Raw genomic sequence first — 69,872 nt, forward strand, 5'->3', positions numbered from 1 at the left:
CTGTAATCCAGGGCTCTTACTTCCCATGTTAAGGGAAAAGGACTGCTTTCAGCTCACAGTTCAAGGGTGTGACCCATCACGGTGGGGAAGCTGAGGTGGCAGGAGATTTGAAACAGCTGGGTCCCATCACAGTCGGGAAACAGAATGAATGCCTGCAGCTGCTTAACTCCCTTTCTCCATTTACACAGCCCAGGATCCGAGCCAGGGAATGGTGCCGCCCGCAGTGGGTAGCAGGTCTTCCCACCTGGACGAATGAGACATCCTCACAGGCATGCACAGAAGAGTGATTATAAACTCTGTCAAGTTGACAAAGAAATCTAATTTGACAGATATTCAAACTGGCAGGGAAAAGATGCATATACAGAGACGCTTTTTGCTTAGTATTTTAAGTGCAAAAAGATAGGAAATACATTCCCACTATGGTTTCAATGTGTACCCCCCCCCCAAATGTTGGAAAATTAACATCCAAATTCTATGCTAATGGTATTTGGAAGTGGGAGCTCTTGGAGGGATGGATTCCAATGGTACAGTTAGGGGCTTTTAAAAAGGCTTCAACTAATGGCCTATCTGTGGTCCTCGTGGGATGTCCTGTATGTCTTCCCATGAAGCTTGGAGGGTTCCCAGCGTCTGACTTTTGGGCCATGGAGCCAAACCCAGAGCTAAATGGTCCTCTGTGCCATGTTTTCCCCAGCCTCCGTCCTTCACTTACAGCAACAGAAGATGCTGTGAGTTCACTGGCTCAATGATATTTAACTATGACTCCGAGGCTTGAGAGAGCATTTTGTGGCTAGAACAAAGGGTGGCTCTGTCCGATTTCATCACTGGTGACAAAATACTTGAGGGAGTCAGTTTCCGGGACCAAATCCAAGTAGAGAGCACCTGGGAGGAAGGGGCTGGGACAAGGGTTAGGATCCATAGTGCCCAAGGGACCCCACCTAGCCCTGCTCTCTTCAGTGAGGCCCTTCCTGAGTCCCCACACTTCTCAGGAGTCCAGTAAATTTAGAATCCAGTCCCTTCCCACAGCCACCTCAGCACAGGGACACTAAAGCACAACCATAAAAGATAGTCAACATTTTCCTTATATTTTAAGTATTTATTCTCAATAAATGCCACAGTGCACATCCTCATCCACAGGACACAAGAGGGCAATTTGTGGGAGTTAGTTGGTCTTTATGACTATGTGGGACCTGGGGATTGAATTAGGGTTACCTTGGTGACAAGGGCCTTTACCTGCTGACTTATCTCTCAGCCTCAAAGACACTGCCCCTCACTGTATTCTGGGTCACACACATGCTAGGGATGTGCTTGCTTTCTTTCCTGTTGCTGTGATAAAACACCCTGACCAAAGCAGCTTGGGGAGGAAAGGGTTTATTTCAGCTTATATTTTTACATCATAGTTCATCACTGAGGGAAGTCAGGGCAGGAACTCAAGCAGGACAGGAACCTGGAGGCAGAAACTAGAGCAGAGCATGGAGGGGAGCTGCTTACTGGCTTGCTCCTGGTGGCTTGCTCAGCATGCTTCCTTATAGCTCTACCAGCCCAGGGGTGACACCTCCCTCAGGGATCAGGGACCTTCATATCCCACAGGCCACTCTGGTGGGGGCACTTTCTTAGTTGAATGTCCCCTCTTCCAAAATGACTCTGGCTTATGTCAAGTTCATGTAAAACTAGCCAGCATAGAACTCGACCATTGGACTTATATCTCCAGAGCTTCTGCTCTTTTTTGACATAGGGTCTCACTAAGTTGCCCAGGCTAGCCTCCTGCTCCAGTTTCCTGAGGGCCTGTATCATCATCTGGTTCAGCCCTACTCTTAATGTGGTTATAAGGAACAATATGTAATACTAAGCCAAGTCCCATGTATGAGGTACCCTTCCATTTGTGATCATGGTGTTAACACAAACACCCTTGTCTCTTCATAGAAATCTCTAGAAAGGAACAGAAGAATCCACTCAACAGTGTTGTCCCAGGAAAGGACACCATCACCAAATGGTACCTCTGAGTCTTTGTGGTACCTCTGAGTTTGTATTGCAATCTGGTACCATGTGCATCTGTAATTGATTCAGAAATCCATGTAGACCGAAGAGCTGAGGTGTAGCTGTGTGTTGTGTGGGAGATGGGCGACCAGATGTCACTTGGGGCTTGTGGGGAGGCAGGGGGGTCTGAGAAAAGCTGCACCCCGCACAGGCCTCAGAATACCTCTGTATTCAGCAGTGTGAGGAGGTCCAGTGGTGGAGTGGGGATGTCTGGGATTCTATACCTCAACCCCTGTTCTCACATGTTCTCTGTACCACTGTCTGCCACTATGCTCTAAGGACGGCAGCCATCTCACGGGGGAATGTGAAATGGTAAGTGTGAAAGGCCCGCTGTCCCTGGGGCTCTTCGATGTGGTCCTCCATCCCTGGGCAGCATGGCTCTCTCTGTATAGGGTGGGGCCGGTGCCCCCCTCTTGGGCAAAGTGCCAGGCCATAGCTGCCGTAAGACAGCTAGGGTGGGTGGAAAATGACAGCCTCAGATAGGCTGTCTGGGAAATGGCGTGCCTCTCCAACCACAACCACCCCCGCATTTCCCTCCAGTGTGAGGAGGATTGGGGGCCAGCAGTGATACCAGTGTCATTTTAGGCCTGAACCCCAGGTCCTCTTGGACATGATGCCTTGGGGGTGGAGACTGTGCCTAGGGAGAGGCTCTGTGCCTGTGAGAGAGTCACCAGGAAGGCCGATGGCAGAACACTTGCTCTTAATGATGCCGGATGGAGCCTGCAGGCCATTGGGAACCTCTGAAAGCTCTCAGCCAGGCAGGGCTTGTTCAGAACCAGCTTTCAGGAGCACAACTGGCTCAGGGGAAGGTGACAGGTTGGGGGAGGAGTAGGTCCTCACAAGCCACCTGCCCAGTTCAATTTCCCCAGCATTATCTTAGTCTTCACAGTAATTCTGTAAGCAGGACAGGGCTATTGTCACCTCCTTCTTACCACTGAGGAAATGGGGGCCCCAGGGAGGTGGTGACAGAAGGCTTTGTCATCCAGCTTGCTCCAGTAGAGTTAGGATGGAAAGCCAGTTTGTGTCCTCCCCAGGATCTACACCTGCTTCTTCTCCAGGGAGATATTTTTAGCTGGCTAGTGTCATTTCGATTGCACCTTTTACTAAGTGGAGGCCTTGTACCTGTCTTGGGAGCCATTACTAAAGCCGAGACTGCAGTTCCTTCCTGTCCCTACAGAGTTTCTGCTGGGTGCTGGGGGCTGCCACCTGGGCCCTGCCAAAGCCCTGCTTGACCTCTGTGAGTGAGGATGGGACATTTGGGTGGCCTGCAGGCAGAATCTTGTGTGGGTCACTGCTGTGTATCTAGAGCCCAGTCCTGGGCACATAGTAGGTACTCAATAAAGACTCAGCGAGCCCCCAGTCACCTAGTGATGGCAACATAGGTTAAAAGAGCATATTCACGATGCCATCCAGGGTGAAGGCAAGATGAAGGACCAAGTTCCCTAAAAAATTAGGTGGCTCATATCTGGCTAGGGTCTTGATAGATGCTTGTGGATGGTGCTGAGTTGATCTGGGGATGATATAGCCCTTGGGTGGGACACAGATTCTTGTTGGTGTATTTATCAAAAGCTTCTAATTGATCATGTGCATGGTTGTGGCACGGTGGCCCAGCAACTTGCTCTGTACATGCAGAAGTCCTTGGTCTAATAATAGATTCCAACCCCTCAACTCACTGGGTCTAGCTCCTTCCTTATCTAGATAGCTGTATGTGGTGAACAGAAGGCTGCCCAGGGTGGGGGGGGTCTTCTCTCCATCAACCTTAGCTTTGCTGTACATTGAGGTACAGGGGCAGTTGATGTGGCTGGACTCTGATGGTGGCATGCGAGAGGGACTCAGAAGCCACAGGGCTTGGGTGAATAGAGAGAGGGAGTTGGAGGTGAAGACAGAGGAGGCTGAGGCTGCCAACTCAGTCTGGCCAGAAATGGAAGCAAGAGGCATCCATCGTTAAAGGAGTAGTCAGTTTGAGATATATCAAGTGCACTGTGGTGGCAGGGTTATGTATACGTGTGTACACACATGTGTGTCGCATGCACCCTGCAGGGAGGTGGAGGCCCAGCAAAGGCCTAGCAGGGGTTAGCTAACACTGAGTACCTAGACCAGAGCTGGCTTCCTCAAATCTTAGACCTGCAACCTGCCCAGAGGCTGAGCTCAGTGCTGCCAGAGGGAGGCCTAGCCACAATGGGGCTCTTCAGCCCATGGCTTGTTGGCAGGAGCCAGATTTTCATCACCTGACGAGATTTATTGGCATCTCCAGAGTGCTGCCTGCCAGGCCTCTGGCAGGCAGCAGGGCCTCCTGGCTGTTTATCCAGAACCAAGGAATCAGACAGCAGCATCAGCTCCGTCCTGCTGGAGGACAGCCAGCTGTTGGGCACAGATGTTCATGGGATGAGTTCTGCCAAGCAAGAGGACCTCAGAGAATTACATTTGGGGGCGCTTGGACCCTCCCTGATGTTATAGAAGGAGGAATAGAGGTTGGTGTGGGGAAGGGACCAGCCCAAAGCCACACATCACTTCTAGGCTCTAATCAAGCCTGGGAGCCAGGCTTGGGGCCCGTGAATTCAGACTGCTGAAACAGCCTCATTGATGGACATCTTTATGGGCTGTCTCTCCAAGAGCCGTGGCCTTGGAAATTACTTTTCTCATGGCTTAGACAAAGTCAAACACCTGACAAAGGAACTGAAGGGAAGAATGGTTCATCTGGGCTCAGGCTTGAGAGTGTGGTCCACCATGGCAGGGACGATAAGGAGGCAGGCGTGTGAGATGGTTGGCCACAGTGCATCTGCCATCAGGAAGCAGAGAGCCAAATGCTCAATGCTCAGCTTGCTTCTTCCTTTATGCTTGGTTCAGGCCTCCTGGGCATACTCTGCCTCTATTAGCCTAATCTAGCTAATCCCTCACACAAATGCCAGAGCCTTATCTCCTTGAAGAGTCTAGATTCTGTCAAATTGACTAAACTAACCACATACCCCGAGTGTCTTGTTGATGGCTCTGATGCGACCAGCTAAAGCAGGCCTTATGCACGTGTGGCAGACAGGTGACAATTTGCTGGAGTCAGTTCTCTCCTTCCATCATATGGGTCCCTGGGATTGAACTCAGATAGTCAGGTTTGGCAGCAAGCACCTTTCCCCCTGAGCCATCTCGCTGGCCCAAAAACAAGCCACTTGTTGAACTCATGCAGAAAGTCGGAATACCTGGACAGGTTTCTTTTCTTCACAGTGTAAACTGTTCAGAGAAGATGTCTGGGCCTGAGATAGGCTTTTTTATATTACCGGGGGCCTGGGCTCTGTCTCATTCCTCCAGGTATGATATAGTTTTTTTCCTTGTGATTCCAAAACTGTTAGTCCAAACACTGCAGTTGCCTTTCTGGGAGGAAGGGAGTTCAGACAATGGTGAGAGGGCCCATGCTCATGGAAGCTGTGCTTTTTAAATCAGAAAAATGGTAGGTTTCCTAGAAGTGCTAGGATGGCAGGCTGTTTAAAACACAAATAGCCCTCTGCCTAGCCTTTTTATTTTTAGCTTCTCTCAGGGGCAGGGCCTATTATTTTTGTTTGGTGGCCGTTGTTGTTTTATTTGATTAAATAAAAATCCCCTTTGTGGGGGAAATGCCCTATGAGGTAATTCTTACTAGAGTGTGAGTTACAGATGCTACTTTGGTCACTTCCTAGGAGGGTGAGGTAACTCTGTGTGTGTGTGTGTGTGTGTGTGTGTGTGTGTGCGTGCATGGTGGGACAGTATGACCATCTCACTCCCTAGGCCAGAGGCGGGAGAGAATAGGGCCTTTACCTCCAGGTCCAGGGCTCTGCTCTTTTCCCATAGCAGTGGTCACACCCACACCCCCCATGTCCTGGTGGGTGCTCAGAGCCAGTCTTCAATGGAGGGCACAGCTGGGCTGTTTAGATTAGTTATAAGAGTCCCCGCCAACCATGGGGTGGTGACCCTGAGGCCTTCTGTCTGCAGGGCCGGGGGTGGGGGGGTCTCAAAATGTGAGTGTGTGTAACTCCCGGGCAGCTGTGTCCTCTGCACTGCCTCCTATGGACCCTCACACATAGCCTCACAACAGGGTTCTCTGAGAGCCTGGAACTCATTGGAGACCTGGATCTTTCTGGCCCAGGTCTAAGGCTGTGTTTGCTAGGGTGACTCTCAGAGGGCCACATCTCTTCAGCAAAATAAAGGTGCAGGCAGGCCTGGACCAGCACACCGCGTGGGGTTGAAAGGGACAAGGTGCTGTCTACTTCTCACATTTTCTGTGCTTCTACCCTTGGGCCTATAGGTCTCAGTTCCAAGCCCCAGAAGCAGAGGAGGATAAGGTCACAGGGTACCAGCAACAGAATACTTCTGAGCGGGCAGAAGACACCAGTGTGGCCCTCCTAGGATTAGAAGAGGCCCTTGGAGCTTCTCAAAGCTGCCCTACTCACAGCTGCCCACATTGTCCCTGAGGAGGACCTACCTTCTAGAAGGTCCTGCTGCTGGGCTATTGTGTATCCTCCCTCAAACCCAGGTCAGCTAGGTCTACACCAACACCCCTCTTGCCTTCCTTCCCCAGCTGGAGCTGGGGACGACTTATTTTAAGGGCTCAATTATATAAGGAAAGAACAGGTGATAGCAACAATGGTGGTCAGAAGGTCCCACACATGCACGTGGAGGAGGTACACTAGCTGCACACTAGCAGGAGCGGCTGCATCTGGGTTGGCTGAAAGGACACCGACTCCCACACTCATTGTTGAAATGTGAAACCTGGTGGATCTGTGAGGGTTATTTTTACTGCCCAGCATGTGGGTGGAGATGGGGTGTTCTGAGCCACCTCTTGCCCCACAGAGAAAGTGGCAATTGAGCACTGAGCTGAGTACTCCTTGGAAGAATGTCTGTTTAGACTGGAGCATGCTGTGACAGGTGACAGAGCAGGACCCCCACCAGGAACTCAGCCTCCTAAGGAGAGATGATGTGCTAGGCTCTCAGAAGTCTCACCAGATAACATGTCTGCTAAGACAGTTTTGTATTACTGATTTATTATATATATATATATATATATATATATATATTTTTAGCATTGGAGTCAGAACCCAGCGCCTTACATGCTACCTAAGTATCCCGCCCCCAGGCCTCTCTCTTTGAGACAATGTCTCCCTAAGTTGCCCAGGCTAGCCCTGAGCTCACTGTGTAGCCCAGACAGATTTTGAACTTTTGATGCTCCTGCCTCAGCCTCTAGGGCAGCTGGGATCATAGATCTCCTCCACCAAACCTGGTGCAAGGACAGTTTTGTGAGCAGATTGTAGCCTACTCCCCATTCCTTGTAACCTACATGATGGCAGGGCGTCTGAGATACCCAGGGCTCCATCAGCCAACAGGGAGGATGCAGCTATGGTGGGAAGAAACCCAGGCCTGCTGTTTCTAACAGGAAAAGACAGAGTGTGCTCAGGAGAAGTCTATGCTGCTGTCTTCTGCTCAGTTTTAAATTCTCCCCTGGAAAGTAGGGTTGCCCTGGTCACTGCTCTGTGTTTGAAGAAGCAGAGGCTTGTAGACAACTGCAGCCCAATTATAGTCACAGCCAGGAATTGCGGGTTCCATGCATATGGATAGGGAGGGTGACCTCTGTGGAGGGTGCATTGGGTATTAGTATCTATTAGATACTATTAGAAAAGAGCAAGTCACCACAAATAGCAGGAGTTTGTTGTCTTACAGTCTGAAGGCTGGGAGCCCCAAGTAGGTTCCCCATAGCTGAGCTTTGAGAACAAGAGCCCCCAGGTGCTGATCCCCTCTGCTGCCTCTTAAAAGCAGCCTGCACTCTCCTGCTCATGGACTCGTGCTCTACCTTCAGAGTCAGCATCCCTGGGATATCTTCCTGTATCCCTGGCTCCTGTTCTCTTCCTTCACTCACAGGGCCTATGTGCACCATCTAAGACCGACTCTTGATTCTAGATCTATGACCTGTTCCCTCTCTAGAAGTCTCTTTGCCTGGTAAAGTAATTTCAAGTATAGGTTTTAGTGTGATCAGGTGGTGTTGTGGAGATTTATAAGCTCCCACAAGTGGGAAATCACAGAATTCATGGGCTGGTTATATATATTTTTATAAGGCACATTAAAATAAATTTATCACTATAAAAGCAAAAACGTCTGTGTACAGTTTATATAAAGTGATGTCACACAAAACCTTATCCTGAGGGACCTCTGGGGTCTTCCTGAACTGCTCAGTTCTACTGCCTCCACCCTGGCTCCTCTGATGCTCTGGTTACCCAGCTAGAAGTTGTCAAGATTCGAGCCCTGGCCACCACTGAGTCCTCAATTCCTGTACCATTTTGATGTCAGGGCTCAGTCAGGGGCCACCCAGGAGCTTGTGTGTGTGTGTGTGTGTGTGTGTGTGTGTGTGTGTGTGTGTGTGTGAGAGAGAGAGAGAGAGAGAGAGAGAGAGAGAGAGAGAGAGAGAGAGACTGGGTGTCTTTCTCAGTGGCTCTCCACCTTCTTTTTGGAGTCAGGTTCTCTCACTGAACCCAGAGCTCGTCTACTGGGATTACAGGTGGAGTGGAGCTGCTTTGCCAAGATTTTTACGTGTGTGTGCTGGGGATCCAAACTCAAGAGCTCAGTGAGACACTTTATTGACTAAGCCATCTCTCCAGTCCTCACCCTGATAGATTTTGTTGCCCTGACTGGAGGTGGAGGGGAGGTTAGGGAGAGATGCTGAAGGGCCTTTTATAATCTCTCCTGTGGCAGAAAACGATGAGCTGCTGTGGTGTCCAATCCAAACTCTATAATGTCACAGGAGGCGGGGCTTCCCAGAGGCTCAGACCGTGCTCTCCGCTTGAGCGTCATGTCCCTTCCTTTATTGCTGCGAGTGTCCTTCATACTCTCAGAAGTCAGGAAAGAGCCCCAAGCTTATTAATTCCAACGTTTCCCAGGGAGTGAGGAAGAGGATGCAACCCCAGTTTTCTGTTTCAGGGAACCCCACAAAGCACGTTTGGCCAGGGGTCTCCGAAATCACCTTCAGGGGATACAGATTGCAAGAGGAAGAACCTATTGCAGGGCCCAGCCCATGATCATGCCCATGGTTTTGCTTGGTGATAATTCTCTCCTTCAGAGCCCAGGATGAGGGGGAGGTGGCTATGAGCAAGGACCTCAGCTCCAGAGAAGGCTTCTAGAATCAGCAGGCCTTCGGTCCAATCCCCATTCCTTTTCAGCATCTGTAGAATAGGGATAAGAATAGCACCTCTCTGGAATGGCCCGGGTGGGTGAGGAACCAAGGGGCTAAGCCACATGGGGTCAGGAAGGAGCAGTTTAGTGACAGTTGCTGTTTTTGCAACCAGGCAGATCTGGGTTTGATGCCTGCTATCAGAACTACTGTTTCATTTGGGACAAAGCCTTGACTTTTCTGAATGCCAGATTCTTTTTCTAGAAATGGGCTTCTAAGGGTGGTGTTTAGCATCCAGGAAGCAGTGTATATAAGTGCTTAGCCCAGGCCTGGCAGAGCACTGGTGCCCCTGGGAGTGGTAGATGCCCCATTCGGGCTCCCTGAGGTCGGATGTGACCCCCCCACTCCCCCACTGCAGCTGTTTTACCCCTGACATAAAGACCTGGCCCCTGCCGTCTGAGGGCAAGGCGGAAGTGAGGCAGGCAGCCCAGGCAGCTTCCTCTTTTTTTTTTTTTTTTTTTTTTTTTTTTTTTTGCCCTGCTGTGAGCCCAGGACTCCTTGTTGCTTAGAGCTTCAGAACAGGGAACCCTGCACCATGGCCTCCCGTGCAGCACCAGTCCGGCAGACATGCTGTTGCTTCAATGTCCGAGTCGCCACCACCGCCCTGGCCGTCTACCATATAGTGAGTATCGGGGTAGCTGGGGTGCTTGTTATATGTGTGTGTGAGTGTGTGAGTGTGTGCTGACCCACTGAGACCTTCTAATAGGTGAATTACTACCTATCACTTGTCTGTGGGACTTGGGACAAGCCCTGTGCTGCTCTGGGCTTCAGTAGTCCCCTGTCAAATGTGAGTAGGATAGTGTCCTTAAGGCTGTAGGTATGCAAAGAGAAGGGCAAGCTGTGATTGCTCCAGGATGCTGGGTCCCATGCAGGCTTGGGTGCAGGGCCTTCTGGGCCCTATCCTAGGGCTGGGCTCTGGGGTCACACCTTTGGCCTTCCAGTGAGATCCAGGGGACCCTTTTCCTCTCAGCTCACAGCCCAGTTTAGCTACTGCATTCTCCCTTCAAGGACAGCTCAAGTTCTGTGCTTTGGGGAACTGCTGGGTGCAGCCAGCATGACCAAGTGGCCCCTGTCATGCCACAGCATGCCACCAGTCTCTCCCTTTGGAGTAGCCCAAGGTCGGGGTCTCTGTTCTGTTCTGTTCGGATCTATACCCCCTCCCCCAGCCCCTGGCCACACTCAGCTCCCCGAAGTCCAGGCATCTTTCTGCTTCGCTGACTCAGACAGAGCCTGTGGCTAGCAGCTCTCCTGGGCCTGGAAGCGCTTCCTCAAAATCAACCTAAATCCGTAGGCTGCTGAGCCTGGTGACATCTGCTTCCGGCCACAGGCAGGGTGTCTGGGCTGTGGTAAGAACCTGCTCTGTCCCTAGGCTCTTGTGTATGCCTTGCTACCTCCTCCCCCTCCCCAATTCCCAGACTTCGCTGTGCCACCTTGGGTGACTGACTTGCTTAACCTCTCTGAGTCTGTTTCCTTATATCAAATGAAGATAAGGATGACAAGAGCCATGTGCTAGGTTGCTGTGTGGTGAAATTGGTATCTATAAAGCCCGAGGGATGTTACTTAACACAGTCCACTGCCTTTTTATGAGTGTGCCCCAACCTGTGCATCTAGAGCAGCAGTTCTCAACCCTCCTAATGCAGTTCCTCATATTGTGGTGACCCCGACGATAATGTTATTTTTGTTGCTACTTCATAGCTGTAATTTTGCTACTGTTAGGAATCATATTATTATTATTATTAGAGATAGGTGTTTGACAAAGGGAGCTGGACCCACAGGTTGAGAACCACCGATTTGGAGACTGGCATTAGGGATACCTCAGAGGGCATCCCACACAGCCTCAGTCAGCACAGGAGCTTAGAGAGGCGATGGCAGTCTGTCTCCACATCAAGTCTTTCAGGCTATCTATCTACCTCTGAGATGGTACAACATTCTGGAAAGGATGTGGCGAGAATGCTTATGACAGCTCTGCTCTAGCCAGCTGCCGAGCTTCTGGGAAAATATGACTGGGGGCCTGCTTCCCTTTCTAAAGTGGGGATGGGGTTGTGGACTGGGGGTTTCTAACCCAGATGCTGGCAGTGTGCCAAGGGGGTCACTAAGTGGCTTCAGTGGGGTGGAGGGGCTGGCGGTGGCTGGGGCCCTTGTTCCATCTGCTCCTGTGATCATGCTCCTGCCTTTGAGAGAAATACGTTCTGTCTGATCATCTGCTATCTCAGAACACATTAAACATATTAAAAAAACAACAAAAAAGCAAAACCACCCCAGTAGACTGTACTGCGTGACCATTGAGGTTCTTCTTGTCCATGCCATCCAAGCTCCTCAGCTGTGGATGGGTGAGTGATGTCCTGTTTCCATAGAGACCTGGAGACTGTGGATCAAGTGATCCAGGAAGGCTTCCTAGAAGGAGCACCATAGGTGGGAGGCGGGGGTTGGCTGTAGTATTGGTGGGGAAGTATGGATGAGAAGCTGGGGTACAAAGGTGAGGGGTATCTGCTTCAGGGACCCTACTGAGACTGCCAGGGAGGTTGGGGGGGGGCGGGGAGAAGTGACAAGAGCATCAGGTGAAGTTGAGCCTTTGTCCCTTTCCCCCAGTGTTCCTCCGCTATTTGGGGCTTGGTAGGTCTTTGCATTGTATGCCAGCAGTCACCCCCAGCCACCATTCAGGTCCCTAGGTGTGGGCCATGATTGTGCAGACTGTAGAAACACTGCTTGGTATGTGAGTCATTCAGAGACATGGAATGTTCTAGAGCCATGGGGGTTGTGGGGAGGGAGGCAGTAGAACAGAAGAGGAGCCTGGAAGACAGATACCACCCCAGGGACTGGGTTAGGGTATATAGCTGATCTTCCTGCCCCCTTGGGTAGAGACCCCTGTCCCTTCCCAGAAGAGAAGGGCTGGGGGGCTTTCCTTTGGTGCAGCATGTGGCTGGCAGGTGTGCCAACAGGACCTCAAACATCTGGAGAGAAAACGAGAAGCCTCTACCAGATGTACAGTCACTCCTGTTGGCGTCATCTGGAGCCAGCCATGGGTGACATCTCTGTACGTTGCGAGCTATTTGTGGATGTGGGGAGAGTTAATTTTGGCCTTTGATGCTAGAGATAGGGCCATGCTTCATGGAACTGTAGGGGTGCAATTATGGGAAGATCCTACCTGGCCACCATGGTTCGTGGTCGGGATGCTCCAGGCTCTCAGGCTCGCACACAGGGAAGTGAGATGCTCTCCCCCAGCTGGACTCTTGAGTCCTGCCTAGGCTGTCCTAAGTTGGTATCAGAAAACAAGGAGGGAGGAGGAGACCCCAGCAGACCTTTTAGTAGGGAAATCCCTGTGCTCTCCCTTGCTGTATTCCTGTATTCCTGATAAGGTGAGGGAGGCTGACACCTGCTGCCATTAGCTTGTGGACTGTGAAAGCTCTGTCATCCCCCCCCCCCACACTTTTCTGCTTTTATTTTATTTCTTTGAGACAAGGGCTTGCTATGAAGCCCAAGCTGGCCTAGAACTCACTCTCCCACTTCAGCCTCCAGAGCTGTGTTTACAGATGTGCTCTACCACACTCTGTTCACGAGCTATTTTTTTTTTTCCTTTCTCTCCTCCTGCTCCTTTTATTGTGACACCAGGAAGGGATGGCACCCGGGGCCTCAGACACACCAGGGAAACCTGCTGACAGGGATGCATTCCCAGCCCCCTTTTTATTTTGACCCAGTGTCTTACAAGTTGCCCAGGCTAGCCTGGAACTTGTGTGCTTCCTCCCTCAGCCTTCAGAACATCTGGATTACAGGCCTGTACCACTAGACCCAGCGCACAGGCTACCTTTTAAAACAAGCATTTTGTTTTTGAAACAGTTTCTGACTGAGAGGAAACTGCAGATTTGGTGCAGAGAGCTCCCGAGTGCCCCTTTCCTGTCTCCACACTGCCTGTGTCTCATGTTAGTGGGACACAGGTGGGACAGTTGGTCCATCAGTACCAACACACTGTGCTTTCCCTTTCTGTCCTTATCCTTTTTCTGTTTCAGAGTCCCTCTGGGACATATCTCAGTGGGTGCCATCCTTCTCGAGTTCCCCTGGACAGAAGCAGGCCCTCAGGGTTCCTGGAGTCTTTGGATTTGATGACTGGGACACTTCTGAGGAGCTCTGTCGGGCATTCTGCTGACTGTGCATCCCTCGGGGTTGCCTGGTGGGCTGTCACAATGAGCCCAGGTACCTGTGCACCAGGGAGGACAATCGTTACGGTTAAAGCACTGTGTAGAGGAGTTGCACTACCCACATCTCTCATCACCGCTGATGATGATATCGACCCTGTTGTGGACATTTTTTTTTTTTTGCTGCTGAGTTTTCTTTCTCCCCTTTCCCTTTGGGGAGTGGCTCTTTGCCCAGCTCATATGCATGGAGTCGAGAGTGAGTTTCCACCTTCTGGAGGGTAAACTAGACACACAAAGTCCTGGGGCTTCCTTGTGGGACAGCCGTCTAATTCCCATGTGCCATGACGTGTGAGTGGCTTACTGGTATATTAGATGGGGACTCACGATACATATTGTTCTGGTTAACAAGCAGGGCAGCTCCAACAGTTGCTAGAGCATTGCTTTGTACACAGGAAACCTTCACTGTGTGCAACATATATACAAGGGCGAAAGGGACAGTGGTCTCCTTGCTATGCCCTGGCTGGGTTAGTGTGACTGCTTCGGAGGCCCTCTCCTCCCTCAGTCTTCTGGGATTCATTTTTTTCTCTTTCGTGATCTTCCAGGTAGCTTCCTTTTTCGGGAAGCCCTGCTGGCTTGCCTGCCTCGGATCTCCAGGCTTCTTCCTTGAACTTCATGTGTGGGTAGTGAGGACATGACCTTGAGCAGGCAGGAGCCTATCTTTGCGATCTGGGCCTCAGTTTTTCCCAGCTGTTAATCCAGGCTGAGGGTCTCTGTGCCAAGGGTGATTCCTTTCAGGTTTTCAGCTTGGGAGTCCTGGGTGATGTGGGGTTGGCATGTGAGGGACTGTCCATGGCTAGCAATGGGAACCAATCACAGAGGTCATCCCTCCTTTTTGAAAGCACAAGCGCTCAACAGGGATCTAAAAACTAGCCCCTTTGTCTCAGTGGGGAAAGTGTCAACCAAGGTCTGAGGACCTGGTACCTTCTTGCCTAATGCCCTAGGCTGGACAGAGGCAAGATCCAGCCACTGCTGTGTGCCCTTCCTACCTTGGAGAGGCCAGCAGGGTAGGCCCAGGGTCCTGGCCTCTCCTTAGCACCATTTTGGGCATCTTGCTTGAATGCTACCCCCGAGGAGCCTCAGGATAGAGGTTCAGGTTCCCTCAGTTTCCCAGGGAGCCAGTGCCCCCAGTGTGAGCCCCAGACAGCAGCTGACTCCACACACACCCTCAGAAGAGGAAATTGAGGCACAGGGAAGCCAAAAGGGGCTGCTGAGGGGACAAGCTGCTGAGGGGACAGGCTGCCGAGGGGACAGGTCAACCGGCTCTTTTGATAAAGAACAAAGAGCCTGAGTTCCTGATCCAGATGGAGGAAGGGAACACAGTGATACTCCCTGTAGCCACGGGCTGCCGCACCCAGCAGCCATGTTCTATAGGGCAGCCCACATGTCAAGACTCAGTTTCATCATTACCTGCACCGAGGGGAAAGTGGGGTCCTGACAGGCTGCGTAGGAGGGACCGGGGAGGCTGTAAGAGAGCATGTCAGCATTCAGGGGAGGACCTGGGCATATAGCTGTCGGAACACGCACTGCTGTTATTGGGCCCTGAAAATGGGCACACACCGTTCATGTTACTTGTCTGAATGCACTAACAGGTTTGTGACCTTTTTTTATTTATGGAAACAGAACAAAGAAAGTCATAAATCAACAGACTTTCAAATGCATTGCTGGAAACACTTCCTTACAGCCAAGGAGGGAAGCCTCTGCCACGGGCCTCAGATGCTTATCTGGGACATTTTTAGCCTTTGTGTTGGTGGAGGCTTGGGGTCTGTTAGTATATTCTGAAAGAATTTATTCAACAGTCTTAGCTTAGGGGCTAAAGAGAGTCTATATAAGCCAACCTGTGACATCCCAATTCTCCACAATCACTGACTCTAATCTATCAGCCTTGTAGTTTAATGTGTAGTGTTTAGAGGAGGTATAGGTGGTTTTTTTGTTTTTTTGTTTTTTTCCCTCGTAACTTCAGTTAACAAGATAAGTAGGAAGTGGTGGTATGAGGAATTGCCTGGGGTGGCTATACAGGAAGTTGAAGATGAGCAACCAGGCCATGGGCTGAGGCTGGAGAACAACTTCACATAGGTGCCCACGAAGGGAGGTTAGTCAGCCTCCCCCTGCCCCCGTCCTCGGGAATCTCTATCATTCTGTCCCTTCCTTGACCTGTCATTCCATTCCCAGGTCCTGTGTCTTTGGGCAGATCCACCTCCTGTCTTCTCTTCAGGTGGGCAGCCTTGCTGGGGAGGGGATCTCCAGAGAGCTGGGCCAGGCTGCCAGTGCTCTGGGTACAGCATGTCCCAAGCCACTGGTGGTAAACGATGTCAAGTGTCATCCATGATGCTACTCTCTGGCCTCTGTGTATGCTCTGACTTCTCAACTGTGTTCCCAGCCTGTCTCACACCTTCCCCAGCCGCATAACTGCTGTCATTAATGGGGTGTGATTTGATGACTTCCAATCCTGTTTACTAGGTGGGCTGCCTCAGTTTCCTGGATGGGGCTCACTCTCTGTGCTTCCCTCAAGCAATCTGCCATGACTGAGCCCTTTTCCAGGGAAATTCCCTTCCTCTAAGGATCCTTCCCCAAGCTCCCGTCATGTCCCCAGATCCTGCACTTATGTCTATGTGCTCTGCCTTGCAGGTTGGCGCAGTGGTTGGCTTGGCATGAGTCATCTTTGATAAGTGTCGAGGCCTGGCATGCAGCAGGTGACAGCCAATACCTAGTAGCTTCAATTTTTGTAAACCATTAACTCATAACTTACCCCAAACCGTGACCAACTCTCACCAAACAACTGTCCCCTGAGGTGTCCCTCTGGTCACTGCCCTGCTCTGTGACTGCCGTGGCTGTGTCTCAGGGCTTGGAGCTCTCCAGGGCAGTGTCTTTACTGCCTTAGACTCCTGAGTATCACCTCAGCCCCCCCTTCACTGCACAGGGTGCCATGGTGGGACCCTCCTGGGTGCATTTATTTGTCTGCTTCTCTGTGAGGGAAGATGGTGCTTGGGTAGTTTCAGGTCTGAGGCTTCTAGTTGCAGCTGCTGTTAGCTTGCGTTTCTTGTTCTCACACGGGAGCTCTGTGGGGATCAGTCCATCTTTTTTTGGGGCACCAACTTTTGTGGCAGGTAGATGTCTCCTCATTTTCTCATTACAAGGACTCTCTGAGGCGAGGTTTCTGCTCATTCTCTCTTCTATATTGGGGAAACGGAGGTACAGAGAAGTTCAAGTGGCCTGGTGAGGGTCACACAGGACACTTGAGCTATACTCAGTTCTCTTTTGTTTTTCTTCTTTCTTTCCTTTCTTTCTTTCCTCTCTCCCTTCCTTCCCTTTTTCTTTACTTCCTTTTCTCTTGGAGACAAGGTCTTCATTCCCGAGAATAATCTAGAATTCCCCATCCTCTTGCTTGCACCTCCTAGATGCTGGGATTATGGGCGTGTACCACCACAAACAGGGCCTCTGGGCCCTCGAGAGGGTCCAGGCAGTGAGGAGGGATAGTTAATCACACTGGGGCAGGGGTGGGGAGGGCTGTCAGGCCTGGGGGAGGGGCACCAGCTCTGGTGACTCTGGACAGTGAGGGAGCCAGCTGGGTGCAGTGGAGTGTGCAAACAGGCTGAGGGTGCTGCGATGGCATCTGGAGGCTGGGGAGGACCAGAGGAGACAGTGTTTTGGGGGGAGTGACCCTACACAGGCACCATGATAAGCTGTGACAGGAAGAGGGAAAGGGAGGGGAGCTTCCTCTAGCTGCTGACACTTCTGCCTCCTCTGTGTCCTTGAAGATGACTTGACCTGGGTTCCTCAGGGTGGGACAAATATCAACCATAAAGTTTCTCAACGCTCTAAGCCAACTAGCAGGACACAGGGCAGGGCTGATCTGCCCTTGTGGGTCAATGACAAAGGGTGTGGGTGGTGCCAGGGACCCACTGTTGGTGAACGATGAGGACAGGCCTGGGCATGACTCTTCAATTCATCTCGAAGGGTTGCTAGGAAACCTCCCCCACTTCCCCTTTCTACTTTTGATGAGTGGTTTATTCGGTGGCTCCCAAGGTGGGACTGACATCCACTAAAATAGAACCAGGAGGCATCAGGGCCCAGGGGCTTAGGACATAGCTTTGCCTGTAAATGGGGCTTCTAGGGGAGCCCAGAAAATTAGGCTCGCAGCTGGGAAGGTGGCCGCAAGCAGCTATTGTTGTTTTGAATTATTTTCTATAATCATCCCCCCCCATGTATGGATGTGTGTCTGTGCTGCATGTATGTCTGTGCTGCATGTATGTGTGCACACCGTAGAGGTCAGAAGAGGGGCAGCAGGTTCCCCGGAATTGGCGTTACAATGGTTGTGAGCATCCATGTGGACGCTGTGGAACTGTCCTCGGGGAAGATGAAGCCATCTTTCCAGTCCCACTATTTGGGAACTTTTGACTCTCAGCTGGTGAAAGGCTTCAAGCAGACTCTGAAGTGAGGGACTATCGTCCTTCTCGTGTCCCCATACCTTCCTCTTTCTGTCCAGCCTCATGGGAACCTAGAGGGAGAGGTGTGATGTCAGCAGCCCTGCCCCCTACGGTCACACTCGCCTCGTCACCATGGCACGGGAACATTGCCCTGCCATCTCCCACCCATGCAATCAGTGCCAGTGGCAGTATTTTCATCAGTGACCACAGCCGTGACTTACATGCCCCCCAGCACGCCCACAGGTGTTCCCTCCATCACCAGTCCTGCCACAGCCGCTGACACCTATGCCAGGCTGACGCTGCGGACATAGTCCCGCCCCTTCTCATCAGCATGGCTGCCACTCACAGCCTGACATCTCCTTCCTGCATCCTATGCCCCAGCCACTGGCCTGCCTTCTCCCTCACACCCTTTCCATGTGGGTGCCCAGTCCTGCTCCAACTGTATACCAGCTCTATGCCCTGTGCCCCTGCAGCAACCTTGGAGGGTGTTTGTCCTCATTTCGAGGCCCTGAGGGGTCAGTGGTTAGCTCAGGGTGCAGAGCTCATAGCCACAAAAGGTCATCTGTGTGGTGGGACGATGATGGGGTGGAGACAGCAGGCTCAATGACGTCCATCTCCACTATGGAGAGAGGACAGCATGGGTCCCCAGGACACTGCCGGTCAATTTCCTGCAGCCTGGAAGTCTCAGGGCAGCAGCTAGGTGGGGTACAGGGTCAGTGAGAGGGGAGGCTAGGTCTGGAAAGCCCCCCTTTTGTCCTCTGTCCTCTCATGGCTGCCCTGAAAGAGCCGATTGCTTCTCGGGAGCTTGATGCTCACTGAGGCGTGTGGCCATGCCTGAACGGTGTCCTCCGGGCTGGTGTCCCTGGAGGCTTTGTGGGTGGAAGGCCATTGATATGGGGCTTTGCTCTCTCATACTCTTCCAGTGGCCTCCGGTGCCCGTGGAAGAGACCCTTTGCATGGTAAAAACTGAAGCATGGGAGGAGACAGGGAGAGGCCGGCATCACAGGTCACACAGATGGGAAGGGAGTATGTGGGACTCCAGAGTCTGCAGCTCTGAGAGTCAGAGGCCCTGGATAGTTCCCAGGGAGGAGGCAGAGGCTGATAACAGGTCCACCAGCCCTGAGCAGAGCCCCCTGGTGTGGGGGCAGAGGCACAAGATTCCATCCAGCATGGCCTGTGGAGCAGAGCATCCCCCTTCTCCCCCCTCCTCTCCTCTCCTCTGCTCTCCTCTCCTCTCCATTTCTCCCCCCTCCGCTCCCCTGCCCTCCCCTCCCTTTCTGTCTTTGTTGACTGGGCTGTAAGACAGAATCATCATGTTTACTGGACCACAGGCACTTGTAGGACCATTTATGTTCAGGTCTGAGCACACAGTGGGGCCAGTAATGTTAGGAGCCGCCATTCCCTCTCTTGGGGAGCACAAGGCAGTGGGCTCTGAGGGTACCTGGTGAGCTGACTCATTTCTTGCCTTGCTGTGTGACCTTGGGCTGCTATCTGCCCTCTCTGAGCCCCAGACTCTCAAATGGCAAATGAGGAAACTCCCCATCCCCTCAGCCCCTCAGCAACTGAGCAGAGATCCAGGTGACAGAGCTCAGCAGAAACTTTTTTTTTCAGGGGTGGGGGGGCGGGTGGTGGTGTGTGTGACTGGACAACACTCTGGGCCTAACAAACATTCCTGGTGCTGAGGTCCGGGATGGCCCCTGACCAACCTTCTTGAGGAGCCCATAAGGGAGGGTGTAGGAAAGCCTCAGCAGGGCCAGGAGGCCAAAGGCATAGGGAGCAAAGGGGTCAAGACCGCAACCTCTGAGCCTGGCCTGTGGAAAGGGCAGAGCATGAAGACAGACCCTGTCATGGCCCTTTCTTGACGCTTCCCATGTCACTGGCTACTCCCAAGGGTTGTTGCTGGGACATGAGTGGTGGTGTCCCTCAGAGTACAGGCCCAGGCTGAGGAGTCTGTGGGGTAGGGACTATGAGGAGCCATGTTCCCTGAAGTGGGGTAACAGTTAAGGTGTTCCTCTGGAGTCCTAGATGCACTATGAATAAGTATATTTTTTTCAGCTTGAGTCACGGCCTCATGCAGCCCAGGCTGGATTCAAACTGGCTATATAACTTAGTGTGGATGACCCTGATCCTCCTGCCTCCAATTCCCAGGAAGAAGTATTGCAAAGCGATGTAGTGTGTGTGATTTGTGGGGTGCTGGAGATCAAGCCAGCATGGCCTGCATGCTGGGCAAGCACTGTACCCTAGCCCCAATGTGAGGGTTTCTGAAGTTTGTACCGCCTCCTTGATTAATCTCTAGAGGATCTTGGTGTGTAGTTACGGCGTTTTCAGTACCCTGCACACAGCGTAGGAATGCAGACCTATTCTGAAGCTTTCCTGGATGGTGGTGTGTGGCCATGGTGACTATTCTCTCTGGGGTCTGGGCCAGCAGACCTGCTTCATTGTGTTTGGAGATGGCAAGGTGTAGATGGAGGTTCTGTCCTGCCAGTTCCCACAGTCATTTAGTCCCAAATGAACACACAGAGGATTATATTAATTACAAACTGTTTGGCCTGTTTGCTCAGGCTCCTTGTTATCTAGCTCTTTCTTAATTATTAACACAACTATCAATCTAAGTATTTCTACACGGCCTTATTTTACCAGAGAATGCCCAGACATCCTACCTTCCCAGTGGCTATGGCGTCTCTTTCCCTTGCCTGCTTCCCTGCCTCTTCCCAGAATTCTCCTGGTCTGGGAGCCCCGCCTATACTCCCTGCCTGGCTACTGACCAATCAGCATTTATTCATCAACCAATAAAAGAAACATATTCACAGCACACAGAAGGACATCCCCCAACAGCAAGGTTGCTGCATTGAAGACTTAGATGCTTATCTCCACCCTGCTCATGCTTGCTGTGTGACATCAAGCCTCCTCGAATCTCTGAACTCATGAAAGGAACAGAGAGATCTTATAATACAGGTGGACCCAGGGCTCATCTGACAACTGGAAGTTGGGACAGTCTCATTTTGAGTTACTTGGCAAATCCCTGGGCTCAGGCCTGGTTGGGGGTGGGGGGCTTCAGCTCTTTCTCAGCATCCCTACCACTGTTGATCCTGCTGCTTCTCAGGACAGCTGGCAGCCTTTTGGATGAAGCAGAGCCTTTGGATCCCTTCACATCAGGCAGAGGAGCAGTTAGAATGAGCCTGTCAGTGAAGCTGCCTGACCCAAGGCAGGCTCTGACCTCTGCCTCTGCCAGGTTCCCCCCAGGGCTTTTCTAAGCCATGTAGTCTGTGCCTCCTGCATCCACAATTGCCTTTTTACAGATGGGCAAACTCAGAGAGGTGAAGTAACTTTCTCAAGGACACGTGGCAATCTGGACCCAAAGCCTGGAGCCATCTCTCCATCCATTTCCTATGCTGTCCTTTCTGAGTTCCCAAACTGGACATTCAGAATGATAGACTGAGACTGGTACCCGTGCTAAAGACAAGACAAGACAAAACAAAACAAAACAAAACAAAACAAAAACAAAAATACCCTAAGCCAACCAAACATTCTCCCAGAGTTAGCAAGGGGAAACAGATGGAGGGTATCTGGCTGCCTGTCTGCTCAGTGTGACCTGCTACTTAGTAAGCCATCGCAAACCTAGGCTGTATTGATAGAAAAAGGGTACCCACACAAGGGAGGGGGGACTGCTGACTGAGTGTGGGGAGATTGTTCCTGGAGAACTGAGTGTGTTGTAGTATGGAAGGGCCATAGAACTCCTGGAAAGACAGGCACACGGAAGGGTATGAGGTCCACCAGTGGTTACATAGCGTAGGGCTCTTTTCTGCTGGATGGCCATTGTGTGGACAAAATGTGACCCCTGACATCCTTTCTAACTGCAGTTCTGGCAACTGGGACAACCAATACTTAGGCCTGTTAGAATCACCCCTTCTTTCTGTCCCTCATGGTAAGGGTCCCTAAGGCATAGGATTCATTCATTCATTCATTCATTCATTCATTCATTCATTCATTCATTCTTCTCTAAATGTAACAGCCACATCAGTAAATAAACAAGCAACCCAGGCCTCCTTGCTAGAGCTGCAGCCCAGGCCACACCTGCTCCTAGTTGTGTATTCAGCTCCTTTGTAGCTGAGAAATCAGAGACCCTGGAGCTGTGGTGACTGGTAGCCGCCCTCCCAGGGCCTGCTGCTCCACAGTGCATCCTAGGCCTCTGCTGACAGCTCATGGGCTTGAAGTCCATGATGCTTGGGTGTGGTGACCAAGGTCGCATGTCGGCCAGAGCCTGTTCGGGACTGGGGAGTGCAGGGAGGGGATGCAGTTGGGGCGCCCGATCTTCAGCCCCTGAGAGAGAGAGGCAATGTCTTCTGGAAGTGGGGGTGCCCCTTCTGAGTCTGCCCTGTGCCTCCTCAGAGGGGTACCTAAGAGCTTGTGAATGAACCCTACTTACAGATGAGGAAACCGAGTCACTTGTCCACAGTCACACAGCAAGAAAGGGGAAGGGTCAGGATGAGGCATTTGAGCCTCATCCGTATGTTTCCCCAGGATGCTCACTGACTAGGCAAGCTTTCACTCCAGTGTCTTGACCACACCCTGCTTGGATGGCAGTCCTGGCTGACTGGTATCCACTCTCCCTCAGGTCATGAGTGTCTTGCTGTTCATCGAGCACGTGGTGGAGGTGGCCCGTGGTAAGGTCTCCTGCAGGTTCTCCAAGATGCCATATCTCAGGATCGGTATGTCTGGGGACAGCAGTGGTTGGGAGGGGACCTGTGGGCTGGGGGGAGGTCTGTGGTTCTGCCATCTTTGCTGTATTCCTGTGCGCCCCTGACTCTTTAGGAACCTGGGGTACTTCATCTTCAAATGAGGCTCTCTCCTGTTTGTACTAAGGGCTTCCTCAGGCTCGGAGGCTCAGACCCACTGTACTGGCCACTTCACATGTGTCCTACCCACCCATCTCTCCCTGTGCCATTCATAGCCCTCACCTGGGTGAGAAGAGCCGCATCCCACCCTGGTCTTGTCCCAGGCTTAGCTGTTCACACTCACGGCCCCACATTAGCTGTTCCCAAAGCCTGATCACCGGAACCCATTCAGGCTTTGCCACAGTCTCTGCCCTGCCTTGCAGCCGACCTGCTCTCCAGCTTCCTGCTCATTGGAGTGCTCTTCGCCATCAGCATCAGCCTGCTGTACGGAGTGGTCAAGGTGAGGCCTGTGCAGGGATGGAGGGGCCAGGAGCAGATGCCTTCCTGCTGTCCTGAGAACCCCACAGAACCCCACTCCACATGTTCGGGGGAGATGCTGCTCCCCATGGGACTCCATAGTCTATCAGCTTCAGGCCCTTCCAGGATGTGACCTCCTAGGGGCTGGGCTATCAGTGGGACTATGAGTAGGGTTGGGGGCTTTGGGATAAAAGAAGGAGGGGACAATAATGTGGAGTATAGGGAGACTGATAGCGCTGCGCTTGCCCTTAGGGACAAGAGTCCCCGCCCCACCCCCACTGCAGAGGAACACTGGCTCATGGAATCCTGGGAATGTGTGGCTGTACTAGGGACAGCAGGCAGACCCAGAGTGGGAGTGGGGGTGACTTGGGGGATGGGGGAAAGACTAAGTCAGGCTGTGACTCCACTTCCTGTAAAAGAGGAGCCATCTGCTCCATGGCTTCTAGGTTGACCTTGTCACTCGGCCACCTGGAGAGAGCCTTGCCCTGAAGGTGGAGGGGATGCTGGTCAGGCAAGGTGATGGCCTGGAGTGTCCCTCCCTGGCCACCCCTGCTGCGTCTGAGAACCTCACCTCTCAGGTGTGTCCCTACTGTGTGACATGCCAACAGGGGACTGCAGAAACTTACACTGTCCAGCTAAAAATCGAAGAGCAGGGCTCCCTGAAGACTCAAACAGGGTTTCTCCGTCACCTGTGAGACAACTATGAGGGCCCCCAGGATACCACCTTTTCTGTGACTTTGCCTCCCAATGGGGGCAGTGCTGGGTTCCCACCAACGGAGACAGACACTGACTGACCTCTTAGCGACCCTTTTCATGGCCTGTCACATCTGGCCTTGACCACCTGGAGGACGATGGCTACTGCGAAGGGCAGGCTCCTCCCCATGGGCCTTTCCCTGCTGCTGCCTCTGTCTCTGGCCCTGTGCTCAGTCCCCTCATCTAACAAATTATGGATCTAGCTGGTGTCTCTTTCCAGGGTGCCCTGTTCAGTTCCCTTCTCTGTAGTGGACACCTTGTGGGCTCTTGAGGAAGAAAGAATAAGTCAGGCTCTGCTATCAGAGTGTCACCCAGCTTCTGCTACTGGGATGAAAATATCCGAGAGAACCATGCAGAAGGAGAGTTCATTTTGGCTTGTTTTTCCAACCCACGGTGTGCTGGCTCTCCTTCTTTGGGTGTGACACGAGGCACAGTATCACAGTGGGGAGGAAGTTGCATTTGGCTGGCAAAGCTGCTCATTTCATAGTAGCCAGGAAGGAGGGAGAGGAGAAAAGGGGCCATGGATAAGTTCAGAGCACACGCCCAGTGGCCTTACACACCCCTACATCCCACCATTTCCCATACCATTATCTCATGTCTTCTTTGCTGGGCTCAGTTGGTAGAGTGCTTGCCCAGCATACTTGCACACATACACATGCATGCACACACACATGCAGGCGTGCAGGTATGCACGCATACACGCACACACACACACACACACACACACACACACACAAACACACATGCATGACCCTGGGTTCAATACTCAGCACTGCACAGACAAGGCATGATGATATATACCTGCAGTCTGTGCTCTGGAGGCAGAGGCAGGAGAATTAGGGGTTCCAGGTCATCCCTGGATACAAAGGGAGTTTGAGGCCAGCCTAGAGTATCTGAGATCACGTCTTAAAAACAAAGACAAAAAAACCAAAAGACAGGCAAACATAAAACTCTAACAGAGCCCCTGTATATGGAGTTGGTTCCCTGGTGTCCTCTGAGACACCAAGATGCCCCTCTCCCAGTCCCCAGAGTGTGACCCACTGGAAAGTGTGTGGATCCAGGCAGGGCCTAGTCACTGATCTGGTAGCATCAGAGAAAGCCAGGGAGGGAGCAGGATGCGTGGGGACAGGGGCAGGCTGGAGTGCTGGCATGTCAGGGGTACCTGACAGGATGGACCTGCCTTCTAGAACCGGGAGAAGTACCTGATGCCCTTCCTGTCCCTTCAAATCATGGACTTCCTGCTGTGCCTGCTCACGCTGCTGGGCTCCTACATCGAGTTGCCAGCCTACCTGAAGATTGCCACCCGGCCCCGGCCCGTGAGTACCTGTGTGCATGACCTCACCTGGGCAGCCTGGCCAGGCCCCTAATCCCTGCAAACCACTCCCAGGCTCCTTCCTATGCAGGCTGTGCCTCATGCCTTAGGACCAAATGAGAGTGACGTGGGGTTGGAACCTGGTGTGTAATGCTACCACAGGGCAACAGCCCCTAGCCCCAGATGAAAGTAATATATATATGTCTCCAGGCCTCAGAGTCTGGTGAGATGGCTGTTTACACTGGCTGTGTGTGGGTTACCCCAGAGAGAAGGGGGTGGTGCCCTTCCAGGCCTCAGCTTAAGTCTAATTCCTCTTTTGGAATCAAATGGAGACGGCTGGACGGTCAAGACCAAGGAACAAAGGAATGGAGAAAAACTGTGGTGACCCTCGCCAGTCACAATGCACACAGCTCTGTTGCACTTGCCTTTCACAATCCCCCAACTCCAGTCCTTGAAGGGCTGGGCTTCTGGAAAGTGGGAGGGCTGGGAGTTAGAAGACCCCTGTTTGTGGTCCTAGCTCTGCACACACCCTGGTGTGAGCGTCACATGTCCCTTTCTTTAAGCACAGTTGATGAGGAGATGGCTGGTGGCTTGTGTGGAGAGTCTCTCTAAGGGAGGGCCGCTCTGTGCCCTGCCCATGGAGTCTCATGCCTCTTCTTGGTCCTCCTAAGGGCTCCTCTAAGGTCCCCCTGATGACACTGCAGCTGCTCGACTTCTGCCTGAGTATCCTGACCCTGTGCAGCACCTACATGGAAGTGCCCACCTACCTTAACTTCAAGTCCATGAACCACATGGTGAGTCTTGGCAGAAGACCAGGCTACATCCCCACTGTGCAGCTTGGGGCAAGATCCGCCCCCACACCCCGGAGAGCGGTCATGGTTAGAGGCTGAGTTTCCTGAGGGGAAGACTCAGGTGTGACTGACATATTGGGGGAGCAACTGTCATACAGAAGCATATAGGGTGAAAGGAGGCCTGGCCATAATGAGCCACACATCATCCTGCTCTGAGAAGTGCATTATAGGAATGACGCTAAGTGTCCACTGCTGTCTAACTCACTGTCCAAAGCGTTGTGGCTTAAAATAATAATTGGGGTGGCTTGCTAGGTGGTTCAGATGGGGACAACTAGCATGACAGCTAGGCTGGAGGTGAGGGATTTGCTCCCCCCAGACATCTTACCCAGTTCCCCACACACTGACCTTAAGTAGGGCAGCCTGAGTATCCTCAGGGCATGGCTGCTGGCTGTCTTCAGTAGAGGGATTGAGGCATCAATAGGGATATCTTCATCTGGGATCAGGTTGGCTGTTCTGGAAAGCTCACATCTGTACCCCAATGAGTCTAGCCCCACCCTCCAGCAAAGAGAACAGTGTTACTTAATTCAGAAGAAGGGGGATCAAAGAAGGTGTGTGTGTGTGTGGTTCCAGAAGTAGTGGTGTTCACCTGTAATCATAGCACTTGGGAGGATGAGACAGGAGGATTGCTGTAAGTCTGAGACCAACTGGGCTATAATTGCAAGACTATTTCAACAAACAGACAGGCAGAAAGAATGTGTGGGCATATCTGCTCCTTGCCCAGAGATGGTGCCTCTCTTACCTGGTGTCAAGAAAGTTGGTCCCAGCTGGAGCTACCCTGGTGGTGGTGGGTTTGACCTGTCAGGTGTTAGAGGACTAGGTGGCTCTTGGCAGCTAAAGCTGTTCTATGAGGATATGAGGTGGTTCCCAATCTGGGAAGCAGCTACACTCATTTCCCCTGTGGCTCCTGAGTTGGGAGTTGCCTAGGTGGAGTGTGCGTGTGTGTGCGTGCGTGCGTGTGTGCAAGCGTTCGTGTGTGTGTGTGTGTGTGTGTGTGTGTGTGTGTGTGTACCCACCCTGACTGATGGGGGAACTAGGGCCCCCAGGGCTGAGGTATTGATGTGGTTTTATATTGTTGCAGAATTATCTCCCGAGCCAAGAAGGCATGCCTCACAGCCAGTTCGTCAACATGATGATCATCTTCTCAGTCGCTTTTATCACTGTGCTCATCCTGAAGGTGAGTGGCCCTGCGACCCCATGGTTCTGTGAGCCTGGTTAGAGTTGTGCAGTGGCTCAGGTGAGGAAGCAGGATGAGGTGTGTTTGTGGTCCCCTCCTGCTTCTAACCTTTCCCCAGCCCTCCTGCTTAGCTTGGAACACTTGGGGACATTCTGCTTAGAGGGTGTGGGTCTGTGAAGCCGAGTGTACTCAGCTCCCTGGGCCCAGCATGTAGCTCTTTGTGACACTGGTCCAGTGTGCTGTCCTAAGTTACATTTCAGTGACACACAGTATTCTGTGTGCTCTTAAAAACACAACAACGTATCAGGGGGTTTTGTTTTGTTTTGTTTTTGAGACAAACATACTATGTAGCCCAGACTGACTTTGAACTCCTAATCCTCCTGCCTCCACTTTCCAAGTGCTGGGATCATAGCTACGTACTCATTCTTAGCTCAGAGGTAGTTTTGAAGAGGACTATGCCACTGTTGTGCTGTTTCAAGATGGATGGGGTCCTTCAGTTTCCCATCACTCAAATGGCTGAGTAGGGCATACCTGGCTGTGTCCAGGGAGGCTAGAGGGCCGATCAAGAAGCCTGGAGAGTCCTCCTGCATGGTGGCTGTGGGTATGAGGATGGGCAGTCTCTGGGGCATGCCAAGCTGGTATGTGAGAAAGCTCAAAGCCCCAGCGGGAGGGGAGTCTGAGCAGCTGTTTGGATGCTGCCTTCTGGGGTGAGCGAGTGTGGCTCCCTGGAGGCACTGACTATCCAGAGCTTCTCAGGCAAGAGCAGGGGGGTGAACAGAGCACAGACTAAACAGGCTCTTTTCCAGGTCTACATGTTCAAGTGTGTGTTGAGATGCTACAGATTAATAAAGTACACAAATTTGGCCACAGAGAACAGCAGCTCCAAGATGTTCCTCAAGGTGAGCCTGATGAAGGGTCAAATACCAGGGCTACCACCCTCTTGCTGTGCCACTTGGGGCTAGTTCCTTTCTGGGCCTCAGTACTTGTAAGAAGATTGTTGGACTAGAAGAAATGTAAACAGCATCAACTCTGATGGTCTAAGATTCCATCTATCCATCCACCTCCCTACCAACCCATTATCCATCCATCTACCCATCTAACATCCAGCTATCTACCCAACTACCTACCCATCCATCAATTAATCTATTCATTCATCCATCTATCTACCTACTCATCCATCCATCCAACCATTAAACATCATACACTTACTCATTGTCTATCTATCCATTATCCATCCATCCATCTACCTACCTACCCACCCATTCATCATCTATCCATCTACTCACCTATCCACCTACCATCCAGCCAACTACCCACCCACCCACCCATCTATTCAGTTACCCATCTATTCACTGACTCATCTGTCCATCCATTCATCCACCTACCCATCCATCACCATCATCCAACCATTATACATTCATACATTTACTTATTCTATAATCCATCCATCCATCCATCCATCTTTCATCCTATCCACTCACTTATCCATCTACCCATTCATTAAATTATCATCTATCCTATATATCTACTCATCCATCCAACTGCCCATCTAACCATCATTCATTCATCTACCCACTCATCCATCTACCCAGACATCTAACCACCAACACCCATCCACCCACCCGTCCCTCCATTCATCCTCCTATGACTCACCTCCCATCTATCCATATATCTATTCATCCATCCAACCACACATCCAAACAGCCGTATTCTATCTACCCTCATCCATCCACATCCACCCATTCAGTCACCATTCACCATCCATCCAACCAAGCACCATCCACTTATTATTCATCATCTATCCTTCCATCCTTCCTCTGTCCTTTCCTGCCTCTTGTTCCTTTGGTCTTGTACCCAATCCTGGAGGGTAGATGACATTGTGATGTCACCTCTGTCTTAGGGGTGTGCACAGTCTAGAGTGGTCCCAGTTGCTGAGATGTGTTTATACCTTGGTATGAAACATTGAGCTGGCACACCAGTGCATCAGGGAATGCTTCCTGGAGGAGGTGACCTCTGGTAGGGGACTGGAAAGAGAGAGTGCCTGGAAGCAGCTGACTGTGACATGATGGAAAATTGCAGCTGCCCTAAGTGTTGGTAGCTCATTGCGTTAGCTATGACTGCAAGCACCAGAGACCTAACTCCTATTGATTTAAATCCTGAAAGGAATTTAGAAGCATTTAGAAGTCCAATATAGGTGTAGTTGAGTCCTGATCTTGGGGTTTGATTCCCATATACTCTCCTTTCCCCAGTCTTGGCTCCAATTTCAGGCAGAAGCCATAAGCTGACATCCTACCCTTTTAGTAACCCCAGCAGAAAGAGTCGTATATCTGACTGGACCAATGTGGGTCACATGATTTCCCCCAGTTAGAAGATTATAGCCAGGGGGATAGAATTCGACTCTGAGTGACTCATCCTAGGTGACATGTCTACCTGCTGGATGGGAGCCAGTTCTTTCTTCTTGTTGTTGTTATTTGTTTTTAAAGAGTTATTTATTTATTTATTTATTTATTTATTTATCATGTATACAGTGTTCCGTTATATGTATTCCTGTTCACCAGGAACCTCATAGATGGTTGTGAGCCACCATGTGGTTGATGGGAATTGAACTCAGGACCTCTGGAACAGCAGTCAAGGCTCTTAACTTCTGAGCCATCTCTCCAGCCCAAGGAGCCAGTTCTTTGGAGAGCATTTGGGCTGAGAATGTTCATTGAAGCCCTGGGATATTGAGGCCAATGGGCCAAGGCAGGTGCATGCCTTGTGGGAATCAGAAGTGTAACCTGTAGCCCAGGTTAGATTTGAAAGTGTTCAGCTGTCTCCTCTGTCTTTTCCAGGTGGCTCTGCCGTCCTATGAGGAAGCCTTGTCTCTACCCACTAAGAATTTAGAGGGGGACCCTGCTCCACCCCCATACTCAGAAGTGTGAGCCCACCAGGCCTCAGCGCTTGGGCTGGGAGGGGTGGGACCTCCTCCTCCTGCTTCTTCTTTACTTTGGTGGCTGCTGTGACCTCCTACAGGACAATCTGCTTGTGTATCCCCTTACTGTCCTCTCCTCCTGGAGACCCCTCACTCATGACTGAGTCACCCCTGGCCTTAAAGACCCTTGGAGTCTCAGAATACTCAGCCTAGCAGCTCAACTTGTCCCCAGTAGCAAAGACACTTGTTCAGAGCACAGTCATGGCAAATTTGGTAGAGTGAGTTTGGTTACAAGCAACCAGCTTGATGTGCTTAGCCAGGCAGCCAGCACTACAGAGGCAACAAGAAAGGAATTTAGCCAACCAATAGTTCTGGGTGTTCGTTTATATGAAACTCTCAGGTTACAGGGCAGTTCATGATCGTGGTTACCCATTTGCCAACTCTGTATCCTCAGAGTATACATATAAAACAATTGCTTCAAACAGATTGCTCAAGCAAATAGCAATTCAGCCAACTGTTGTTACTAGGATTTATGATAAAATCCCATAAAAAAAAAAAACAAAAACAAAAACAAAACAAAAACCGCAGTGTCAAACAAAGGAAAAGTAAAGGAAGTGGAGTTCCTTCCTATCCTCACTTCAATGCACCCGGTGGGTACCTAGCCTCTCTCTGCTTGCCTTCTGCTAGTAGCTAGAGGCTGGGGAATCCAACACACATTCCTGCAGCTGCCCTGTCCATTCTGCTCGGCATGGAATATAATGATGGCTTCTGTTTTAAACAGTCCCTTCCTACCAGCCACTGCTCTGATGGCAAGCTGTCCTCACCTTCAGACAAGTGCTGGCTCTGTGTTCCCCATGGCCACATAGTAGTGAGGTCCTTGCAAGGGTCACCTTAGCCACAGACAGATTTAGGGTCTGGTTGTCATGCCATCCCAACAGCCAGGTTGGTTCGGCCTGTTCTGACAAAGGGTATGTATGCTCAGATGATGACAGGCTTGGAGTCAGATGCTCTGTGGGTAGCTGTCTGTCTGCATGGCTGCCCAATTGGTACAGGCTAGCCCATGGGAGGGGGGTGAAGAACCATCCAGAGGCTTGTCTCCCATGGTGGCAGCAGAGAGGGTCGGTCCATACCTTTCTGCTGGCTTTCCCATCGCTAGGGGTTGTGCTGAGGATTAATCCTATGGCTAGGGATCTGCACCTTGCCTGTGGTGTGGACGGGGTTGCAGGGTCGAGAGAGGGTCCCATTGCACCTGTGTCATTGCTTGTGTGTGTGACTTGGAATAGGGGGCCAATAAAGCAGCTGCAAGCTCTGCTCTGGCTCATGTGGTTTTTGACAGATGATGCAGGGACAGAGGACCAGCCTCTGGCCTCCAGCCTTCATTATCCCAGCACACATGTGCATAACACTTCTGCTCTCCACCCCCTCCCCCCGCCTGCCCAGCTTGTCAGTGTCACCCCCCCATGCTGTTTCTGACCACAGGTCACTATGTGAACTTCCTCACATCTCCCCAGTCCAGGGGGAACTCTATTCACAATGAGAGAGATGGCCTCCAGCCAGGGCCTGTTCTGGATGCTGGGAACTCACAGGCTGGCGCTGGGAGACAGATCCATAAATGGTGGTCATTACTTAGGGCAGGGGGTGGGAGAGTGGGGGGGAGAGAGGAGTCCATGACCTCAGAGTTCCGAGGATGAAGTTTCTTAGGGGACATTTCACCAAATGGAGTGAATGACAGGTTGGGCTAAGTAAAGGTTGGTCCAGGCCAAAGCTGCAGAATGTGCAGGGCCGCCATGGTGTGGGAAGGGCTGGGCTCAGTGTTCTTACAGCTGAGCAAAGTGGAGGCAAGCATGGGCCCTTGCATGGCAGGACTCTTTGCTTGCTCACCCTGGCCAATCTCATCCTGAAGAGCACACCATGGATGAAGAAGGAAGTGAGCAACAGAAGCTTTAGTGAGTCCATTATGCCCACTGTCCCCCCCCCCAACATAGCCCTGATGATTCTTAGGTCTTACCACAGAGGGAAAAGGCCAGGGAACTTGGGTTTCAGGCATGGCTGGATCCAAGACTGATGTTTTCCTCATCACGTGTCTTTCTCCATCTCCTGTTTCTCCTGCTGCGGCTGCTGAGCAGTGAAGACCTGCCTAGGAGGGACTTCAGGAGACAGCTACAGTAGTTTGAGTCAACATCTGTCACCAAAAGAGACCAAATATCTGGCATGGTGGCATACTTGAGGACAGAGGCAAGAGGATCTCAAGTCATTTACACTAGCCCGAGCTGCATAGTAAGACCTTGTCTAAAAAATCCAAGTGCTGGGGGGGGGGGGGTGTATAACTCAGTGCTTTCCAAGCACGCACAAGGTTCTGGGTTCAATCCCCAATAAAAACAAAGTCAAAAGCTAAAGACCCAAGCCTCAGACCTGTCAGGGCACCCTGGAAACAGAAAATTTCACTGTGTGATCTTGCTTTTTATCAGATCCCCCAAGCAACCGATAACATGTGACCCCAGCACTGATGCAAAAGGAGTTTCAGAGAGATGCAGGGACACCAGGTGACTTTCCCAAAGCTCCACATCACTTGGGTTAGACGGAAGCCTTTATTTCCAGTGTCAACTGAGGGTTGTTGGGATGGACTGGACTGTGTGAGCTTGTGTCTTGCAAAGATCCATGTGAAGACTCCTTACCCTGACCCCAAGCTGCCCCAGCAAGTAGGGGATGGGGCAAGGTCAGAGGTCACAAGAAGCCACTTTGCATCCCATCATCATTTGGTCCAATGGGCCAAACCGTGGATCCCAAGGACAAGAAGGAGTCTGGGTGTACTTCTGCTTCCCCACTCCCTGCCCCCAGTGCTGGCCAGGAGTCTTGGAGCTGAGCTGTGTGGTGGGATTGTGCCCTGTGGTCAGGCAGCAGAGAGGGGGCAGCCTAGGGACAGGAAATAGCTGGGTTTGGGAAAGTTCATGTGGCCAGCCAAGTCAAGCGAGCTGTGGTCGCCTGGGCAGCCTGTGTAGGGGCCTCTCAATGCTCTCCTTGAGGCTCAGACAGGGGCTCTTTGATGGGGAATGGGGACCCCTGAGGGCTGCCTGAGTGGGAGGCCACGAGGAAGCCAGTTGGGAGAGGGGCTGTTGCAGGGCAGGCAAGATGGTGGTTGCTGGAGTGCTCAGAATCATATTGGGTCACGGAGCAGGAAAGCATAGGTTTCTTGGGGACTATAACAGTGGCAGAATGGTCCCCCAATTGCATGGGTCCTTCTGTGTTTCATGTCCACGTACAAATGGAGGACAGGACACAGGCAGGCCCCAGCCTTGCCCATGATCCACATGTGACTTCAAGCTGGTGCCCACCCCTACCCTGGACCTCAAAGGTAGTCATTGCATAGCACCTGCTGTGTGAATCCAGGGGGTGGAGAAATGTGTGTCGTCTGTGGACATGTGGCTGGATGTTAGTTGAGAGTGTCACCCAGGTAGACTAATGTGTGGTATCTCACATTAGTGGAACATAGTGCTAGCTACTGTCTTCCCTGCACACCTTCCCTACCTCGTCTAGCACTTGACTTCCAGTTGGTGTGACCCCTAACAGGGCTCAAGACCATGTGATATCACACATGACTCTTCCTCCCAAAGAGGCAGTGTTCTAGCTATTGGCACGGCATGGCAGGCTATCCATCACTTTTTTCTTGTAGGTCCTGGATGTCCAACAGCCCTGCAAGGGCGACTGCCTTGTGACAGTAGATTAGCTGCACCCTTTAGCTGGGTTCTGCCTGACTTTGGGGTGACTAGAGAGTCCATTCAATCAGATCACTTTTGGCAGCAACACCAATTTTTTTTTTTTTTTTTTTTTTATGGTGAAAAAGTGTGTATTTGGAATTAGCCAGCTGGACTCAGTTTAAATGATCCTAATTTTGTTGGCAACATCCAGAACATCATAATCAGGAGCCAACAGAACATACACCTTCTTCTCTCCGTCAGGCCTTATGAGGGTGTTGACTTTGGCCACATCAATGTCATAGAGTTTCTTCACAGCCTGTTTGATCTGGTGCTTGTTGGCCTTGATGTCCACAATGAACACAAGTGTGTTGTTGTCTTCTATCTTCTTCATGGCTGACTCAGTGGTCAGGGGGAATTTGATGATGGCATAGTGGTCAAGCTTGTTTCTCCGGGGCGCGCTCTTCCGAGGGTGTTTTGGCTGCCTCTGGAGCCGCAGGGTCTTGGGCCTCCGGAAAGTGGGTGACGTGCGGATCTTCTTCTTTTTGTGGCTGTGGAGATCTTTCAGCACTGCCTTCTTGGCTTTCAAGGCCTTCGCTTTGGTTTCGGCTTTGGGAGGGGCAGGAGCTTCCTTCTTCGCTTTCGGCGCCATCTTGGCGAAAAGCAGCAACACCAATTTGTAATAGAGTTGAGGCAGGCAAACTTAGGGAATAGCTCACAATGTGGGATTCCACTTGACTTGGACTATACACTCAATCCTCTTCTAAAAAATGTACTTGGTAATCTAAGACCATACCTGCATTGAGCTGCAAATTCACCCAACTCCAAACAGTGGAATATATTTTCTTTGCAATGATCATCCATAACTTCCTATTTTACTTAATGGCAAGGTGGCTCAGCAGGTAAAGATGTTTGCCACCAAGGCTGGCAACCTGAGTTTTACCCCAGGATGTACATGGTAGAAGGAGAAAACTGACTTCTGAAACTCTTATCTCCACCACACACTGGAATGTGTGTGCTTACACACAGAACAACAACAACAACACACACACACACACACACACACACACACACACACACACACACTTGCTTTTGTGGACAGTTTCTACTTAAATACATTCCCAGGTGTATCTAATACTGGATTGATGTGGACATGACTGGTTTTGGGTACATGCTCAGTAAGACAAACTGTCCTTTGGTGAAAGACCCTATTTACCATCTCATGCTTGAGCGTAATTGGGCATGCACATGGTTAACATCAGATGCATCGTGGTGGAGGAACAAACATGGTAGAAAAAATTTATAGAATCCAAACCTGTCAATCAAGATAGTTGCTCTTGCTAAGCCCCCTAGAAACCAGCTCATGTCTCCCTTGGATCCCATAGAAGGCAGCCCTAAACAATAACAGGACCCTTCAGTATTCTCTCACTGGGACAGCCTGCACGTGCCCGCAGCAAATCTGCCTGCTCTGTCACTTTGCTCTTGAATAAAGTTTCCTTGCTGCTTTGCAATTGCTGTGCGCCTTCATTTCAGTTCCTTGAACAAGATGCCAAGACCCTGGAAACATCCGGATCAGACACCAGCCACGGGTGACAGAGTCATTTTAAATGTCAGAATAGCAGGCAGGCCCAGAGCTTGGGCTGGGACTCTCCATGGGCCTTTGGCGGGAATCTGCAGCTGGGTAGTTCTCTGCAGCCACAGGATTGTGTGCATCCTTGACTGTCTGGGCTCCTGGGGGCCAGTGCCCATAGCCAGTCCCTTCTCCAGGATCCTGGAGAATGTCTGCCTAGTGTCATCAGGTATGTCCCAGCTGGCAAGAGTGGCCAGCATGAGGGAGCTACAGCTGCATGTGAACACTCAGCCTGTCCTGGGGATAGTGCAGTGGCCACTCCACTGGTCCAGCTGGTTCAGCAGAACCATCATTCCAGCATCCTCTGGCTCACGTGCTCTCTCTCCGACAGGATGGGTTGTGTAGCCACTCTTGGATGTTCTGGTCTAGATGACCTTTGGGCTTTTTTCAGAGCCAAAGGTGTGAAGTATACATCACTTAGTTGATCACAAAGTCTGATTTTTCCCTCTTTTCTTAAATGCAGTCTCACTTGGTTGCCCAGGCTTGTGTCAAACTCCATGTTCAAGCAATCCTCTTCTTCCAAGGCTGGGACTACACATGACTGCTAGTGCTTCTGGCTGTCTGAATTCTGGTCTGGGGGTGACCTGGGCCCCAAGATACCTTTCACCCAGAGGAATGCTTGGTTATTTTTCCTGTTTCTCTGTCAAAATACCCTGAAAAAAGCAACTTCAGGAAGAGATGGGTATTTTGGCTTATAGCTTCAGGCAGGGAAGCCATGATGGTATGAGTTCCAGGTGGCTGGTCGTATTGTGTTGGCAGTCAGGAAACAGAGCTAAAACACCAGTTCTCAACTCTATTCCTCCATTGTACTCAGCCTTGGACCCCAGCCCATGTGACTGCCCACATTTAGGGTGAATGAACCTAGTCAAGGTAACCCCTCAAGGCATGCTCAGAGCTAATATAACCCAGACAATCCTCACAGGTGTGCCTGGAGGCCTGTCTCCTGGTGAGTTTAGATTTCCCTCAAGTTGACAATCAGTGTTAGCCATGACAGAGAGTGGCTGAGCCTGCTGCCACTTCCTGTGTGCCCATGCTGGGTCTTCAGAAAGTCGGGTGACATGTGCTCCTTGTCTGGGACTTGTGCCAGGTGTTGGGGGACAGAACTAGGACTTAGCGAGCAGTATTGAGGCAGGCCCTTTCAGGGACAAAGCCTGTGCTAAGCCACCGTGACCCTGGGCATGCTAGTCACTGCATCCTCATTTCTCCTGATGGATACAGGAGGATATTGAAAAAGACAAAACAAAACAAAACAAACAAAAACAACAAACAAACAAACAAAAACAAAAACAAAAAACAAACAAAAACAACCAAACAAAAACAAAAACAAAAAACAAACAAACAAACAAGCATCCCCTCAGCCCTCACTGCATTTTCTTCTCACAGTCTGTGACATGCCTCAGTTTCACAGAGGGACAGGGGAAATGGAGTCTCTGGAAGCCACCACAGTAGATACGTACACAACAGGGCATCAAGTCCAGCTCTGTGCAATTCTCAAGTGTTTCCTTCTAGCCAGGATCCCTGCAAGGCCGCCTGCCAGGCCACGGCACAGTGTTAGATGGTGATATGCAAACGAGGAAGCTAGATGTAACTAGTCTGAATTTATATGAACGGAATAAACATACAAACCGCACCTCAAACCAGCTATTTCACGGCTATTATTTTATTAGCAGGAGGCAGTTCTGAACTATGAGTTGGTTCAGAGTTATAGAGGTGGGAGGTGGAGGAGTTATAGAGGTTACATATGCTGGAGAGTAGCTCAGTGGGTAAAGTGCTTGACACGCAAGCATGAGGACCCGAGTTCAAATTCCCGGCACCCATGAAAAAGTTAGGCATAGGGATGTGAACCTGTAACCCCAGGACTGGGGGTGAGACTGCCGAGAAAGATGGATCCCCTGGGGCTCCATCCCTGGGGATCCTCTGTGTCTTAGTCACTGTTCTATTGCTGTGAAGAGAATCTGTGACCAAGGCAGCTCACATAAAAGAAAGCATTTAATTGGGGGATTGCTTACAGTTTCAATGTCAGTCCATTATCATCATGGGGGGGGGGAGTATGGTGGCACATGGCACACAAGGTGTTGAAGTAGTTCAGAGCTATAACCTGTTCTGCAAGCAGGGAGAGAGAGAGAGAGAGAGACTGGGGCTTGTTGTAGGCTTTTGAAACTTCAAAGCCCATCCCAATGACACATTTCCCCCAACAAGGCCACACCTCCTAATCTTTTCAAACAGATCCACTTCCTGGTGACCAAGCAGTCAAACAGATGAACCTGTATCGGACATTCTTATTTAAACCACCACACCCAGTCTGAAAAATAAGGTGGAGTGTGATAGAGTGGTAGAGGAAGGACATTTGAGGCTGAATTCGATCTTCCACACACACATGCACATGTAATACATACAAACACATGTGGGCACGAACATGCAGATTAGGTTAACTCCAAACTCGGTGACTCACAACTGTGAGCTCATCACTTGGAAAACTGAGGCTACCCCGTGCTATAGCATGAGACTCTGTCTTAAGAAAATTGGAAAAAAGTAATGAAGGTTTGTTTTGGGATTGAGCAATACAGCCAGTGCTGGGCAGTGGGTGCAGGTACCCACTGTTGCAGAAGGGACCAGGCTTCCTGGTCTGAGACAGGAGGCAGTTGGCTGTTGGAGGAAAGTGCTGGGCCTTCGCATGATCACTGGAGAGGGAGTCCGAAGTCGTACTTTGGCAGTGGCAAGCACTCTCCCCCAGCCACCCTGGGCACTTTAGATTTCTGGGGAGCTGTTGGGTATGGAAACGGAGCACACAGAGTTCCTGATTTTGAGGCCAGGGAAAATGTTTCACATTTTAAAAACACAAATATTTCTTTTTCTTTCCTCAATGTATGCACTGAACTTCCAGGTGCCCCCAGCTGTCGGCGCCATGGTGGAATGTGAAAGCCTTCCTTCTCTCTGTGACCCGCACCGTTCCTGAAAGCCTACCTGTGGCATATTTTGGGACTCTGCTAACTAGAGGAGTGACACAGAGAAGGCGCCTGTGCTGTTCTTGGGGGCACAGACCAGCCATTCAGAAGGGAGCTGAAAGGGCGGCTTCATGGGCCCAGCTGGGCCCAGCAACAGGCTCTGTCCCCTGAGCCACAGGATGCTGGCTCAGACTGTCCCTGTCCACCCTGCCAAGAGCCCAAGCATGCACCCCTCACTGAAGCCACCATCACTGCCACCATTGCTGCCCCTCATGTGACCTAGATGGGACCCATTCATTACTACATACGTTAACAAACTCCTTCATTTGCTTGTCACAGTCCCTGAGCCTCAGGGATGGGAAGGGAACTGAATAAAAAGGGACCCTCCATGCCGGGGTGGCAAGGACAGCCACGCAGCACCATTCGAGAGATGGGACATCTGCTGCAGTTTCTGGGGTCTGTGCAGCCACTCTGGAAAAGAGGACTCCCTCCCCGCCCCCCAAGCAGTGGAAGGGAGGTGTCAGTAGCCCAGAGACATCTGGGTTTGTAAAGGTGCCGAGGGCTGAGAACTGGGGACAAGGGAGGTGTCGGTAGCCCAGAGACTTCTGGGTTTGCAGAGGTACAGAGGACCTGGGGACAGATGAGACCAAAATGGGCGAAGGCAAAGGGAGCAATTTTTTCTTTAACATAGACACAAAGGGGAAGATGTCTTGATTCTGCCCTTGAACCGGCTGGGTGGTTCCGCTAGTCATCGAACCTCTCTGGGCCTCAGCTTCGGCATATGGCAAGTGGGCTGATAGACTGCCCGACAGGTTTGCGGGCATACACACAGGAGAGTGACAAGTGTGAGCATCATGACAGTGTGAGGGACGATGCCATGGTCGCTGAAGGTGCAGCTATGGACTAGGTCAGCTATGCCTGAGGATCTTCTTTTACATCAGTCTGTACCCTTCCCCTCTAGAGTGAAATGCACGGTGCAGTGAGCTGTAGCAGTGGCAAATCCCTGCCTCATCTTCCTTCTGTCTTCTCATCCTCTTGTGACCCCACAGGGAGGACTGTGAGGATTAACAAGGATACTTCAGATGATCCCTCAGCCTCTCTAGCTAGCGAGCTCCTCCACGGTCAGCACTGGCACTGTCCCACTCCCAGAAGAGGGATGAGGCACAGAGGGGTGCAGCAAGCTGCCCAAGGTCACAGCAGCGGATGATCTGGCTCCCGTATCTGCCTTTAGCCATTATCGCCAGCCCCCCCCCCCCACCAAATCGCCACTGCCTTGCTCATGCTAAGCATGGCCATGCTAGTTGCAATTAAGATCCGGGAGAATTGTGCTAAGATGGAGCTGGTGCCAGGCAGATGGGGAGAATTGGGACAGGTGGAGAAAGAAGAAGGTGTGTGTTCGGAGAAGTGACTAGAGAGGAACCTGGGCTTGGGATTGTGGGTGGGAAGGACTTAGGCGTGGAATGAGGGGGCAGTGCAGGGCTAGGGCTGGAGTCCAATGGACTCAAGTGTCCCTGGGTGGTAGGTCCAAGTCAGCACGGGCTCTGGCCAAAGCAGCCTCCCCCACCCACCTGAGATTTCCTGAATTCCAGCTGTGGCTTGAGTTGCTTCTGCAGGCAAAGGGGCTCTTGTGGCCAACTGCTCCCACCCTCCCTTTCCAGGCACACACACACCTCCATTCAGCCTGGCCCCGCCCCTGGGGGTTGGGGCAGGGGTGCTCTTCCCTGCCCAGAGGGTTGATAAGACAACTCCTTCTGGCTCCTGTTGTATGCCACCGCTGTCCCTGTTGCCGCAAACATGAAAGTCACCTCTGGCCCCGTCTTTCCACTCTGCAGCCTGCTGCTGCTGCTACAGGTCCCTGATAGCCTTGGCCTTGTCCCTCAGTCCAGAGGTAAGAGGACCATGGGTGATGGGGAATGCTGGGTCCACAACCCTTGACAAATGGTGTGAGAAGCTGAGCTCGGAGACAGATGGAGGTTAAATGGGAATCAAGGTTTGGGGGTATCTGTGCAGGGAGGGCAATGGAGATAACGGTGTTCCTGAGGGTAGGGGCAGGTGTCTGTTCAGCTTCCATCAGTCTTTCTGGGTCTGGGCTCTCAGGGGCTGTGCTCTGACAGCCCTCAGATGCTCAGCCACTCCAGCGCAGATGGGGAAACTGAGGCTGTAGGAGGAGGACCTGCCTCGGCTTGTCCTGTGAGATAGCCCCAGAGCCACAAGGGATCAGGTCCTTTGTCTGGGGTATGACCGACTCTGTCTCTGGACCCCCCAGTTCACCCATTTTGAGGCTGAGATGGCAGGGAGCAGGCTGTCAGTTGTGGAGAACCCGTGCATTTTCTGGCCCTTTGTGTCCACAGGGTATGTGCTTGTTTCTGTGTGGCAGGGGCTGGGCAGGACAATGTGTCACAAAGTCCATCTGGGCTGCAGGACCAAGACATCTGGTCCTCAGCTTTGTCTCCTTCGCAGATGGGAGGTGAGGTTCAGATAGTGTTGCTCCTGTCCCGGGGTCCCAGAGCAGCTGAGCAGGGGCTGAACCCAGGTCTGCCTCCCTCCACCACTGGCACACCCGTCACTGGTGCTGCCTGGGGGTCTGGAGGCACCCTGTTCCTGGGGGTGTCTCAGGCCCACCTGGCTAGGATGACCAGGAATTCCTACTCTTTCCCTGCCCCAAATTTGCTGATGAAAAGAGGCTGTGCACATGGGTACCATGTTGGCTCTTGAGGCCGTGCCCACCCAGGAGCTCCCTCAGTGTCCTCCTGCCTAACGTTCTGCCTCCGCATATTTTGCCTGTTCTTGGAGGATCCTTCGAAGAGGTGTCATTAGCCTTCTGCTCAGATGAAGAAGACTCAAGAGGGGCAGTGTGGCCCAAGACCCGAGGGGTCTCCCGTTTTTCTCCCCACGGGTTGAGCCGCTTGCCTGAGGCTACACACTGAGCTGAGGATTTAGCTGGACCACAGACCTCTCCTCTGACATCTGTGTCTTCTGCTTTCTCCCCCTGCCCTTTCCAGGGAACCTCTGCCGGACACGGCCCACTGACCTGGTGTTTGTCGTTGATAGTTCTCGCAGTGTGAGACCCGTGGAGTTTGAGAAAGTGAAGGTGTTCCTGTCTCAGGTCATCGAGTCCCTGGATGTGGGGCCTAATGCCACACGGGTGGGCTTGGTCAACTATGCTAGCACCGTCAAGCCCGAGTTCCCACTTTGGGCCCATAGCTCCAAGGCCTCGCTGCTGCAAGCCGTGCGCCGCATCCAGCCTCTGTCCACCGGCACCATGACTGGCTTGGCCCTGCAATTCGCCATAACCAAGGCCTTGAGTGATGCTGAGGGTGGGCGCACCAGATCACCCGGCATCAGCAAGGTATGGAGCACTGGTGGATTGGAGCAGGAATCAGAGCTGATGCCATAGGGTTTTTCAGGACTCTCTGTTCAGAGTGTTGCCTGGTGTCTCTGAGGTGGGGCAGCTGTTTTAGAGATGGAAGGTCACTACAAACATCACCCTGTGGAAATCTTCCTTGAGGCGGAGAAAGGCAGGCCACGTGCTTATGCTCGGGATGGTGAGAACTGTGCAGCCTCGCCGTCCCAAGCTAACACTGCCACTCTGAATATGTTACTTTAAAGCACAGTGCCTCAGTTTCCCCATCTATGAAATGGAGTACTAATAACGTCTCTTTCAGCTTGGCTCAGCAAGGTGCCTGGTACCCAGCACGCCCCACATAGCACTAGTGTACTTTGCAAGCCTATTCTTGGGAAGGTGAGACAGTTCCCTGAGTCACCATCGCGGAGGGCTCCGGGGGTGTGCCCAGCAGCACACAGGCTTCTTACCTTGTCCTTTCTTCAAGTATGTCCCCTCTTCGGCTCTTGTTGGCCTGAGAAGTCCCCATTTCCCTGCCCTGGCCCTGGTCCAGGGAGTAGCCCCTTCCTCATTCCACTTTCTTGCTCACTGTAGACCAATGCCTAAAGCTGATAGTCCCGTATCACACACAGGGAAAACGGTACAGAAAGCACCAGCAATGTGCTCAAATTCTCAGTGGCAGACGTGTTCAGTGATTGTGACACACAAACCCAGCCATCCTCAGTCCTCAGAGAAGTGACACCAGACAGCTACTGGTCTAATTTGTGGTGCTGTTCAAATGATTTAGTGTGAGGTACAGGGGTTGGGGCTGATGGCTATACTCTGAGGATGGGTAGCTCCAGGGGGTGCTGATGGAGAGAGATGGGGAGCTATGCCACTTGCTTCCAGCCCGTCCTTAGGGTAAATTGGTCCCCTAGATCAGCCTGAGTGGGCTGGTGAGGACAACACTCCCCTAGCAGGTCACAGGGAGGCTGCTGGGGGTGGACACCTGGTGGGATCTTTAGATGTCTCAAGGTTGGGCAGTATCTCAGAAACTAGAAACCACAGGGGATTGGGTGGAGTGTGACAACTCAGAGTCACAGCTAGGTTTCCGCTCCAGGTCCCCAAGGGGAGGAATGTGCAGAATCACTTCCCAGGGGACTATGTGATGGTTTTAAAATAGTGGTTGACCCTTTGGGGCTCCTGCTGCTGAGTCATCTCACTCACTGTGGCCTCACGCCTTTCCAGAGGCAGAGACCCTGGGTAAGCAGAGAGGGCCTCAAGGAAGGAGCCCCACTTCTGGCCTAGACCTGCCCTAACTACTTTACAGCCAGGCACTACTACACTGCAAGGCTGGGGTCCTTCTTCCTTGGGTACCCAGCTAGGGACTGTAGGAGGGGATCAGCCAGCAGTCTTTTCTTCCTTGTAAGAGGTAGCTGACATCCTGGGTAGTGGAGGAGGACAAAGCGGCGGCATTTTCCTTCAATGGGTTTGTTCTCTAGATTTGGGGGGTTGACCTTCTTTTGGGCCCAAAGTAACACAGCTACATCCTGGAGGCGCCCCATTTTCATTCATGAGCCTCGGTTTCCCTCTGGTGGTTATTATGCAGAACTACACGGGGCTAGTTTCTTGCCTGGGCGATTTCCCCACCCTGACCACGAGGGCCTCAGGGAGACCAGAGGCCATGGTCACCAGGGCCTGGTTCTCAATAGCTGGAGAACCCTAAAAGCTTGAGAGTAAGACACATGGCTCTATTGCAGAGTTTCTGAGAGACTCAAGACTCCAGGACCCCAGAGCTTCCTGCCTAATGGAGGAGGCTCCAGAGGCTGGACTCAGAAGGGAGACACCTCAACTCTCATCTCTCATCTCCCCATCTCCCACAGTCAGAAAAAGTCTGTAGCCCCGTGGCTAGTGGGACCTCTTTCGTGTGTGTGTGTGTGTGTGTGTGTGTGTGTGTGTGTGTGTGTGTGTTGGCTGCCACTAGCCCTGTGCCCCTGGGCGAATTCCGGTGTCTCGCAGATCTCCGACTCCTCTGTTTTGAGGGTTTGCTGGAGTCGGTCCTCACATGCTCCCGCGTGTAGGTTGTCATCGTGGTGACTGATGGGAGACCCCAGGACAGCGTGCGGGATGTGTCTGCGCGCGCGCGGGCCAGCGGCATCGAGCTGTTCGCTATCGGCGTGGGCCGCGTGGACAAGGCCACGCTGCGACAGATCGCCAGCGAGCCGCAGGACGAACACGTGGATTACGTGGAGAGCTACAATGTCATCGAGAAGCTGGCCAAGAAGTTCCAGGAAGCCTTCTGCGGTGGGCAGCCGGGAGGGGCGGGGCCGAGCAGGCCTGGGGGGCGGGGCCTGGATGGAGGGGTTGGATTGAAGAAAGGTTAAGAGGCAACACCGGGGTTGACTAACTCTAGTGACCACGGGACCAAATGGAGCCGATCTGAAGAGTCTAGCCTGGGATGGTGGAGTTGGGTGGAGATAGAGAATAAGTGTGGGAGGGCAGGTCTGGGGACGGAGTGCAGAGTGGGTGTTGGGAGGGGCTAGTCCTAGGGGTGGGACTGGGACAGGGTGATAGGCTAGGGACAGGTGAGATCAGAGATAGGCTGGGTAGTGTCAAGGACTGTTAAGGACTGTTAGCATCAGTGAGGCCAAGGGTAAACAAGGGTAAAGCCTCCATGACTTAGAACTTAAACCCGGAATAGACTGAGGGGGATAGTGCACCCAGACTGGACCAATTATAGGGGGTAGCAGATTCTGGAAGGTTCCCAGGCAGCAGTTCAAGAGTCTTTTTATAGGATGACCTTGTAGGGACCAAGGGTGGGCTTGAAGCCCATTGGGGAGCATTAGAAAACAAAACATCAAAACAAAAACCACAACCTGCCTTGTAGGTCTCAGCACCAAAGGTCTCAATGATGCAGGAGGGTCTAGTGACATTTGGCTTCTACTAGCAGCATTATCTTCTTTGGAATCTCACTCTGGCTAAGCAATGGCACCCTGGGTTGAGAGTGTGGGATCTGGGCTCTCTCCAGTTTGGGGTACTGGTGCCTCAGTTTCTTCGAATGTGCCAGGGGCCAGTCTTCATGGTCAGGGAGGAACATTTTGGCTGAGATGTGCAAGCATTTTTAAGTGTGATATCTGAGCCTCCCCTTATCTCCCCAGTGGTGTCAGACCTGTGTGCCACAGGGGACCATGATTGTGAGCAGGTGTGCATCAGTTCTCCAGGCTCCTACACCTGTGCCTGCCATGAGGGCTTCACCCTGAACAGTGATGGCAAGACCTGCAATGGTCAGTGGATGGACCCCAGACACACCCTAGGGAGGGAGGCGGGAGATGGCTTTGGCTGTTCTCTAGGCGACCCATCTGAGGCATTGTGTTCTCTGCTTCTGGACCAATCTATAAAGTAGACAGATGCCTTATAGTGCCTGTTAACTATTGGAGGTTCTCTCCCAACTTCTGACTCTCTCATCACACTAGGTAGTGCGTCTTGAGGTAGAGTGAGGCACAAATCATGCCTGAGGTGAAATCTTGGTGTCACCAGTTTTTTAAAATTATTTTTAAATATTTATTTATTATGTATATAATGTTCTGTCTGCATGTATGCCTGTAGGCCAGAGAAGGGCACCAGATCTCATTACAGATGGTTGTGAGCCACCATGTGGTTGCTGGAAATTGAATTCAGGACCTTTGGAAGAGCAGCCGGTGCTCTTAACTGCTACACTGCCTCTCCAGCACCAGGTGTCACCCAGTTTTGAGCCATGTGATTCGCCAGCTGTTTCCGATGCTATAAACGGGGCCAGGAACTCTGGCTTTGTAGAGGGGGTCCTGAGATACAAAGAGGGTGGCCCTTGAGTCTAGAGCTTGCGCACGGTTGAGTGCCCAGCTGATGGCGGGAATGCATGGCCATGTCCTCACACCTCATCCCCTTGCCATTGTACTCTCCTCAGTCTGCAGCGGTGGTGGCAGTGGCTCGGCCACTGACTTGGTCTTCCTCATTGATGGCTCCAAGAGCGTGCGGCCTGAGAACTTTGAGCTGGTGAAGAAGTTCATCAACCAGATTGTGGACACACTGGATGTGTCAGACAGGCTGGCCCAGGTGGGATTGGTACAGTACTCAAGCTCTATACGGCAGGAGTTCCCGCTAGGCCGCTTCCACACCAAGAAGGACATCAAGGCGGCTGTGAGGAACATGTCCTACATGGAGAAGGGCACCATGACTGGTGCTGCCCTTAAGTACCTCATAGATAATTCCTTCACTGTGTCCAGCGGGGCAAGGCCTGGAGCCCAGAAGGTGGGCATTGTCTTCACCGACGGCCGGAGCCAGGACTACATTAATGACGCTGCCAGGAAGGCCAAGGACCTTGGTATGTGCTGCCTGGCTTCTAGACCACACTGATGGCCAGGGACACCTGTAGGCACAGCTCTACTGTAGCTTGGCTCCGTGATTTGTGATTAACGTTTTAAACCCCAGATCACCTTAAATAGGGAGGTGTTTGTCAAACCAACTCTCTCTTATACCGATGACAAGACTGAAGCCTTGGAGGACCCAGTGGCTTGCATCCTATGGTCCCTTTGAACTGAGGTCTGAGTGGCTTGTCCTGTGGTCCCTTTATTGCTGAGACTCACAGCCTTCCCAGCAGAATGTTGGTTCCCCAGAATGCACCAACTGTTATAAACAACCCTATTTTGGGACAGGTCATACGTTTTTAGCTAAATGAAGAAAATGATAACCACCAGACAGATGTTTTGAGGGCCAGATGATGCTCACCTCACAAACGTCACAGCAGGTTTATTTGTTCTTGATGCAGGCATTGCAGCTCCAGCAGCTGCTCGCAGGGAGGGTCTTGTGCAGGCAGTCTGGGCATTCCTCGGGAGGCTCAGCTGTCTGCCCGCCTGCCCTGGAGGCCAGCCATCCGTGTTTGGTTCCTCTGACAGGCTTTAAGATGTTTGCGGTGGGCGTGGGCAATGCTGTGGAGGATGAGCTAAGGGAAATCGCCTCTGAGCCGGTGGCGGACCACTACTTCTACACAGCAGACTTCAAGACCATCAACCAGATCGGCAAGAAGTTGCAGAAGAAAATCTGTGTGGGTGAGCGAGGCCAGGGGGCATCAAAGGGAGGAAATAGAGCGTGGCATGGGTAGAGCAGAGTGGCACACTGATGACCAGCGGTGTTCTGGCTAGCTCACTGCCGGCCTACACACACTACCCCTCCTCTCTGACCGGCATTATTCTCAGTGCTCTGCATGCTCTGTGCTTGCTCCATTTGGAAGGAAGATCACGATCCCCTTTCGTAGCCAGGAAAGCTAAGGCCGGGTGGGACTACTGCTGATTTTTGGAGCTAGGATTGAACCTGCTGCCACCCTGGCTCTCCTGAAGTCTTGGTCCATGGTCTGGTCCTCGTGGTGAAAAGCCTGGGCTCCTGGGCTATGGAGAAAACTTAGTTGGTCATGTGCTAGTTTTATAAACAAGAGAACCTGAGTTCTAGCCCCCAAACCCACTAAAAAAAACAAACAAAACCAAACCTAAACAGCCAGAGGGCTGGAGAGATGGTTCAGCGGTTAAGAGCACTGCCTGCTCTCTCAGGAGGACCTGGCTAGGACTCCCAGTACCCACGTGGTGGCTCACAACTGTCTTTAACTACAGTTGCAGAGGATCTGACACCCCCTTCTGGCCTCTGAGGACATTGCATGGATGTGATACACATACACACATGCAGGCAAAACACCCCAACACATAAAGAATCTATTACAAAAGCCAGGTGTGGTCTGCTTGTAATTCACATCTAAGGAGGCAGAGACAAGCAGCTTCCTGGGGCTTGGTGGCTATGCAGCCTAACCTACTTGGTGAGCTTCAAGTCAAAGTGAGACTCCGTCTCAAAAAACTAGGTAGATGGCATTACCTGCCACAAGTACATGCATGCACACAGGAACTCACACACACACACACACACACACACACACACACACACACACGAAACACACACACATGAAACATGCACACACACATGCACATACACATGCACACACACACACACACACACACACACACACACACACACACACTCATGTACTCCAGATGTAAGGCCCAGATGTGCCTTCGGCTACAATGACTTGGGCATCCCCACATAGCAGGTACTCCACCTGCTAGCTCACTCTTCGTCACTCCTGAGGGTGCCTTCTGGAGCCCCTGATGCCCTCCTGCTATTCTTCCTTCTGTCCTCCCAGATGCCATTCCCCCTCATGCCCGCACATCTCCCATGTGTCAGCCTCAGCAGTGACTGGCTGCCCTTCCTGCCATGCTCAGCAGTGTCCCTCCCCCCCCCATTCTTCTCTCCACTGCAGAGGAAGACCCGTGTGCTTGTGAGTCCATAGTGAGATTTGAGGCCAAGGTGGAGGATCTGCTGCAGGCCCTGACCAGGAAGCATATCCTTGCTCAGGCTGTGGAGGGCAGGGGCGGGGAGACCAGGATGCTGGGGCGTGGCCACAGACACGTTCTACATAAGGGCTTGGGGCAGCCTCCTCCTTCTAAGGCCTGGATTCTGGCTGGAAAGGCTGGCACCTGCCTGGTAATGGACCTTGTTAAACTCAGAGCCTCCCATATGTCAGGGAAACAGAGGCAGAAGCCAAGTACTAGGGATGAGGCACAGATGGAATTCTGGACCTGTTCCCCAAATATGGAGCTTGTGGGCTCATCTCTCAGCCACCCAGTGACATTGTAAACCCCAGGCTTATTCAGAGGCGGACCTAGCCCTGATAGCTCGACAGTATCAGACAGCTTACGGTAGGAATTCCCTGGAACTAAGACTGAAAATGATCCCACCAAGTACCCCTGGGCTTTGGTGGTGAGGGAGGGAGGGAAAGTCCTGGATGTGGCTATTGGGAGAATCCAGAAGTGGGGTCAGGCCATTACTCCCAGCTCTGGCCACCTGCTCCTGCCCTTAACTCCAAGTCTACTGGAAGCCGTGAGCAAGCGACTGGCTGTCCTGGAGAACAGAATCGTCTAACATCTCTGGTGGCCTTGTCACCTCTTACCCAAGCCACCGCTCACAGAGTCCTGGGAATGCCCTCTGTAGCTGGAGCTAGTCTGGCTTTGATGCATTAGTGAGGTAGCCTGGGGAGAATGACTGTAGGTCTCCCCAGCCTCTGGTCTCCTAGGGCTGGGAGCAGGAGGGGACACATGTTTGTGCCTGCTGGGAGTGCATGATGATGTGTGTGAGCATGTGTGTCTGGGAGCAGGGGCATGTGCACAAGTGAAAATGTAGAGAATGGGTGTATGAGAGACTGTGTATGCATTTTTCCCAACCAAAAGCTTAATATATTCCTGTTTTTTTTTCTCCATTTAATTCTTTAGCCTTTCTTGACTCCGAGTGATTTTTCTGTTCCTTGAGGAAAAACAATTAAATGTGGTTCGTTGTATACCCTGGATGGAATTAGAGGTGGCGACTAGGGACCAGGAGGAGGGATGGTGCAGGTGCCCATGCTGGGGTTGCTCTGATGAGGCAGTTGTGGGGACAGCATGGTGCTGACGAAGTTGACAGTGGCCACACCAAGACCAGATCAGTTCCTGTCCTGCCTGCTCATCTTCACCTTGATCCCCGTGGTCTCAGTCCACGCCCCCAGGAACCAGCCAAAGAAGGCTCACGCAGCATCCCCACTTTGTGGGTGGGAAGGCTAAGTGATGACAAGGTTTCTGTGGGCCGGTTCTTGCATCAGGTCCCCAGGACAGCAAAAGAATATGATGCTACAGCGTCAGGAAGTGGTACCTGTTAGGAATTACTTATTCAGGCATTCATTTTTCAGGTACCAAGTGTGTACACAGCCTCCAGATCATGCAGGAGGGAGAAGGTGGCCTTGAGAGGGACTCAGGGAGGCGGGGTATTCACATCACCTTGGCCCTAGTTGGAGAAGTGTTGGGTTTACCTGGTGCCAGTCTGGGTTGGGTGCATTTGAGTGGGGTGATGGAGAGTTCCACTGATCCTGGGTTGACCTGGGTCCCTTTGTGTTTCTGCAGTTTTGGAAGCACCATCTTTTTTGTGTGTCTTTGCTGCTCTGCAATGACAACAGTAGCCCCTGTACAGATAGCCACTCCTGATCCTTGCTCCAAGTTGGCCCTTTCTGGGCCCTGCCAGCTGCAGTCTGAGCTCTGATCTGGAGGGTTCCTCCTTTAGTTCCCAGATTTCGGCTCCTGTACCACTCAGTTACCTGGCGACTTGATAAGACCTGTCATTGCTTAGAGTATCCGGCTGTGGAAAGGTGACCTGAGCCCTGTAGCCTGGTTGACCAACAATGTGGGGAGAACATTCTCTACCCTCAGCAACTCTGCCGAGCTTCCATGGTTCACTGGCCTACACAGCCTGAGCAACCTGGGCCTCTGCTATGGGCCAGGAACCTATCCCAGCATGTACATTTGGCTTGCCCCATGTCTGTCTCTCAGTCCACTGGGGACTCTTCACAGAGCCCTGTGCCTTCTCACATGATGCTTGTGCCCAAAATTTCAGAGACCAAGGGCTGGGTACTGAACCGGCAGTTTCCCTGGGACAGCCTCATCTGTGTTTTTTAAAGCACCACTCGGAAGGTCCCAGGGTTCAGAAGCAGGGGGAGTGAGAATGGATAGGACACATCTCTATCACTCAGTCATGCAACAAATGCAGTGGACTTAGGCCAGGCCTTAGTCTAGGTGCTAGGGAAAGAACAGAGCTGAAAACGATAAAAGCTGATCGGCCAACAACACTGCAGCCTTACATGTGGGTTTATAGGGAGAGGGTGGGAGAGCCTTGGAGGCCAGGTACAACCCTTTGAGGACACAGGATACGAGGCATGTGAGGGGAAGGGTGGAGGTCAGCCGGGGTACAGGGCTTTGGGGGAAGGAGAGGTGAGTAGCCAGGTTTAATAGTCTATTGTTTATTGCTTGGCTCATTCATGCACGCCCAAGTTCGTTCCACATTAATGAAGCTATGCGGAAGGCAGAGTACACACCAGGTGCTGGGGATAAAATGGAAAATGCCCCGTGGCCTCGGGTAGTTTGCACTTACTGTGCAGGGGAGAACCGCAGGCATTAGAAAGAACCACAAGGAAAATTCTAGCCAGGACTTTAGAGTGGGGGAGCAGGCTGCAGGGGGCATCATTGGCTCCGGTGGCTGGTGAAGCCTGGGGCTGGGGAAGGCACCCTGGCAGAGGCCAGCCTCAGCATGGATGTAGAGGGGCAGGGCAGGTGGGAAGAGCATGCAGAGGGGCAGAGAGAGGCATGCGGGAAGTCTTGGGGCGGGAAGGCAGGCCTGGAGTAAATGCCACAGGGTCAGGGGCTGGGAAGAAGCCTGAGAGATCATGTAAGATCTAGGAACTAGTCTTGAACTTTGGGTTAAATCTGGAGGGCCGTGGGAAGCCTTGAAGACTTTTAGGTGACGGGAGACATCTCCAGGTCCCTCTTATACCAGCATGACTTGGTAGGCCTCCCTCAAACACTAGATGGGGTAGGAGGTGGAGGGGACAGAACACCCATGTCACATCTCCAGGGAAGGCCAGTGACTTTGAAGTAGGTCCTGCTGGATCCCAGGCAAAGTTGTTGGCAGAAGGCATTGAGACCCTTGGGCTGGGTTTGGACCTCTACCTGCAGGTAGAGCTGGGAAAGCTGCTTGCAGATCTTCCCTCAACCCCAGGAGGCAGTGTTAGCATCCTCATTCTGGGGCACATGGAACTCATCCAGGTGAGTGCAGCAGTTGGAAGCCCATCCCGGTTTACCTGATGCCAACATAGGGACTGGCTCCCCCCTCCCCATGAACATCACCCCTCAGCACACAGGATGCACTCAGCAGACTTAGCGGATACTGTTCCCCCAGCAGACACACAGCAGGGCCAGGCAGCCCTTTGAGGAACAGAGCCCCATGCCTGAAGGCCAGGGTGCCAGCAGTGGGTCCCCACCAAGCAGGCTGCTGGGTAGAGAAGATACAGTTGGGGAAATTGACAAGCTCAGTGCCTGGAGGGACCACAGAGCAGAACACAGGAGAGGCAGGAGGCAGGGGCTTCACCTGGTGTGAGGCCCCAGCTGCCTCCATCCAGTTAGCCCTTGTTATGGACCCAGCAAATGCAGTGTGCCGCACGTGCACACACATGCTGGCAATGGGATTCTGCATCAGGAGAGTATGGGATGCAGGTGGGCAGTTTCTCAGGGGGACCGGATGACCCAGGCTCTGGATTGCTGATGACTAGGACTTCAGCTAAGAAAGAAACTGAGGGGTCCATGCCTGAAGGCCCTATGTTCAGTGATGTTATTGGGTCCCATTTCTCTGTCTGCTTGGCTCTGGTCTCCACTCTGACTGGCTACCTCCTGCATGGGCAGGCCTCTCCCCAAGATGCCAACAGCTCTGTAGCTCACACTCTTCAAACTCCAAGTTCACAGGCGTTGGCTTCATTAGCTCTGACTGGGCACCCTGCCTATCCTTGACCTATCACTGTGGCTGGGAACTCCATGCTCTCTGACTGGATTTGATTAATCCAAGGCTATACACAAACCTCAGAAATGCAGAACCCAAGCAACTTGCAGGGTTTATCCTGAGGGAGTACATCCCCTCTAACTTTGTTTTTCTGAGTTTTACATAGTCACACAGGACTAAGCTAATATATTTAAAGTTTTTCTTTCCTTGGAGTCAGGCCACAGTAGCATCTCCTGGACCTGGAGCACGTGGCTCATCGGGTTTCATCTTGTTTTCACAAATGCATTTGGTCACAGTATTTGACAGGGAGGAGGGTGATAGGCCTTGAGTGGGAGTCTTCTGTATGTCTCCTCTTTTTAATCATAGCTTTTGCAACGGAAAAGGGTCCCATATCTCTTCCAGATGCCGTAAGATTAACACAAAAGAGGAGAGGAGCCTTGGGTGGGACCAGTGATAGCTTGCCTAGCTACACACAAAGCCCTGGGCTCATCTCTGGCACTGGATGAGGAGTGCAATTCTAGTACTTGGGAGGGGGGATGCAGGAGCATTTGGAGTTCAAGGTCATCCTTGGCTACATAGAACTTTGAGGGTGGGGGTGGAATTCCACCCTTGAAGCAGTGACAAGAGTAAAGCAGCCTTCAGGGTGTGGTGGGCACGGTCTCTCACTGAGGTTCCTCCTGCTGAAGGCTCAGAGAGGTCAAGCGGTAGCCTCCAAATGGCACAGCAAGAAGCCTTACAAATGTGATCTTAAAACTGCAGGCCCTGGAACTGCTATCAAGGATCTGACCACCAGGTGGCACCATCAGCTCAGGAATGGAACTGTCACCCAGCATCAGGAAGAACCTTCAATGTGGTCTTTGAGTTGAGCTCTGTCCTGACACAGGGAGGCAGGCACCTATCTGTAACACCTCAGCTAACCCTTTGCTTCTGCAAGGGCTCCTGGGCGACAGTGCCATTTCTCAAGGCATCAGGGCTGAGGGTCTCCATCCAGTCCTCTACTTCCCATCTCTTCCTGGCTCCAAGAGGTCCCTGGGATGTCTGTGTCTGGTATATCTATGTCCCTGGGTGTCCCACACTACTGCAAGTTTAAGGACTTATCCCCAAATGCTGTGGTGAGGTTCTGTTCAAGAAGTAGCATCCCAAGGGTGGACCTCATGTGTTCTGTCTTCTCTTGCTCCTCCAGGCCAATGGCTATGTCTCCAGGGTACCTCCATTCTGAGGCGAATAGAGGCGTCTGAGGGACTCCACATTTGGAGACATGGAGGATCCCTGACCTCAGCCCTAAGTCCTGGTGTGACCAAGAGACAGAGAGCCTGCCCACTCTGTTACTTGGCCCTCAGTAGTGTGGTGACAGGAAGTGGTTTATAAATGGCCATTGATAGATTATAACACACACTATATAGTAAACTATATACTGTATTTATATAGCCACATGCAATCATACACAGTGTAAATGTAACAGAAACACATAGACAAATACACAACAGAAATAAATATAACGTTTAGTGTTATGGAACAGCCAGCCCATGCCGCATTTCCATAAATAGTAATTAGTGAGTGTAAACAGACGAATAGCTGTTCGTACTTTCTGCTTGCTGAACATTGCTTTAGGAAACACTGATCTCGTTGGTTCTCGACACCCTTTGAGTGGGATGTTCCTGTCTCACAGGAGGGTCAGTGGGGCTCGGGGGAAAAGGAACATAGTAGAGGGTGCTGGGATTTGAACCCATGCCTGTCAGCGTCCCTGTTTTGTTGCCCTACCCCTGTTGGCCAAGACCAGAGCAGCCTCCTTGTTGTTCACAGCCTCGCTCCTTCCTCTGACCTCCCTGACTGCCTCCTTTCCCCATCCATTTGCTGGAAGAGGGGCAGGTGGCCACCCCTGGAGGGTTTTCTTACTCTTCAGTATGAGATCCCTCCTTGGGGTTTCTTGTGCTCATTCCAGGCAGGATTCTAGGGAGAGCAGCCCCCACCCCTGCAAACCCGCTGCTGTGGGTGATGTAAATATGGGCTCTGACCTCCAGGAACTGTAAGTATTGAGGTCCTTGCATGCCATTATCAGGAGCTACCATAGTCATTCTTACCCATGAGGTCTGTGGCCTGTGTTCAGCTGGCCCAAACCAGGAACAGCAGCCAAGGTGGTGCCCTCCCACAAGAAAGAAGAATGGCTACCCTGGGGTGTGCCGGGCAGGAGAAGCCTTCCCCTTGCCTCTTCCTCCTCCCGTCACGTTCCTTCTTCCCAGCTCCTCTCCCTCCCTAACTCCTCCCAATTTCTTCTACTCTCCCCCCCTCCCCTCTCCAGAGCCTCCTAGGCTGCTCACTGGGGATAGTAGAGGGACTCTGGGTCAGGCACAGGCAAACATTTCCTATTGTACTAGTCACGTATTTATTTTAATGGGCATCAGAGAAAATCCCCATAAGTAATTAACACATCAAGGCTTTATTTCATGGGCATTAGTGCTCAGGGTGAGGCCAATTGGAAAATGAGCCCATCTCTGGTCTGTTTAAAGGGAACAGGAAGTGATGTATGCAGTGGGGATGGGTAGGGAGGCAGGTTAGGAGAGCTTGGGGGGAGCGTTGGGGATGCCTCTGTCTCCTCAAGACAAGTGCCCTGCTTTCAGCCTGGTTCTGCCCATGACTGGGGCCCTGGCCAGGTCTTTGTGAGCCTCAGCTTCCTCCTTGGTCACACGGGGATAGCAGTGGCAGCTTGTGGATGTGGCAAGGGTTGCATGTGAGGGTGGAGTGATGATGAAGCTCTGGTGAGGTGATCCTTGGCTTCCTTTGAGGAAGGGATGCGGGGCTCAACACTCATTCCCTGAAGAGCGATCAAGAATGGTCCCCACCAGGGGCTTCTTTGTATCTCACATTCTGAGTGCAGGATCTACTTGTCATCTGCTGGGTGGTGACACAGTAGGCTGAGGCCATGAAGCCCACTGCACATGAACATGACTGGGAGGAACAATCAGAAAGGGTGGGTAAGCTCTTCAGAATGGAGGCAGCCGTTGGCCTCTAGGAGAAGTTTGTCCTCTTGTGAAGATCTGTTGGTTTGTGGGTGTGGCCATAATGAAACCTCTGGGTCTGTGAACCAGCTCTGAGTACCCACCATCTACCATCCATCCATCCATCCATCCATCCATCCATCCATCCATCCATCCATCCATCCATCCAAAACCTTTCCAACTACCATCCACCCACTATTCATCCACTATCCATTCAGTGTCTTTCCCTCTGTCCCCAATCACCCCTCCATACATTATTATTCCATCATATCCATCCATCTATTTGTTCTCCATCTCCTATCCTCTGCCATTATTAAACAGCAGCTGAGCATCTTGCTGTGCACCAGACATGAGCTGAGCAATGCACCTACAGTTGTTGACTATGGTGCTTTGGTGGTACAGAGAAACTAGTGTTGTGCATATGTCCTGTAAAGTGTGCTAAGATGTGGGTGGGGAGCATAGACACCTGCCTGGGAGAAGAGGCATCGGGGCCAGGGCCTGCAAGGCCAGGAGTGGTCCAGAAATGAAGAGGTGGGAAGGGAGTGGGGACAGTTCAGCCTCGCTGTGGCTTCATGGCAGGCGGGCTGGAGGTTCAAAACTGTGGTCCCTGGGTCTGCATTGTGCTGGAGCTGCTGGAGAATTGAAAGTTACCTAGACTGTGCAGGGTGTGAGCTAAGGAGAGGCATGGGCAGGCTTGTGCCAAAGGTCTCTTGGCTACCACGTGAGTGTTGAGTGATGCGTGGGTTTGGAGGTCCCTGTGAACCTGGATCTCTGCCTTAGTGCAGCGAAGAAGAGTGAGCTGAAGGGTGGGCAGAGGGTCCTGGGATGGGGCAGCCAGGATCCTGACTCATGTGATAACCAGCACCCCAGCAGTGTCCCTATGTTGAGAAGCATGTTTAAGAGGATGTGGAGTGCGGGTGTGGTTGTGATACTGAGAAATCTGTGAGGGTCTAGAGTTTTGGGTAGTGGCTTGTTTTGAAGTGTAGATTCTGTCTGCATACCAGGAAATGAAGTCACCTCCTAGGGTAGTGTGTTTGGGTGTGTGTGTGTGTGTGTGTGTGTGTGTGTGTGTGTGTGTGTGTGTGAGCCCGGGACAAGGAGAGATCCTGAAACTAGCTAGTCACACTGGGCAGTTTGTTGGTCCTTGGACCAGCCCAAAGTCTGCGTCCCCATCCAGTGTGCTGGACTTTTCTCTAATGGCCACTCCATCAGTCTGTGGACTTAGCTGCAACCGTGCCTGTTCTCTCAGTCTACCCAGGGCCCGCTTTCTCCTGACGCCTTCATAGGACTCTACCAGAAGGGGAAGAGGGAGGGTGACAGTTGTTACGGTCTCAACCTTTGTCACCCCCCTGCCTGCAGTTGCTCTGGGTGTGTTGGAAGGGCCTTTTGGTCTGTGTCAGAGACATCTCCCTGGCCGTGTTCTGCTCAGTGCTAGACACAGAGCAACTCTGGGTTTACGAGGACTGTGTCAGTGAGAAAAAGGATGGAGGGAGGGAGGAATGGGTGGAATGAGGGATGGGAAGCATGGAAGGAAGTATGGAAGGTGGAGGAGATTGAAGTTCTGGGGCGGAATGACAGGATTGAAGGAAGGAGGAAGTGATGGGGGAAGGATGGATGGGGAGGGATGGAGGGATAAATGGAGGGTTGCATGGGAGGAGAGATGAAGGGATAAAGGCAGAGATGGATGGAAGGAGGTAAAGTTAGATAAAAGAACCAGGTGCCAAGGGATTCTGAGTAGGCAGGTGTCATGGTGGGAGGCCTGGCTTGGTCAGCTGCCATTCCAGACTCGTCTGTCACTGGGTGGCGATACACCAGGCACACAGGTGTCATTTGAGGATATATATGTATTTTAAATGGGAATCTGGCACCTTTGTGACCTCTCTCCTGCTCTCAACCTGGCTAGCTGCTGGTAACTGTAAACCAGATGTCTACAGACCCAGTTATTTGGGCGGGTTCACTTGTGGCTCAGGTTTGGTAGGTCCCTCTTTGAACCTCTTCTTTGCTGCCCTGCATAGAGTGTAGCAAGCCACTGATGTGTATGTTGCCTTCCAGCCTTCTAGAGGCAGATAGCCAAGCAAGCCGACCACCACAAAAACTATTGATGGAACAAAAGGAAAATATTCCATGACAAATCCAGCAGGGTTCTGACTATAGGCCTGGGTTTTGTCAGCTTAGGGGTGGGGTTTGGGGGGGAGGCCTAGTCTTCTAGGAGCCCAGTTCATGACATTAGCCCAAGGCAGAGCTGGCAATGTGGGCCATATAGCCATTCTGATTTAGTGCCAGCTCAACCTCAGAGTAGCCTCATTTACTCAGATACTATCTATTCAGTATTAAATGATCACTTATTCACTCCATTCATTCATTCTTGTTCTCATTATTCCTTCTTGCATTCATAAGATTGTCCATCCATCCATTCATGCATGTATGCACACCTGCATCCATCCACACATCCATAATCCACACAAATATCTATTCATCCATGCATCAATCATCCATGCATGCTTGCAAATACCATCCATTCATGCATCCATCCTCCATGCAGGCATCTACCAACACAGGCAACGATTTTCATGTGTGAGGCCCTGAGTTCAGTCCCAGCCCCAAACAGAAATAGGAAAAAACCACAACCAACCAAACAACAACCATCTTCTAGACTCCCCAACCTGTGCTTTCTCCCCTGTCTGTTACTTAAGGATGCTGGGGGCTGTAAGGTGCTGAGGTGTGCCTCTAGGGTTGTAAGCCCAAGTTCTGCCCCACCTGTCTGTCACACAGGGGTTAGGTGGATGGGTCCCGGAGGAGGGGCCAGAGCTGCTTCCCAGGGATTCTAGCCATCCTACTGCTGGGAAGGGTATCAGTTTGGCCAGAGCTCAGCCAAGACTCATTCCACAGAGAAGGGGCCCTCTCTGCCTGCTTTCTCACTGGGAGACCTGAAGGCCTGAAGCTAGGTTCCCCCTCCTCCCTCCTCTCCCCTCCCTAACCCCCCGTCTCCTCCCTCCCCCTTCTCGCCCTCTTCCCCTCTTCTCTTTTTTAAACTTCTTTCTCTCACTCTCCTTTCCCTTCTTTTTCTTCCTCCTTCTCTTTAAGGCCTAGAGTATATTAGCCCCACTGGACGGCCCAGGCTTGTTCCAGCCCATCTAGGGGACCCTAGTTCTTCCTCAAGCTCCCCCTGGTTCTTGGCTTGGTGCCACCTTCCTCTGATTTTTTTTAAACTGGGCCTATGGGGGCTTCTGGTGAGCTTCCCCACAGCTCTCACCTGCTGTAGCTCCTGAGGGAGAATGTACCAGGATCTCGAATTCTATTTTCCAAAAAGCAGAAGTACTAATCACAGGCAGCATCTTCTGGTCTTTGTCCTTCCCAGTCTGCTCTATGGACTCTGAGAAAGGGGAATCAGTCCTGATTAAAGGAGGTCCGTGACATCATTCAGAGGCCTAGCTCTCAGATCTCCCAGATTACAGGGAGCAAGGGAAGACCTGAGGAAAAGAGACAGAAAATGGAAAGAAGAAAAGGAAAAAAAAAAAAAAAAAAAAAAAAAAAAAAGAGGAAAGAGGCCTCTATTGTCTGTGCTGGGAACAGATACCCACAGCTCTGGAAACAGGGTACCTGGGTTACCTTCCGCTGGGTCATGGAGGACCCGGAGAGACCAATGACCCCAGAGTCAGAGGTCAGAGGTCAGAGGTTGGTCATCTGTGTACACTGCTCCCTCCACACTGCCCATCTCTGACAGAGCCACCCTGATTCATTAGAAGAAAAGGACGAAGTGTGGCCATCAATCTCTGTGGAGGTGCAGATCCGAGGTTCCCAGGACAAGAGCTCTGCAAATTGCCCTAGGCCTTATGGCTTAAGTTGCAGGTGGGCTGGGGATCCCAGGGCTAGAAGCATGAGGTCTTACAAACCCAAACAGACAGGATTTCTTTCTGTTTGAGGGTACAGGGGACAGGGAACCCAGCTAGGCTGTATCCATTGTAGCTGACTCCTTGAGTCACATAACCAACAGGATCCTCAGCAGTAGGGGACCCTGATAAAAAAGGGGAGGGGACAGAAGATTCCTGTCCCAGCAGGTACTGAATGCCCGATCTCTGGAAGTGTCTGTTGGCCTTTCCACGGTGTGTCAGTCCCTCATTACTGAACCACAGTGTGGCCAGCCATAGCTCATGGGGAGGTAGATATAGACCCCAGGAGTTGGAGCCAGATTTTCTCCATAGGGATGGGGGAAAGGCAGGGAGGCTTCCAAGAAGAGGAGACCTCTGGTCTGGGTTTTGAGGATAAATATGAGTCTGCCAGGTGGAGAAGTTAGATCAGTCGTGCCCTCCCTGGCCTGGGCTGCAGGCTGTCAGGTCCTACCACCTGCTCTAAGCACCCCCTCCCACAGTTCAATGCATTTCTCAAAGGAAACATCCCCAAACGAGCTTATGCCCACTGTCCCTGAAGTCCCCAAGCCCACTTGTCCCATCTGTGTGAATGGATCCCCCATCCTTCCTAATGCTGAGGCTGCAATCTTGTCTTCTTGACTCCCTACCTTCCCTTACAGCCATGACCAGAGGAGGCCCAGAGAGGACAATGGTGGCTTGGGGTTCTGGGGGTGAAGGGAGCCAGGAAGAGGGGACAGAGCTGATGGGGTTGGTAGGGAGCATGGGTAGCCTGCAGAGCTGTCTTGGCTGCAGTGGTAGAAATCCATCAGTGTGGCCAGGAGCTGAGCCGGGGACGGGATAGTAAAGGGAGCAGCAGAGCTGGGCAGGGGCAGCCTCCCTTCTGTCGCAGCTCTGTGCTTTCCCACTCTGTCTGTCTGGCCCAGCCTTATCTCCGTTTTTTCCACATGGCAGGTGGGGAGGAGGGTCTAGCTCTTAAGCCAAAGCCAAGAATGATGGTCCCCCTGGGTCAGGTGTCCTATTCTGGCCCAGTAAGCTATGGGAAGTGGGTGTGGTCACACAGCCACTGCCTGCAAGTCAAATCCCCTCTCTGAGCTCTAGCAGGTAAAAGAGAGACAGAGAAAGGCACTGGCCTGGCCCAAGCCAGAGGGCATGCTTCCCAGCTGGGTGCTTGGGAGTGTCAGAAGCTTGTGGGAGTAGGGGGAGCCAGGACAGGAGGGACAGGTCCCTGCCTAATGCCAGGCCTGTCTTATTGTGTCTTCTCATGTGGTTATAAAACCTTCCCAGAGAGGGCATCACTCTCTCCCACAGCCTCCCATCCCTATTCTTGCATCTCCCTGCCACAGCCTCAGGGTTTCATTCCCTTAATGGGTTCACAGTTTATGGTCTGCTGGAATATTGGTTCCAGGATGGGCAGAAGCCCCGCCTCTCTGCTTTATTGTTGTGGTCCTAGGGCTGAGTGTGGAAGGTGCTAGAAGCATTTGTGGGAGGAAGGAAGGCGATGAGCAGAGCCTGGACTGGGAACTGGCAGGCTTCATGCAGGCCATGCTCAGAGGCCATGGCATCTGTCTGGTCCTCCCACCTGTTGATCCTGGGATCGGCTGTTCCGTTCTGTGAGCCACAGGCCCCGGGACTTCTCAGTGATGGAGGGAAGTACACCTGGGTGGTCTCTGTCTGGGTCTTGCTGTACAAGGTGGGGTAAATGAGGCCATGAGGGGGCAGAATCTGGCCTCTGCTGGCAGCCTGGGTCCTCCAGAAGGAAGGAGTGAATGTGGGGAAATCAGAGGTTGTGGGGGTTTAGGGGTGCTTTATTCACCAAGGTTGTTAGGTGAGGGGTGGAGTAAGCTGCTGTCCAGGGCCCAACCCAGGCTTGGACGTGGTGTGTGTGTGTGGGGCCCGTGCAGGGTGTGGCACTCAAGAAGACTGACTGGGCAGCCGTGTGTTGGCAGGTGGAGGGAGAGACAGAGGGATGAGCTGCAATGTGGAGTTCAAGTTGACTGATGTGATGTCAGATCAGCTGGTTGGGAAGAAAAATAAAACAAATAGAGCAAAACCAGCAGCTGTCACTCAAAGTGGGCCCAGGGCTTGCAGGGGTGGAGGTGACCTTCATACATCACCTCTTCTCTGGGAATCCACCTGCTGTCATGGGAGGGGCATTGGCAAAGGAATCTGGCGAGTTAAGAAGACCCCTGCCCCTGTTCGTGACGGTACTGTGCAAGATGGCTGCGATTTGGATCAACCCAGGTGCCCATCACTGCAGGAAGAAGAGGGTGTCTGCACATTCAAAGGGAATATCACTCAGCCATGAAGAAAGAGGAAATCTAATCATTTGTAGAGAAATGGATGAGATTGGAGGACTTTTTGCTAAGAGGAGTAAGTAGATGCAGATAGGCAAGTGAGATGTGTTTGTTCTCACACAAGGGAAGGAAATGCGGATCTGAATGTAGAAGGGGGATGATGGCTAAAGGTTGGGAGCAGGGAAAGGTGAATTTGATCAGTGTGCGCTATATGTGTAGGGAACTGTCACACTACCCCATGAATATAAAGTTGACACGTTAGTAAAAAATGAACTAAGGAAAGCAGAAACAAACAAGCATAGGGTAGGGGAGGTGGCTCCAGTGTGCAAGTGTGGGGACTTGAATTTAATTTCCAATAGAAAGGCTTGATGGCAAGCTTTTGTCATCCCAGCACTGGGGAGATGGAGACAAAAGATTCCCTAGGGAGTCACTGGCCAGACAGCCTAGCCCACACAGCAAGCCCCAGGTCCCAGTGAGACATCCTGTCTCAGAAAACAAGATGGCTCCTGGGAGGGACATCTGAGGTTGACCGCAAAACAAGAAAACAAATCAGATGTACACAACTCCCTCCCCAAACAACAACAACAACAACAAACACCCCCCCATCACCACCACCAAAACCTCAAACAAACAAAAACAAAATTACCAAAACAATGTTTCTCCCACCACCCCAAATTTCCTCACTCCAAACCCTGTAGGACTGCCCCTGAGTAGGCGCCGATCCAGCTGTCATCAGCTGAAGCCCCCAGCTCAGCATCAAGTTCTCAGTGATCCCCCACCTTTCCCGGGCTCACTCAGGGGAAGCCCCAAGCAGGCTGGGTCAAGCTAGTAGCAGGAGATTGAAGGACAGTCACACAGAGCTCAAGCGGGACTTGGGGCCCAGGTTCCAGGGGAGGAGCGAGGCTGCTATCCTCCTCAGAGTGTGTGGTGTACACAGACAGAAGGATGGACACCCATGCAGGTCTGGATTCGAAGCTTTGTATGTTCCTGAGTGCTTCACAGAGGGACACTTCTTAGCTCCTAAGAGCCTCACATTTCCCCCAAGATTATACTTCAGAGTTTTTTTTTTATTTTAATGTTTTAAAAAGGTGTTTTTCTTTTTTTTGTGTCAACAAAAGTATTTTTTTCTTCTTTTTTGTATTAAGTTTCTTTTTATAGAACATGTTTTTTCCCTTTTGTATTAAAAAGTGTTTCTTTCCTGCTTTGTATTTACATTTTTGTTTTTCTTTTTTTGCATTAAAAAGTGTCTTTTTTCTTTTTATATTAAAAGTATGTATTTTACGTGTATGGGTTTTGCTTGCTTGTGTGTCTTTGCACCGTATGTATGCAGTACTCACAAAGGCCAGAAGAGGGCATCAGATCTCCTGGAACTGGAGTTACAGATGGTTGTGAGATGCTATGTGGGTGTTGGGAATTGAACCTGGGTTCTCTGGGAGAGCAGCAAGTACTCCTTCAGAGGGCATTTTTGAGTGTGAAATAAAAAAAATATGTTAAGAATTTAAGACATCAATAGAAAAGCAAGCAGTGAAGACTACACGCTTCTCATTATTTTACCACAAACTCATCGTTGGGATGGTTAAAGTTAATTGTCAACTTGACAAACCCTAGAACCACCTGGGAATAGGGCCTTGGAGCACACCTGGGGGGGAGTATCTCCACTGTGGTAACTGAGGTGGGAAGACCAGCCCGCAGTGAGCAGCAGCATTCCTAGGCTGGGATGGGTACTGACTGCATAAATGGAGGAAGGGAGCTGAGCAGCGGCGTGTATCCATTGCAGTCTTCTAACTGGGGTGGATGCTGTGTGGCCAGTTGTTTCAGGATCCCGACACCTTGGTTTCCTCTCCACGATGGGCTGTGCCCTTAACTGTGAACTAAAACAAACCCTTTCCATGGGGAGTAACTTCTGTTGGGTATTTTGTCATAGTAACAGGATGAGAGAACTCTCTTGTCTGTTGTAGCATCCTGGCAGTGTGCATAGTTGATGCTCAGCTCACGGGATGGAACCCCCAGACTCCACTGCCAGCAGCCCAGGGTCTGTCCTGCATGATTGTTCAGAACCTCCCTGGTGGCCCTTCTCCCTGGGACTCTTGAGCAAAGAGCAATTTTGTGGGTTCTCAATCTCTTTCCACCTTCATCCCTGATCTATTTCGTTATTGACTCCGGTGGCTTAATGTGCCGGCTCTCCTCTGGGAGAGCTGGTGACAAAATGACAGGGAGCCAAGGTCTCAGCGCCCTCTGCTCTGGCTTTTATCTGCCCGATTTCATGCGACTGGAGCCCTGGCTGCCACTCAGCTGGAGAAATGTCAAAATGATATTAAATCACAGAGTGCAGGCAGGAGACAGGAGAATGCTTGTCGCCCACCTCCCTCCGGTCCCCCTGGTCCTGAGCCCTTGGCAGGGAGGGGATGTGTGTTTGGAGAGAGCCTGTTTCATTTTATCCTTGCTTCTTTGCAATCACAATGTTAGGACTGGAGGCAGTGTTGTTGGGGTGGAGCTGGCAGCCATCATGTGTGTACTCGCAGAGGCTCTAGCCAGTGACAGCAGGGACATTCATGCCAAGACAGAGCTGGGGGTAGGGAGAGGGGTGAGCCCAGCAGGATGGGTCCATCACAGGCACAGCGAGATTGGTCTCTGTTTAGTTTTCAGATTTATTTTTGCACCGCTTGGGATGGAACCTGGGGCCTTGCATGTCCCAGGTAGGTGCTGTACCATTGAGCTACAACCCCAGACCCTTATTAGGTTTTTAAGTGTGATAGGAGGAGGAGGGGCCCTGATGGCACAGGTCTATAATCTCATCTAGTTGGGAGGCTGAGGCAGGAGGATTGTAAGTTCAAGGGGCACCTGGGTAACTTTGTAGGACCCTGTCACCCAAAGGATTGGAGATGTAGCTCACTGGTAGAGTATTTGACAAGCATAGGGAGGCCTCAGGTTCACTCCCCAGCATCACACACACACACACACACACACACACACACACACACACACACACACACACACACGGGAGCTCACTGTTAAAATTCAAGCAAGAAGTATGTGAGAATTTTAAATGTCCCCTCCCCCAGCCTGAGACAAAGGTCTCTCACTGAATCAGTGAACCTGAGTGTCTGCCTCCCCAGCACAGATGTATACTGCCATCCTGGGCTTTCCATGTGGGTGCTGGGGATCTGAACTCAGGTCCTCACCCTTGGGCAGTAAGCGCTTTACCCTCTGAGCCATGTCCCCAGGTTCCTGCTGTTACCCCTTTTAAGGCTAGGTAAAGGAGCTGGAGTATTGGGGTGCTTCTCAAGGCTACTGGTTTCAGAGCAGGGACTAAATCCTGGTCTATGCAGGGCAGCTTCCCCTTCTCCCTCTCCACAGAGGTTTGGAAGGTATTTTTTTTTCCCCAGGTGTAGAATAACTTGTCTTCCTTTTAAAAAACAAAGCTTGCACTCTGAGCATCATTTTGCAGCTTTTGAGAACATTTTCCCACTTGGATCTGTCCCATTTTCCTCAGCAGCTGCCAGGCAGCCTTTTGTTAAAGGTACCAGCGCTTGTTGAACGGGTCCCTTTTAGGTGGTCGGCTGGTTGTTGGGGGAGTTCTCCCACTATTCTTGGCAAGGCTGTCATGCACCCCACCCACCAATTATGCAAGTGCTATGTGCATATATTCTCTTTGTTACAGAGTGGAACAATTTAGATTTAAAAGAAGAGTTCCCTGGCCTGGTTCCCCACACTTGAATCCCTTCCATATAACTGCCGTTCTCAGGGCAGTAAGCGATCCTCGTGGACCATTTCCATGCCTCTCTGTACACACAGACACATGCATTTTTAATGGGTATTTCACAAAACATAAAGGTATCATGCAATATGCATGTTTGTGCATCTCACTTTCCCCCCGTCAGTAACAAGCCAGACACCCTTCCATGTCAGTACATACGGAGTATGTACCTCATTTAAAAACAATTACATCGTGTTTCATGGCACAGTGTGTTTTTCCCCCCTTAAATCGCTTTCCTATTGATAGGTATTTAGATTTCTTCATGATCCCCCCTCCCTATAAAAGTTCTAGGGCTGGGGATAGGGCTCAGCGGCTAAATGTGCTTCTATGAAAGTGAGGATGTTTGGCTCGGGAGACTATGATGCAATTTGTGCACATTTCTTGAATCCCCTTCCTTCTCACTCCCCTCCTTGGGGCTCTTTTTCTTGCTCTTAGGGAAACCTGCTCAGAATCCTTGTGTGTCCTTTCACATTTATTGTTGACAGCTGGTGTGTGTGTGTGTGTGTGTGTGTGTGTGTGTGCGTGCACGCGCGTGCACACGCACGCGCGCACGCACTAGGGTTTTGCTTCCTGGGAGTCAGGAGGCATTCCACTTTTTTCTATTTCCAGCTACAAGTCCTTTGAATCAGTTCAGTCAGTGATGTAACTGGCCTGAACCAGGATCATAGGGCAGGTGGGTGGGGCCTGGGAAGATTGAGGAAAGTCTTGGCTACTCTTTCACAAGCCTCATCCCCTCACAGTGGAAAGATGCATGGTGAAGACCTCCATCATCAGCGTCAGTACAGACTTGACCTCTTGTAAGCAGTTGTCAGAACCAGGCTGCAGCTCAGCACCTAAGAGTCCCAGGTCTGCCTAGTTAATGTGCTTCCTATCTTTTCTTGCCCCTCTCCATTTTTTGTCTTAGGCATTATGGAGGTTGAGAATGCAAAGTTGAACTTGACAGCATGCATAGGCATCCTTGGCTGGGAGGAAGGAAGAAGATCACATGTCCACCTTTCCGTCTACTTTTCAGTGGGTTTCCTTGTGTCTGGTTGAGACGGGGAGAGGAACAGGTGGGTGGCCATCCTTGCTGGACCTGTCCATGGGTAGACAGGATCAGCTCTGGAGTCTCTGTGTCTACAGGATCCACAGAGCTGGGATGTCCCTGAGGGGAGTAGCAGGTGTGAGGCATACCGAGCATGTGGGAAGGCAGAGCTGGGAGACGATGCCATCAGTTCTGTTTGTGTCTTCATCAGATGCAACCTGTTTGATGGACCGATTACATATCTATATTTTGTGTTGTTTAAATGAGGCGTAGACTCATTACAAGGCCCCACATGCTTCTTTTCAATACCTTTAGAGACAAATATACTTACTCCTATGCTCTTAGAATAGCCCACACACAAGATAAAAATATATATAAAAAAAATCTAATTGGTGGACCATCCAGAATATTCTGCAGGCAGTGAAAACATTGTTTACACTTATCCTAGATGGGAAATGCTTAATGCTATAATACGAAGTTTATAAAAGACCCCTGGGATGCTAAATTATACATTACAGATCAATAATGACTATGCCGCAAGAGTTGATAGAAAAATATGGAAGGAAATGGGGCCAAATGTTAAACACGCACCTCTGGGGCTGAGAACGCATATTCCAAACAGAGCAGTAGAAGACACTTCCTTGTTTGTTAGTGGGGTGAATATCATTGTTCTGTTTTTCCTGCCTTGTGGGTTGGAGCTGTCCCATGCCCTCTGACAGGAAATGTCCTGTGCAGAGTCAGCAGCTTGATTTTCAGACACTTCGGTCTTTTCTCTCTATAAGCCGGTGACCACACGGACATAGTCTCTCTGCGTTCTTCCTCCCTTCTAGCTGTCTGGACAATGTCTCGCTGGAGGCAAGTATCTTCCTGTTGTGTGCTGCGTCTTAATGGCTTCAATGTCCCAACTTCCTGCCACTCAAAAGTCAGGGAAAGTCCAAGATTTATGCCCATCCATTCACATCTCCTTGCTGACAACAGACCGAGCCTCAGAGAGGTAAGTACCTTGCCTAGGGCTGCACAGAAGCAGCGGGGTGGGATTTGAATCCAAGTCTATGAGATTCAAAAGCCTGTTCCATGCTGCCGCTGTTTGGGATCCTCTTTTCCTTCCATGGTTTGTACCTTGTGCCCATCTGTCACAGTGCATTTTGGCTCCTACTGGAGGCTGTGGTTGTATTTGTGATAGGGACCACAGGCCTGGGCACCTGCCATTTCTCCTCAGGACAACCTGGAGAGTACAGAGGCAGGCCTTGAATGGTGTTGTACACACCTGTGGGGTCCTACCATTTTGTGAGGCACTAGGGAGCAGGAGGAAGGAAACATGATGCCCCTCCTATCTGGCTTTAGGCCCCTGGGTCTTTTGACAGACCTGTCCCAGTTTCCATCTCATAGGAACCGCCTCTCTCTGGGGGCAGAAGCTTTCCCTTGTTTTGTTCTGTAATCTACCCCCATACCCAGAGCCTAGAATATAGCCCCTGGAACACCATAGGCACTCAGTAAGTGTGCGTTGAATGAAGAAATGAGTGAATGAATGAATGATGTCTGTCTGAAGTTGTAGACCTTGTCATTTGTGGCCTTTGTACTCAGAGCTGGGTCCTTCCGGGAGGATGAACTTGGCCCGTGCTTAACCGAGTATGCCAGGAGCTTGCAGATTACTTCCTAGGACTAGGCTCTAGGCCTGCCTATCCTTCTCACCTATGGGGCATTTTCCTCCCTCACATTAGTTTCCTATCTATGCACAGAGGGTCCTCTCTAGTGGTTTCCAAAGCATCCTTCATCCTACTGGATTACCTGCTCAACTGCAGAACAATGCTGTGGTCCTGGGGCTCCCTGCAGAGGAAGGCTCTAGGAGGAGATGAGCAGCATTGGGAGGTCTGGCACATCACTGCATGTGCCTACTTACTCCAGCAACTGTTTATAGCTTCCCAAATTCCCTCAGCAAATGTTCCCATCACCAGGACTAATGTACTAGCACCTGCTTGGGCTGTGAGGCATGGAGATTGCACAGACTCATTCAGCTAGGTGTCTGAGAGAGGCCTGGAGCAGGGCAGACACCTACCTTCCCAAATGTCAGGATTGGGGTTCTTCTGTAGCATCTCTGAAGTTTAGGGGACCAGCCTCTGCCTCAGCAGAGCCCCAAGGGGCTTAGGGGACAGACTCTGCAGCATGGCAGACTGGCCATGGCTCCCAGCTTTGGTTCTTACAGTGAGCTAGATCTCAGGTGAGTTCTGTGTCTGCAGAGTGTGGGTGACCATCTGTCCTCCCTCTTCCTGGCAGGTGTTCCCTCCCCGTCCACACACTGCTGCAGGACCTACTAGCTCTCCAGGGTTCTGATGTCTCTCCTATGCTCACAGTGGCTCTCCTGTCCCTGGCTAAAGCTGGAATAGCCATGGCTCCCTGTGCCTGTGGGTACAGTCATGGACCTGTGACCCAGTGGGACTGAAGGGCTAAAGCTGTAGCCCCTCTGGAAGCCGAGAATGTGACCCACAGCAACTGCCGTGCAGAGGGCTTTCATCCTGGGCTGCTGGGCTGTACAGAGGTGAGAAGGGCAGCCTTGGGCCTGGGACCCCTGGTTCCTGCTGCCTCTGGATGTTCAGCTGTTGCTGAGGGCACCCCCTTTGGGTGGTGTCAGCCAGAGTGAGCCTGGGTTTTTGTGCCTTTCTCCCAAATCCATGACCCTTTCAGCTTTGGGAAGAGATAGCATTATGCTGGTCTGAATGGGGCGGGGTGTGGAAGGGAGGCTTCCCTTACTCTACATTGGATTCCTGTGCAACGTCCTGCTAGCCTGGTCCCTTTCAGTACAGGCACCATCCTCTGGGTCTCATTAGGACCTTCATGTCCTCTATCTAAATGTTAAAGTCTTATTAATAAAGTTCATCAGAGACAAAGGCTCAGAGGGAATGGCTTTGGTCTGGAGAAGAATTTGTCTGAGCTGTGAATTGAGAAGGGGGATGGGCCAGCAGATGCAGGGTTGAAATCTGGTCTTGATTTTCCACATGGAGCAAAGTGCTGTTCTCCTTGACCTATGTTCTCATTTCCCGAATAGGGTGATAACATCACCTACTTTAGTTGAGGACAGGAGGAGGAATGGCCAAGAGAAGTTCTATTGGGCACATGTGAGGGGTTGCTGTTATGATGGTAGCCATAGCTGTTATTTTGATGCACCTAGAATCGCCTGAGAGAGCTTCAGTGAGGGGCTGTTTATATGGGGGCAGGCCTTCAAGCGTCTCTGTGAGGGGTTGTCTTAAGTTGATTGATGTGGGAAGACCCAACCTGCCTTGGGCAGCACCATTCACTAGGCAGAGGGTCCTAATTGGTGTAAGAGTGCAGAAATCTAGACATCAACCAAGCAAGCAAGGATGCATGCATTTACTTCTCTCTGCTCTTGACTGTGGATGTGATATGAGCAACTGTGTCAGGTTCCTGCCACTGTGACTTCCTTGAAGTGATGGGCTGTAATCTAAAATTGTCAGTTAAAAAAAACCCACTCTCCCCTAAGTTGCTTCTTGTCGGGGTGTTTTATCACAGTAACAGAGATGAAACCAGGACAATTGGTATGATAAGGCCGGCTGTTTAGAACCAAACTCATTCACAGGAGAGATGAGCTGCCACAAGGACAAAAGACCTCTGCATTTACTGGGTAACTCTTTCACTTGCTCGATCCCACACTCAGTCATTCATTGTTTGGTTCACTCACTTATTCATTCATTGGGATATTTGTACATTCCCTCACTTGCTTGGTCCCACACTCAGTCATTCATTGTTTGGTCCACTCACTTATTCATTCATTGGGATATTTGTACATTCACTCACTGGTCGATTTATTCATTGGCTCACTCCCTCAGGTGCTCATTCAATCATTTATTGGCTCATTTATCCATTTATACCTTGACTTACTTA

General features: G+C 51.5%; 3 protein-coding genes across 3 annotated transcripts; 2 read left to right on the forward strand and 1 right to left on the reverse strand.

Annotated features, from left to right (window-relative positions):
* Positions 1 to 9,697: 9,697 nt before the first annotated feature.
* Laptm5 (lysosomal protein transmembrane 5) lies at positions 9,698 to 31,332 on the forward strand. The gene is made up of 8 exons (XM_051188952.1): positions 9,698 to 9,836; positions 22,444 to 22,537; positions 22,927 to 23,003; positions 24,961 to 25,089; positions 25,757 to 25,879; positions 27,015 to 27,110; positions 27,917 to 28,009; positions 29,942 to 31,332. The coding sequence occupies exons 1-8, from the start codon at positions 9,750 to 9,752 to the stop codon at positions 30,029 to 30,031; spliced, it is 789 nt and encodes a 262-aa protein (XP_051044909.1). The 5' UTR covers positions 9,698 to 9,749; the 3' UTR covers positions 30,032 to 31,332.
* A 2,547-nt stretch (positions 31,333 to 33,879) lies between these two features.
* Positions 33,880 to 34,371, reverse strand: LOC127225447 (60S ribosomal protein L23a-like). Its single transcript, XM_051188953.1, has one exon. The coding sequence runs from the start codon at positions 34,363 to 34,365 to the stop codon at positions 33,895 to 33,897; it is 471 nt and encodes a 156-aa protein (XP_051044910.1). The 5' UTR covers positions 34,366 to 34,371; the 3' UTR covers positions 33,880 to 33,894.
* Positions 34,372 to 40,066: 5,695 nt separating this feature from the next.
* On the forward strand, positions 40,067 to 53,254 carry Matn1 (matrilin 1). Its single transcript, XM_051188353.1, has 9 exons — positions 40,067 to 40,176; positions 41,291 to 41,637; positions 43,692 to 43,914; positions 44,769 to 44,894; positions 45,554 to 45,970; positions 46,542 to 46,694; positions 47,948 to 48,171; positions 51,219 to 51,308; positions 53,219 to 53,254. Exons 1-9 carry the CDS (start codon positions 40,083 to 40,085, stop codon positions 53,252 to 53,254), a joined length of 1,710 nt encoding a protein of 569 aa, XP_051044310.1. The 5' UTR covers positions 40,067 to 40,082.
* The last annotated feature ends 16,618 nt before the right edge of the window (positions 53,255 to 69,872 follow it).

The sequence above is a fragment of the Phodopus roborovskii genome, unplaced genomic scaffold (assembly GCF_943737965.1).
Source record: "Phodopus roborovskii unplaced genomic scaffold, PHOROB, whole genome shotgun sequence".
In the NCBI taxonomy this organism is placed as follows: Eukaryota; Metazoa; Chordata; class Mammalia; order Rodentia; family Cricetidae; genus Phodopus; species Phodopus roborovskii.

Bases quoted from the DNA above. Each gene is read 5' to 3' on its own strand.
- Matn1 (XM_051188353.1), top strand. From the start codon at position 40,083: ATGAAAGTCACCTCTGGCCCCGTCTTTCCACTCTGCAGCCTGCTGCTG. The intron at 41,638-43,691 runs GTATGGAGCACT...TCCCGCGTGTAG, and splicing joins GATCACCCGGCATCAGCAAG to GTTGTCATCGTGGTGACTGA. The intron at 44,895-45,553 runs GTCAGTGGATGG...TACTCTCCTCAG, and splicing joins TGATGGCAAGACCTGCAATG to TCTGCAGCGGTGGTGGCAGT.
- Laptm5 (XM_051188952.1), top strand. From the start codon at position 9,750: ATGGCCTCCCGTGCAGCACCAGTCCGGCAGACATGCTGTTGCTTCAAT. The intron at 9,837-22,443 runs GTGAGTATCGGG...ACTCTCCCTCAG, and splicing joins CCCTGGCCGTCTACCATATA to GTCATGAGTGTCTTGCTGTT. The intron at 22,538-22,926 runs GTATGTCTGGGG...CCTGCCTTGCAG, and splicing joins GATGCCATATCTCAGGATCG to CCGACCTGCTCTCCAGCTTC.
- LOC127225447 (XM_051188953.1), bottom strand. From the start codon at position 34,365: ATGGCGCCGAAAGCGAAGAAGGAAGCTCCTGCCCCTCCCAAAGCCGAA.